The sequence below is a fragment of the Anarhichas minor genome, unplaced genomic scaffold (genome assembly GCF_050575085.1).
Source record: "Anarhichas minor isolate MPS153535 unplaced genomic scaffold, ASM5057508v1 ptg000023l, whole genome shotgun sequence".
Classification (NCBI taxonomy): Eukaryota; Metazoa; Chordata; class Actinopteri; order Perciformes; family Anarhichadidae; genus Anarhichas; species Anarhichas minor.
Genome location: NW_027466469.1, coordinates 342201 through 414289, shown reverse-complemented (window position 1 = coordinate 414289; position 72089 = coordinate 342201). Strand labels below are relative to the sequence as shown.

Sequence of the window (72089 nt, the reverse complement as noted above, 5' to 3'; positions counted from 1 at the left end):
ATACCTATTTTTGTTCACTTATATTCATCACTGCTGCATATGAAGCAGTCTTTAAAAGACATATGACTTACCTGATTGGGTCGTATAGTACCAACAGTACCAACAGAAAACATCTTCAACTACAAATGGGAACTTAGTGCAGATCTCCGCCAGGTGTGTCTGCAACGCTCATTGCTGTAATGTTGATTGAACAAATACAAGACACACAATCTAGACTAGGAACATAATTCCGGAAAGGGAATCTAACATCAGCCCAGGCCAAAACAAACCACGTATACAGCGCCGGTATTTTTGTCTGTTCACTGTTAAGTTTCAACTACACACAAAAACCGCTTCTCCTCCTGCTTTTGTATATGCATGTGCAACCAATCACTGATCACAGGCAGAAATTATACCGTCTGGTTAAAGCAAGCGGGGTGGTGATGCTGACAGTTCTAGGTGACCGTAGTTCCTCGTGTCGTATTCACTTTGATTTATCCATTACATTTTGCATTTTTTACACTGGCCTGGCACTCCGGGCCAATCAGCTGGCCCACCGGGAATTTTCCAGGTGCTCCCGATGGCCAGTTTGGACCTATCCAGAATTGGCTAACACCCTGTCTAGTCTGCGAGTGTATCAGACGTGTTTTTCACTTGCACATCTAGCACAACAGATACGCTGTCATTGTAATCTATGTGTCTGTACTGGCTTTGTGCAGGCGCACCTCTCAGCTCCAACTTAAGGGCGTAACCGCGACTTGAGGCTTTCATTCAGGCTTCAGGTCTGTTATTTCAACAACACGCGCGTAAACATGAGGTTGATGCCCAATAAAAAAAGGCATGATATAACTTGTGTCTCTGGCTGCAGAGGCAGCATTTAAGCAGTCAGTTTGACCACTTGCGGCCTCTACCGGCTGTGGGCCAGTTACGAGTAGTGAGTCAGGAGTCAGCAGTCAATCAATGGTATCAAGAATGTGTGAGTCACTGCAACCATTAGAGGTCCTTGAGCATGCAGCAATAAATGAGCGCTCAAAATATTATGTAGTCTGGTGCAGCAGTAGGCCTATGCAAGATTAGCCGTGGACAGACACAGAAATGCACACACTCAAACACACACACACGACCAATCTAACTATCTCCTAGTGGAGGTAATAATAGATATCACACAAAAGTGCCTCATAGTATCTTTCTAGTAACCATTAACCTAGTCAAATATTACTGCACTTGTTGCACCCCGTCTTTAAATTCTACAGACGATTGAACCTGTTAACTTATTGGCTCCATGTAATCAAAAAGTAGGGTAGCACATACTGTACAGCTACCGTTGGTCAGATATTCTTTCACCTCTCAAGGTCTCAGAGTGTGAATGACCCACTTACTCTCTGCAAATATAATACATATACTCTACCTACATCAAACTTTGACATTAAAACCATACAACAAACATTTCAACACAAGCATATCAATGGGGATGCTCCTTTATGTCTGGATCCATTTAATGATTTTTGGAGTACAAAATTCAGGATACAACTGGCCAAATACTTTCTAGTGCAGCTATAGTGATAATTGAAAAGCACAACATCAGCTATCTTCAAACAAGACTAAACGTCATCAGCTATGTAGGAACAGTGGCGCTTGAGCTAAATGCTAACGTCAGCGTGCTAACATGCTCACAGTGACAATGCTAACATGCAGATGTTTAGCAGGTATAATAATCTCAATTCAACACATTGACATGCAAACATGTGTTATAATTAGCCTTAAACACAGCTGAAGCTGAATGTAATATCATGAGTTTTGCAGGTATTTGGTCATAAATATTTAAATTTTTTATTTTGATCTGATGTGAAGAGCCAGCTAGGTGAAAAGCTAACAGTTTATCAAAGATGTTACAGCTAAGGGGAACGTACATTTTTGAGCCAAATTTTTTGGCAATCCATCCAACAGTTGTTGTGATATTTCACTCAAAGCAGTAAATGTCAACCTCAGTGTAGGCAAATGTAGAGGATCACCAAAGTCATTAGCATACATCATCTTGGGCACCACAAATGTCTGTCTTGTAAATATCTATCTTGTAAATATTGAGATATTTCACTGGATAAATTAAAACTTTCACTTAGTGGTGGTGTTGGAGGAAAAGTCAGGCGATCATGAAACCCAGTAGGACTCGTCCTCTGACTGGCTGTAAATTACTGTCCAAAATTGAATGGCCAATCCATCTAATAGGTGATATTTCAGTCTGGTCAGTGGGCCAGTCCGAATTACAGTGAAGTCTTTATTATATTTCTTAACCCATAAGAACCCATGGTGACACAGATGTCACAGGCACTTTAAATATCCTGGAAAGTTCCTTATACAGTTTTATCTTTGATTTTAACTCTTGAGTTAAACACATACTGAACATCCTGGTGACAGTGAGTTAATTTGTGTACCCATGACATCACTTCCAAAATGGCTGCCTGACTGGTCAGCACATTTCACAGAACTTTTTAATTTCAAAAAGCTTGTTTTTGTTGCTAAAGGTAAGTTTCAACACATTTAACAATTGTAATGTGTTGATAACATGTCCTACTTTAGATCTAAACTGTTTTAACCACGTTTATCAAACTAATTTATGCATAAAAAGTTATGAAAATATTGTTGTGACAGATATGTCACATCGGTCTTTTAAACCTATAAATAGTCTCAGAAAAACCAATGTGACATATTTGTCACAATAACAAAAATAGTAATGAGCTGCTCAATTGACTTAGCTGATTCAATTATGTTTAATTAAATATGTTCTGTTGTTGAATAAAATTTTAGTAACATGTATGATGAAAGAATTGTTGCATATCAGTAAATAAAACACTAACAAGATTTAACTTTAGTAATTGCATTATTTATTTTTTTGCAGTACGGATTATAATGAACGATACAGTGTTCAGGATGCACTGAATATCATCCAAGGAGAAGACATTTTTGTCTTGTAAAACAAATCTGAAAAAAAATTGCGGTTGCAAATAAAAAGGCATAACTTTGTTACTACGCCAAAAAAAAGATTGATTTTCAAATGAGTAATACATTTATACGTAAATGCCCATTGTGACATATATGTAACATTTCAGATATTTTCAGAAATGTGTTCCATGTGGTCCATTTAGTCTGTTTTATACGCCTTATAATTTTCCTTGAAGGAAAAATTGGTTTGGGGTCAATGGGAGGTTTGACTGTATTTAAAACACAAGAAGAAGGTCAGTCAAACGGACCAGAGGACAGACAAAGGCTTCTCAATGATGTAATTTCATAGATATTATCCTAATTGATAGTCGTTGGTAACATTCGTCAAGATATCCCAACATTCATTCTGTTAATTATTAGAGTCAGAGAAGCTGTCCTAATTTTCTACGGAGTGCTACCATGAGTTTTCCAGGACACGTAGTTCACTTAGTTCACAGACCTTTGTTAACTGTACTCAGTCACCTCTGCCTCAATTGACTGATCTCTTCAAAAGGAACAATACAGTGCTAACATTGGGCATTTTGGGGGAGCAACAATGATGGTTGTTGTGAAGAACCTTGTTACAATGGCATATTTTTGACCCTTACATTTATGTCTTTCCCCTTTCCAAGGAAAGGCCTCACTTCTACAAAAACACGTTCCATTCCTTCAGCTTGTTGTTGTCAGAGAGGAGGGAGGGAGGCCCTTCTCCAGCCAGGGAATCCCGCCCCAAATACTGAGGCAACAGCAGCCACAGTGTGCATAGGAGGAGGTCAGCAAGTTCATGGAGATCTCCCTCCTTACCAGCTCCAGCCCTTCCCCAGCATCTCTATCAATCTGAACGACCTACTTTCTGACTGGAGTTGACAATCTATAGGCTTTTGTGAGACCCATCAAATAAATAAAACCGTTGCTTATCAGCGTGACACATCTTTATGTTTCATGGCATTTACATTGGCTCGATGTCAAGAATTGCAATGCTCAATCAAGGCCACACAGAATGTGCAACCAATCGGGACGCATTGAAAAACTGTGAATGTTAAACAGCAGGATTGGAAGTCTTTTGCCTGCACTGTCGACGCTGTTTGCCGCGGCTGCACGTGCTGCTGGGAGTGATGTGGGGCAAAACACACGGCTCGAGGACATGGTGGTGGGGTGCCTCTTGCATAACTCCACTTATGCTCTGTTGTAAATATTTTCAGTCTTAGTGTAAGGGTGGGCTTTGGGAAGGGGGGCACCTCACATTCTAGGTCAGGCGGTCTGTGAGGCCAATGTGACTGTACGGAGCAATTCCATCTCTATTGTGGATCCCAACTAATCTCCCATGTGGCCTCCGCATCAATTTTTTTCTCAGCAGCACGGTGGTCTGTACATGTGGAATGTGCATGTTTGTGTGCACGTGTGCCTGTGTTTCTCCTTTGCATGCATATACGGAGCAGCCTCCACTTCAAACCCAATCAGCGAACTCACTGACCTGTCAGTCAATTTGGACAGTTTGAGTCATCAGGTTTGCCTGCTCTGTGTGCTGATGACGCGACTTCTGCCTGAGAAGGTCAGCTGTCCCATATCTCAGTTCATGACTTATCTCTTTGCCTGCTGATATCCCAATAACAAAGTCCCCATGGGTTAAGGAAGAAAATTAAGACGCAACAGTGATCAAGGCGATATCTGAAAGACGAGGTGATGAAAGGGTTTCAGTGGATCAACAATGAGGGTTTCAGTCATTCAGTCCATTCAGGAGGGTTTATATTTTTACGTTTACTTATTTTAATTTCTTTTGTGACGCCAACAGGTCATTTTAGTTGTCGATACATCCTTTCCTTAAAGAGGACAATCAGTCTCTTTTGGGTGTTTTGTTCCTCTACCCTCACCAAATCAGATGGAAGAGTCTGCTAATATAATTGTTTGCCGCGCAATATATTTATTTATTTTTTGCAAAATGTATTTATTTTTCTATAAATTCCCTTAAAAAACGTATTTGCATACACACTGAAAACAACAGAGCTTTTTCAGCTATTTAGCTAGAGACATTTAACATGAAATTACAAAAAAGGTATTGTCTAGTCTAGTGTGACAGATAATATTTGATGAACAAATAGAATCCTCCATTTACACATTTATTACGGTAAGAACCTCCTCAGTCAACGTTTCTACACGAGGTCAGAGAGGAGGGTATTGCGTAGGACTATTTGCCCACGAGAGAACATCACGAGAAAACATGTTTTCTCTGTGACTTGCACCCTGCGCAGTGCCAGCTGTCAGTGACACTGCCAGTGTTACCTTGTGTTAAAGATAAAGCCTTTCTCAACAACATGCTGCTGTTTAAGTAACAAAACCGAGAAAACTGACATTGTCTCTCTATATTATGCCCAAAACCTGATAGTCACTAATTAAAATGTTAATATTCTGCAGTTGGCTCAAACTAAATTTGATTTTAGTATAATATCAAATATTTCCATTGATATTTGAGCTTTGTGGGTAATGTAGTTTTGTGCCATACATTACTATATAACTAATATTTTCATTATCTGCAAAATATTTTCTTAATTAATTGATAATCGATCAATCTATAAAACAGTAAAAATGTACAAATTGTCTTATGGCCCATGCTGTCCCGTATCCAAACATGCACAATTTACTAAACAGAGAACATTTGGTCATATAGAATAGAATGAAAGATCACTTTTGGGCTGAGACAAAATGTGTCATTCCTCCGTGAGCTCTAGAGTGACACATAGACATGATTCCTGATCTGACGTCACTATCGATGGGACCACATCACTTGTTGGCTCCTTCAAAAACTGTTACAAATCACCACTTTGGTTAAGGTTTGGTCAGGTTTAGAGAAAGATCTTGGTTTGGGTTGAAAAAAAAACTAGGGTTGTTAAGTTTAGGGGACCTTCATCATTCTGGTTACAATATTAAACGATGCTGACTGTCAGTTGGAAACAACAAACAAACAGCAGTCTCCTGTGTAAAAGCCTGAATTTCCCTTTTTGAATTTCCCTGCCTCTTGTGTCCCGTGTTCACTTCATTTCCTGCCTTTGCATGTTTTCCCGCCTGTGTGTTGTCTGCCCCGCCCCTGATTGAATCCACCTGTCTAATCACCTGTTTAAACCATGTGTCTGTCCCCCTGTCTCTCTGTTGGTCCATCTGCTCTGTTGTTCCTGGCGCTGTGGCCTGCTCTCGTGTATGTATCCCTCGGGGTTTTATTCTTCTAAATTACCTTGTCCTGTTTTTGTGTTTTTCACTTTCTGGTTTTTTTTGGTTACACATTTTTGAACTCCTGAGCAAGTTTTGTTTTTGGACATTTTTTAATAAAAAATGACTGAATCATTCCCTCTCTGCGTTTGGGTCCTTCTCCTGTTGCCCTTTTTGCCCCCCCCCCCCCCATCAGTTTGACTTGTATATGAACTAATCGTCTGGATATTTCAACCTCTGCCTCGTAGATTTTGGTCAAACTTATATTAAGTCTCCTAACTTTATGGAGGTGCAACACTAAAATAATTTGTCATTTTAGGAAGATGAGAAAATCAACACCATTCTCATGTATGTACGGTATATGAAGCAACTGCCAGCGGCCAGTTAGCTTAGCTTAGCATAAACACTGGAAATGGAGGGGAAATGGCTAACCTCACTCTGTCTAAAAGTAGCAATATGTTTATCAGCAGCTCTAAAGCTCATTAATCAATCATTTATATATTTATTTTATTTATCCAACAAAAGCCAAAGGAAGTCATTAAAGAAACAAAATGGGCATGATTGATGTGTGTGTTACACCTGGAGATGCTCTCGTTCAGTCAAGGTTGTTCAGCACCCAAGAGTCTGTGAATGAGAACTTTTACAACAAGGGGCCCCTGCACATGTTGTTTAAGTCATGCCATGTATGTGTGTGAGTGTATGGGGGTGAGAGGGTTAGATCTCAAGGAGGTGTTTTCTCTGCAAATAATCAACTCATACCGAGCTGATATCAAAAAGCTGATCAACAAAATGCATCTAATGAGGATTTTTGTATTATTTTCCTGCTTGCCTTATGTGCACTTATGTATAAGATAGTTTTGCAATTAGATTTTATTCTAAGAGGCCACATGAAAAACCTTAATTACTGAATGACATGATTCTGAGGATGTTTGAGACTGTTCATAAGATGAGGCAGTAACCCATGTGAATGAACTCTATAAGGGTTTTAATATAAATAGTAATAAAATGTGTAATTATAATAAAGACACAAATGGACAAAATCCCTGAATATGCCCAGTTGCCCACTTTACCTCTCTACAAAGAACACACACTCAAAAAAACAAATACGCACACACAGAGGCTGCAATCTGTCAAATATTTGTCCACGGAGCAGAAGTGTGGCAGTAGTATTTGCTCTGCCAAAGTTTCGATTCTTTAAATCGCGGGTCGCTCTGAAACACGGTTCAAGCGAACCGCGTCACCTCCGATGTGGCGCGTGTGTTTATTTATTAAGAGAGAGGGGGGGGGCACTTCCTCTGTCTATCTGGGGTCATACGACCCTTCCAACGTGGATAAATGAATGGTCGGCTCGACAGCCACACCACGCAAGTCCGGTCGCTGATTGGCTCAGTGCACGGCAGGAATAAACACTCTCAGGGTATAAATATATGGCCGTAAGGTGTGACAGTTCCAAGAAACGAGAAACTCCCCAAGATTTAAAAAAAAAAAAAAAAAAAGAGCTGCTATTGAACATTGAATTATTCCGCTTTTTTTCTCCCCTCAAACAAATCTACAAGTATGAGGATGAGGGCGCAGATCCAAAAAGTTCCTCAGTTTGTCGAGTTTCTGAAGAAAAAGTCCGTCGGGCTGCAGCACTTCAAACCGACATCCTCTGTGTGCGTCCTGGAGGAGAAGGATGCTGTGGAGGCTGCGCAGTGCCCGCACGCTGCCTCCAGAGCGCGCAGCCTGGACGCGATACCCGGACCCACCAACTGGCCGCTCGTTGGCAGTCTGGTACAACTCCTCCGGAAAGGAGGTCTGGCAAGACAGCACGAGGCGCTGGTACAGTAACATTAATAACGTTGTCTACTTTTACGAAGGAAATGCAGCTTATTTGTGTTAAACTGTCGCAACTAAATGTGTTTTTAACGAGCATAAACGACGTTGCATGTATTTTAATTCAATGACTTTGATTAATGACACTTACAATGTTTGTCTTAGGTTGATTATCATAAGAAATTCGGCAAGATTTTCCGGATGAAGCTGGGCTCCTTTGAGTCGGTGCACATCGGCGCACCTTGCTTGCTGGAGGCGCTCTACAGGAAGGAGGGGAATTACCCTCAGAGACTGGAGATCAAACCCTGGACAGCGTACAGAGACCTGAGAGGCGAGGCGTACGGACTCCTCATTCTGTAAGTACACTTGTTTATTCGTATAGAAGGTGACGCAGCTTAACTTAATGGGGTCACAATTGTTTTAAAGCCGGTTGTATTTGCAGGGAGGGGAAAGACTGGCAGAGAGTGAGGCGCGCTTTTCAGCAGAAACTCATGAAACCGTCAGAGGTGGTGAAGCTCGATCGCAAAATAAACGAGGTAAGACACTTCAAATATCGGACGTATAGTGTTTATAATCGTATGATCGATGCCTGACCGCTTTTGTCCGTAAATGCAGGTGTTGATGGACTTCGTTGCCAGAATTGGGGAAAAAAACGTCAGTGGGAAGATCAAGGACTTGTACTTCGAGCTGAATAAATGGTCTTTTGAGAGTAAGTTCAACTATTTTATGCATAAATTAATAATTTGGGCTGCAAGTGGATTATTTTAATTATCAACGAAACTGCTGATTATTGTCTCGATATTGTTTAATCCATAAAATGTCTAAAAAAAGGGACAAAACTTCATCAAATGTTCAAAAATACAGTTTGCTTTCACATAAGTCATTATGGCTGTAACCATGATAACAGTTCTATACACATGTCATGTTATTTAACCTCTATCTTTATACAATAAAATGGACCAGTAGATCATTTGTGATATCTAAAAGTAGACAGAAATATCAAAACATTTTCAAGTCTTACTGAATCTCTATATACATTCATCTCAGGCTCTGAGTCTCAATCTTTGCTTTTCTTTGTCATTCAGCCATCTGCCTCGTCCTCTACGACAAGAGATTTGGTCTTCTGCAGGATGAAGTCAACGAGGAAGCCATGAACTTCATCACTGCCGTGAAAACAGTAAGTGCGTTGCTCCACTCGTAGTGTGAACAGTGGGAGAGGGCAGCCTGGACGATCTGTGACACGATGAGCCGTTAGAAACACCGTAGTTCGTCAGGTTCCTCTCAAGCATGAGGTCAGCTGGTCACTGCTGGGATTACTGGGTCAAACCAGTATCATCCACAGTCAGGAGGCGATAACTCTCAAAGGTCTCACAGGCCAGAGGGTGCAAGAAACGGAAGATCTTGATAACTTAATTGCATCAAAGAATTCCAGGGTGAGATCATTAGATATGAACACTCTGCCCTCTTTGTCTTGTCTGTGCAGATGATGAGCACGTTTGGCAAGATGATGGTCACACCGGTGGCGCTCCACAAGACCCTCAACACCAAAACGTGGCAGGACCACACGGCAGCGTGGGACCGCATCTTCAGCACAGGTACAAACACACACAAATGAATATTACACTGCAAAACAGATCACTCTCATTTCACAAAGTTGCATCACAGTTTGAGCTCACATTCCAGCCAGAGGATAGATAGGGAGGACAGAGGCAGGGGGGGGGGGGGGGGTTGAACCGAGTGCCTCAGGGTGTTTTGTGTACTTGGCACTCTGTGTAAACGGCAGCCAGAGTCATAGTAAACCGTGTGACCTAAGAGGGAGAAATCTGCTGATGCTGATTGTGCTGTAACTCGTTGTTCAGATAAAAAAAAAAAGTGCCCTCTTAATAGATAAGACATCATGCCCAAACTCACATACAATCTGATGTATGAATCATACAGAGGAAGGAAAACTCAAAGAAAATGACTTTAATGCTGACGTAACTTGATCCGGATGACAAACACTGAAACATTGGACACATAATATTATTATTCGATCTATAAAATGTCAGAAAATTTTACAAAAATGTCCTACGACCAAGACGAAGGGTTGAAATGTCTTGTTTTGTCCGACCTACTGTCGAAAGTACAAATATTTTTTTACAACGATATAAAGCAGAGAAAAGAGAAATCTTCATGTCGGAGAAGCTGGACTCTGCACATACTGTATTTCACTCAATTAATTTATCAACTTATTGTTTCAGCACAAGGTCTGATTCAACTCCAAACAAACCAAATGATCAGGTTCCTCCGTGTAGGTGCATCAGTTAAAAATGTAATATTAGTTATTCTCTGTATCCCAAAAAACTATGCATTTTGCATATATATTGTCATGGATTTCCAAACTAACTGTACTGAAAAAGAGGAGCCCTGATCACATGTAGACATTAGCAAGGAACATGACGCCAAATCACTGAGACATCTTTACATCTTTACTATGTTCGTGTTTCCTCAGCCAAAGTCTATATAGACAAGAAGCTGGTGAAGAACGCAGTCAGAGATCCGGATGACTTAATCGGGGACATCTTACACCAGAGCAGTCTCTCGAAGGAGGAGCTGTACGCAACCATCACAGAGCTACAGATCGGAGGAGTTGAGACGGTGAGCAACTTTTTGTACTTCAAAGACACATTTAATTTTGAGGAATAGTTTGATATTTGCGAAATACGCGTAAATCGCTGAATTAGATGAGAAGATTGATACCACTCTCCTGTTGCCACTGAGCAAGATGCAGTCTCAAAACTTTACAGATAGTTGACGAGTTTAAATGGCGCCAGCAGAAGGGGGCTGGGAAATGGCGAAGGGGCCATTAGGCGCCCCCCAGTAGGGTCCCATCACAAGATGGACGCCAGCGTTTATTTACAATTAATGCTCTTAAAGAAAAATTGATCACATGGCTGCGGAACAGCGCCATATAGTTATGAATGCGGATTAACCTTTTAAATGTTTTACCTTTCGCCTGTTTTCCTTTGAGTAAGGAAAGAAAAAAATAAACTGTTCAGCCTCTAAAACAAACGGGTGCTCCATTTACAGTGTTTCTAAAGTGGAAAATGAATGTGATGTGGAGGTAACTGAGGGGCCCTTTAGGGACCCCAAACATTCCTCAGCTCCCTTCAGGACCCCACTGAGGAATGCACTTGGAGTAGCTGCCTCAATAAGTGACATCTCCTTTCTCTCTCTCCCTCTTTCTCTCTCTCCCTCCCACTCTCCCTCTTTCTCTCTCTCCCTGTGTTTACATTTCTCAGACCGCCAACAGTATGCTGTGGGCTATTTTCAACCTGTCGCGTAACCCTGTTGCCCAGAGCAAGTTGCTGGAGGAGATTAGAGAGGTGGTTGCTCCCGGCCAGGACCCATGTGGAGAGCACATCAAGAGCATGCCCTACCTCAAGGCCTGCCTCAAGGAGTCAATGAGGTACATTACGACAGGGTCATGGTGTAGAGAATAGAACCAAAAAGCTCCTGGCTGCTACTGCAATCACATTATGAGAAATGATAAACAGGCACATATGTCCAACTATTTTCATTTATCTATTTACAAGGACATGGCACATTATGCGTTAGCCAGCTGGCTCATTTTCCACCGATATGTTAAATATAAATTATACAGACAGAAGACGCCATCAAAACCGCAAAGTTAATATGTAAACAATGTCCACTGTTGAGTACATTTACTTGTGCAAGGAAGCAACAAAACACAGCCAAGCAACACTGATTATAGTCATTTTATGACACATGCAATTAGTAACAGGACATAAATTAAATGAAGGTCTTGATTTAAAAAACAATCTGATATGACACACAAGCCATGCAGCACAGTCAAAAGACACGCCTATGTGAATATTCCATACATACATAGCTGTACAGCTCATGGTAGGCTAATAAAAAGGTTGTAGCATCCACCCATTCATTTCCTGTCGGACTCACTGGATCAATCACGATTTCACTCCGTTGGTTACCACGGAGATTAAGGGGCAGCAATCGCACACATGACTGCCTCAATAGCGTGGAACACGCGGGCATGACCACTTTCTACCCTTCTTCTCGTGCAGTCCCAAGTTGCTTAACATAATATTTAAGGCTAATGCCATGACCACATCACACGGGGAATGTACAGTATATGACCACTGATTGGAGATTATGTCTCACCTCATTTTACACTGTGAAAAACATCAAGAGTACATTTAACTCTTACTTAACGGCTTAGATGTGCGTGTCGTGCTTTACCATAGCTTCACTGAGGCCGTATTCCCATGTGCTTACAGGTTATCGCCATCAGTCCCTTTCACCAGCAGGACTCTGGACAAAGACACTGTGTTGGGAGATTATGCGATTCCCAAAGGGGTAAGTGGCTTAGTTCTTAGCATACACCTGACATGAGCAGATTACATTCTTGTATTAATTTACATTTGACTGATGTCTGAATGAAGCGTGCGACAAAAGACACTCACATACTGTACAAAGTCCAAATGCAGCAAATGTTTAGGTTTGTGCAACTCGGCGAATTGCATAGCAGGATCAGATTTACAATAGCGTTGTCTTTACTCTTGTTATCTACTGTACTACTAATGTAATAATGCTTCAATTGTGATTTTCCTTAATTTACAGACGGTTTTAATGATAAACAGCCATGCACTGGGCTCCAACGAGGAGTACTTTGATGATGGGAAGCAGTTCAAACCCGAGCGCTGGCTGCGGGAGAACAACACCATCAACCCCTTCGCCCACGTTCCCTTCGGCATCGGAAAGAGGATGTGCATCGGCCGCCGGCTGGCAGAGCTGCAGCTACAGCTGGCCATGTGCTGGGTAAGATCAGACAAAGTTTAGCTTATAGACAATCGGAGCGATTGTTCTTGAAGCTTTAATCGACTTATCAAATCTGACTCTTGTGTTTCTTACAGTTCGTGAGAGACTATGAGATCGTGGCTACAGATAATGAGCCGGTCGATGTGATCCATTCAGGACTTTTGGTCCCCAAAAGAGATCTTCCTGTTGCCTTCATTAAGAGATGAGGTAATGAGATCTCTCTATTAGATCTCCATTTTTTCTTTTTTCTATAAACAAAAACATTTGACTCGTATAAATATGCTTATTCTCTTTCTGGCCAAGAGTTGGACGAGAAGATTGATACAACTCTCATCCGTCCATTAACTATGAAGCTAAAGCCTGTTAGCTTAGCTTAGCACTGACACTGGAAACATGGTTCCCAGTCTCTATGCTAAGCTAACTGGCTGCTTGCAGTATTTACTGTACAGATAGGAGTGGTATACATGTTATCTCACTCTCTACCAGAAAGTGAATACATGTATCATCCAAAATGTCAAATTCTTTAAGTTTGTTTCTTTAATCTAGATCTAGAATTCATTATTATTTCTTCTTTCCCTCAGCTCTCAGGCTCCATATTCAACTCTTGTGGACGTAGTGACAGAAAGATGATACCTCTGTTGTCGAGGCCCTGATGGTCCAGTGACTCCCTGTATTGCTGCTTTGTAAATAGATAGAAGACACAGACATTATTATACATGTAATCACGCCAGAATTACCTCAAACCTATTTTAAACTATTATGACGAATGACTGACAAATACCAGTTGTCATGTACAAGTTGAAGGTTGTACCAAGGCAGCTGTGTATGTAAATGTCTAATTATTTCTTGTCCTTGTAGTTATATATATATATATATATATATATACTGTCATGCATATGTATATTTTTCATTGTGTATATAAAGTGCTATTATCATACTGTACATTGTTTTATCTAGACATATTTTATTCACTAAAATAAATGAATTCATTAATGTATTAAAGCCACGTCTGCCTTTGTTTTCTGTGTTAAACAATAATTGGTATTAAAGTATTTGGGTGATTTGGAGTCTTTACAGCTTTAGTAACGGAATATATAAATATTTGAAAAGCTTAGCTAAGTATGTATGCATGTTTCTCTTTATTACACGAGCTCTGTTTTCTTCAGATCTTCGTCCAAAATTGGATTCGAATCATTACAGGATAATGCTAACTAATCTGTACATTTTGACATAAAATAAATCTCAATCTTTTCCAGATAAAGAAACATTTGATAAAATACTTGAAAACTAAGTTGAGGGGCCTCGTGCGTTTAGAAAAATGTATTTTCTGTGTAGATCCCAATCCCTGTTGCCTTGTGACTCCTTAGAATGAGTAGATGTCTGCTTGTGACCGCTCGTCATAAGTTCTGGACTCAGTGGGGACATGAACTATGAGATTTTTTTTCCTCCAACTGTTTAATTTGAAGGAGGCATGAATAAAATAAAATAGGGCAGATTTTTGTCTTTTTTATCGACTATTTTTTTTTTCTCGTAATTTACTAAATGCTAAGGGTTTCTTAAAAATCTGAAGGTACATTAAGAATTCAAATCCTTTTTCTATTTGAAATCAAAATATTTGCACCATGTTTGGTGTGAACACAGCATCAGGAAGAGAGTCTTCCATTAATCACTTTATCCTGTCTACATGTCAAAAAAGTGTCCTTGGGCAAAACACAAAACCACAAATACATCCCGCTGATCACGCCAGTAACTTGCACGGTGGCTCGCTACCACAGCTCTGAGTGTATATTACATTTATTCTAGTTTGAGGATCAAGATTTACAACACATTCGCTGAACTACTTTTATTTTGGTTCAACAGTTCTCAGGAGAGAGACAATACACTGGTGCATTCAAACATCAAGTGTCTTATTTTTCTTCAATAACTTTCACACAATACAAAAGTCTTTGACTTTGAAAGCCAGGTCATATTTAGGATTGACTTCATGACCTAAGCAGTGAGCTAAAGAGCTTCATATTTATCATACATTCAATCAGTGTGATAAAGATTGAGTATAAAAACCCAAGAGAAGGTGAGATAGAGCTTTACTTCTTCTCCCGAGGGAAATTGATGCTGTTGAAGATAACTGCTCGATATTTCTTTATATCCACAGTTTGGTAATAACAGCATCAAAGATGACAAATAAGGAGGTACGTATGCCTGTTACATAATAGTGGATCCATGTGAGCTCCTCCCCTCCCTAAAGCCGCTAACCGTGACTTCAGACGGCCCCTCCGTAGGTCTGATAACGCCGCTGGTCACGCCGCTCGCTAATCGCTCCAATAACAGCTGCTTCCTCCGTAATAATGCAGACTTTAACTGAACAGCTGCTAGTAAAGACAACAAGGTCAGCAACACCTGTAATCAGTTGTCCATGTTCAATTAACCTGGTAGTCGATCGGTAATCAATGTTTGTGAGCTTCCGGGTAAGGGTCAGGTGATAGGAGTGTGACGAATCAGGGAAGGACACGTCATGACTGCTAAGAACCAATCAAGTAGTGAACGCGGGTGTGGGCGTCATCGTTTCTCAACTTATCCGTTTTCGACCGTCCACACGAAAACGCAACCCGGAGTTTTCAAACGTATCCGTCCTCTGGAGCATTTTCAAACTCCTCCGTTTTCGGTGCTCGTTTTCGGTACTTATATTTTTTATAATTTGACAGGTGTACTACTTCTCATATTAAGAAAATTGTATTTGGAAATTGATATTGTGGTCCTGGTACTTTTACTTTCAGTAAAGTATCTGAATACTACTCTCACCACCTCTCGGTCTATGACAAGAGATTCTTGTTTGAGAACATCCTGAAGAAATGAGCAACACCACTTATCAGCTTCTCACATTTGTTGTCCTGACATATCGTCCATGTTAGTTTCACAGCACTTCACACCTTGATTCATGTGAATCGCATGACTGCCGTGAGGCCCACAGCCTCACATGTGACCTCAGGTGACATCAACACGTGAAGGAGCCAAAAGAGGTTAACATGCCTCCAAGAGGCTTCACCAGTCAAAAGAGATGTGACTACTGTATTTTGTATGTGTATTTATTGACTGCATCCCTATAGCTGAACTAATTCTATGATTTAATGTTACTATTAAATGTAATGCTACCTAGAGGGGATTAAACTCACAACCCCTGGATTACAAAACCAGTGCTCTAATCACTGAGCTATAGAGCCACAGAAGTTGAGCATGTGGTCTGTGACTCAAGTTGTGACTGTGAAACCACAAGGTTTGCTGCATGTGGTCATTTCTACGGTATTGACTTAAGACAGAGCTGATTTGATGTTTGTGTCCTGACGGCAATCAATGAATCAAATGCTCTGACAAGAAAAAGAAAATAATCTGGTATCTATAGTGCTGCTAGCTACATTCATTGAAAAAGAGCTGGCAACACTGTGCTGGCGTTTTTTGAGTTAAATTTATAGTAAGCATACTCTTGCTTGTTTCTCAAGATTACCAACGCCACATTTAATTGTGAACAAATATATTTTAAGCCCTGCAAATGCTTGCGTGCTAGGTACATTAACAGCGTAAAATAACGTAGTAATTATTTGAAGAGATGTTACATAGTGACCATGTTTAGTTTTGTATTTCAGTCACCTGCACCATGACATTGGTACATTGGAAAGTTTACTGTATAATTAGTCCATAAAAATGTATATTTCACCTTCTTGTCTGTGAAGATTTGATCCTCCTCAAAGTGAGTAACGTTACTGCACAGAGGTGACTCGTTATATGGGGTCCAGTTGTTTCTCCTCATGTTAATCAACCATTTATTCAGCCTGTGAATGTTTGAAAAAACAAGTGTTCAGACCATATATAACAGAATAATGTGTATATTAACATTTTGTACAAACATGGGATCACCTTTACTAACTTAAAGTAGTAGCCAAAGCACATTAATTAGGTTAATTATGTAAATGTGCCAGATATAGCCATGCAAGCTCATTTTCATCTGCAGTCTCTAGCAGGTTGGCTTAGAAAAAACCTGAAAAGAAAACATACAAAAACACAGACAAGTAGCACATTAAAGAAATGAAGACCCTGCACCAAGCAATCCAGCATTGTCAGCAAAGGGCAGATCATGCTGCATAGCAACAGACATCATGCAACATAAACATTAAGCAAACAAAAGCATTAAGATATGCTATATCATACACTCAACATGAAAGCACATCAAATGAACACTTGGAATTACAATGAACTAACTAAAGCTACTGTAGTTTTACTGACTGTAATGCAGCTCATTACACTACCGCAGTACACTTCAACTTGGTCACACAAAAAACAAACGTTGGTTACATATACATCAGGCTTTGAGTCGATAGCTTGCACGCATGCACCCGTAACTAATGTTACCAGGCGGGAACAGGTACCGTTAGCATAGCGCAAGCTATGACATCAGCTAACGCAAGCGAACAGCCGACTCCTTAGAGTGTTTAAAGAAAAAAAAAATGTACAAGCAAACGCTGGACCTCTATCCTGATCTCGATTAACATTTCACTGCGTGGTAAAGAAGCGCAGGAATGACCTCTCAATCACAAGGTAGCCACGCCCTAAAGCACACCCTGCTTTATCGTTTATTTTACTCTAAACGGGACCATAATTTACACAATGGACATCATGCTGTACTGAAGAAGACTTGAGACCATGAACTCATCTTGAAGTAGGGTCATTTTCTTGTAGACTTCCATACAATCTAACTTTTCAACCAGAGGAGTCGCCCCCAACTGGCCAGTAGAGAGAATGCAAGTTTAAGACACTCTAGGTAGAGGTACTCTAATAAAGACGTAGTAATGATATAAGACCGTTTTTAGAAATTGCACATGGAAGGTGATGTAAATATTCTTTGAGCCCATTGAATGACTTTGCTGAAATCATATTTTATAACAATGTGAAAAGTACTGAAAGCGACTGACAGATATCTCATAACCACAACTTTAATTTCTGCACGGTTATACATACCAGAAGAGTAGTTTATATAAATGTGGAGGAACAGAGCTCGTGCTTGGATGGAAATTGTACAATGTTGCCACCTAGTGGCCAAACGCTGCGGTAACTGACTTGTGTATGTTTTGTGTGAATTTGTGGTGAATGTGGCACAGATGTGATTGCCCACTTACTTATACGTGTTATTTTATACTATGCACTTTATATTTTGCATGTTTACAGACGCCCCCATAACCTCACTTTTGAGGTTTTCTTATTTATATGTCCAGGCAGGTAATTGTCATAAGCAATGTACCCTTAATTAGTTTCTAGTGTTTGTATTGTGCTTTCTTACATTGTTTGATCGAATAAACATTATTACGTTAGTGGACACAACCGTTGCCAAGGCTAAGTAGCTCCTTCAGCTGTAAATATTATTATTATTTTAATATAATTTTGACAATCTAGAGTAGACGTTGACAACATATTAGCTCAGCGGTTCGCTGATCAACAGTGATATGTAAAGTTTCAAAAGAGAGAAATATTCAGAAACCAAAATAACACACAATTCCCTGTAATACTCATGTAATTGTTTTTATTTTGGGATAATAGGATAACATTAAATTCTACATGAATATAACGTAGTGTGTTAATGTTTGGAATATTACTAGCTTGACTTCAGTATGAATAGATTCACATGAAGTACACAGCGTTTTTTAAGAGTTAGGGCTAAAATTTCATTCTGCTTTTGACTATTGGCCTAAATCTATTTTTTTAAAGGTTGATTCAAATGGTTACATTCAGCCAGACAGTCCTATTAGGGAGCACCTGCATAATAACGGATCTTCTGTAAACACGATGAGAAAGGCAGTCTGGCCTGGAGCTGAGAACTCTCTGTAATAATACTGCTGACAGTCAAAAAAGACTCAATGTAAATGATCACACTGTATAAACTTAATATTTATGTCGAACACATCACGAAGCACGATCTGTTAACGTTAGATCCGGTGTGTTCGGAGATTTAGATGCTAAATGAACGTACCACTATGTGAGCCGTGTCGTCGCGTGATGTAAATCAAAATAGAGACTGTATGCAACAACGATTCCTGCTGCGGATGGCTGCAGGTATTTATTCACAAATAACTTTACACATTGTGTAAACAGTTGTTATTAACAGCATTGGTAAGAATTTTGGAAAGGTCCTGAATCTGCGCATCAGCCAAAAAAAGTGTCAATAGTGTCAAAGATGAGGCCTACAAATGACTCAAATAACTTGTGACGCTGCTGATTAATGCAGATTTATTCAGACATGAATTAGTCTGCAGGCCAACACTTCAACTGAAGTCTATGAGACACTGACGCTAACAGCAGACCAAGAGAAGGATCCACACAAAAACTTGTCTTTTTATGAACAAACTGTTTAGTTTGTCCTGAGGGTGGCTCCAGAGGAGAGGCTGAGTCATCACTGTCCTCACTAAAAGTTGTTTCAGGAAGAATTTATCAGCTCTACAGCCAGCATGACATTATATTTCCCAGCACCGTATTCTCCAAGGAACAGACAGGTTGTTGTGTTTGGCAGGATTTAATGAAGGAAAATATGTAATTTTTTGTAAAACTGAAAAAGAGCATAAAACATAAAAGGTACGTGCCTTTGTAAGTATACTAGATAATATATTGAGTACATCAGTGGATGAAAGATTACTGGCCTAAACCAAAGTGGACAAGGGCTTAAAAGTATTTCAATGCAAGTAATAAAAGATGAAATAGAGAAGTAAATAACATTTACACAAGCACCAATGCTTTACCCACTAAACACTAATACATCCATATTAGCATCAACAATACTGTACTCAAACCAAATAAATGTTAACGTAAACATGTTAATATAATTGTAAATAGTAGATGATTTACAGATGAAGCCAATTTTGTGGACTGTAAGGCAAAGGCTTAAGAGGATTGTACACCGAGTCTGGCTGCGGTCGAAAAGTCCAAAAATGACCTCCTAACGTCTATTTCTAACCATTTGTCTTGACCACGATAGAAAACGTCATAGGGTCAAGGAGAGATGTGAAGGAGAATTCATGAGGAGTTAGGAAAAGACAACTGTTGTGTTCAGAGAATCCAACTACACTTTCACTAAGTTATTCAATCATGATACTACGACGGATGTCACTGACGTCACTGACGGATGAACCCTTGATATTTTGTCATCTGTTGCATGCAGGCCGTATTAACACCTTCTTTATATAAACACCTTCTTTTGTGACAGGCTGCCTCACTTGTGGTGTAAAGGAGAGAAACCGGAGCTCCTTCCTTCCTGCTGCTGTCACACCTTACAATCGACACTGCTTCAGTAGAAACAATTCACTCGTGCAATATCAATGAAGCTGTTCAATATCAATATTTCCTTTGTGCAATAATGTAGCTTCAACGGTTCGGTTGTATTGTGCTTTTTAAAAGTTGAATAATCTCTCACAGGCCTAGCTTGTTTTGTTTTTTTCCGGATGGTTCCTGTTCTTGAGAACGAGAATTCGTTCAATGACAGTTTGCTATATTTACTGTTCATTTTATTTCATATTCTTTTTTTTTTACTTATTTGGACAAACAAATGGACCATGTATACCCATATTTCTGATCCATGAAACCATAAATGTAACAAAATACTTTCACAAAATAAGTTCACCTGCAGTGGAAATGCTGACTTAAACAAGTCTACTAAGATCAGGTTGTGTTAGTAAATTGTATCCCAATATAAATGAACATGTAAACCCCATAGTCTTGTGTGTGCTGCACATGTTTAGTAAATATTAATAATTAAAATGTAGACTAAAAGTATCCTCAAGTTTAGGTGAAAGTTAAACGCAACACATAACAAAGTGAAGAACTTTGAGTATGATAACGTGACCTGTAAACTTTGATGCTGAGTGAACTTCTTTACTTTGTTTTCTTTCTATTGAGTCCAGTCTGCACAAAGCTAATATTGAGTATAATTAGTTTTGCCACAGTCATAATTATTCAAGTCAGTGTTTCACTTTTGTAACGAAACAAACACGATATCCCTCTGGACTTAAGTCTGATTTGCACACACCGACCAATTACATGCTTTGTAAATATTCTCACATAATGCTACTCAGCCAATCAAATATATGTATTCTGATCAACTTTCCGACTCGAGTGTTTACACACACTCGAGAGAGACGGACCAGAGACCGAGTGGTCAGAGAATTAGAGTTTTGTGAGTCAGAGAAGTTATTCCACATGACATTCTCTAAAAAGAGGAATGTGGACAGAGAGACCAGAGAGACCAGAGTCTTTAACCAAGAATGGTCAGACTCTTATATAATTATTCCCAAGGGCAGTTCAAAACAATTAAGTATGTCACACGTGTTCAGAGATGGACGAGTAATAAAAGTGGTAATGTTGAAACGCCGCTACGTGAACAACTCTTTTGAGCAAACATATATTGTACACTAGTCATGAGAGGTGTAAATAACAATTGCTTAGAGTTTTAATACATTTTGATCCATTAGAATATCATTATTTTTGGGCTACTAATTTTAATGCAATACTGTGATTGTTGCGTACACAGTTGCGTACATTGTTCTTATTCCAGATAACGTGGCCGTATAGCAGTAGCGCCACTGAAGACCAGATCGTTTTTTATTTAATTATTTCAAAATAAACCCGTGTTTTAGTATCTCCACCTTGAATCCGGACCGGTGTGATTCATAGGTGCAACGGGAATTCAGATAGAGTAGAAGAAGTAAAAGCCCCTTTCATCACAAAGCTAAACCACAGTGGAAGGCTGTCGGTTTATAAAACTATAATTGGAAATGATGACAACGTGACCCTTTTGATATTCTAATAATGTACAGACCTGCTGTATATTTAGCCTCCCTTAACATTTCATACTGTGACTCTACTGACTCAAACAGGAGGAAATGAGGCTTGTTTGAAGTGCACACACACACACACACACACACACACACACACACGCAGGTCTGCACCTCCTGCTGCTTGTCATCATCATCAGTGACAGGAAGCGTCTGTCGCCGCTCTTTTTTTTCATGCCGCTTTGTTGTATGTCGTATTTGAGCAGCTGCCACATGTTTTGTATGCGTACAGCTTCTGTTATTTGGCGAGTTTGAAAGTTATTATAAAAGACACGCTTGTCCAAAGAAGATTTAAATATTCAGAGCTGGAGATGAGTTCTGCAGGTTTGGGCTTCACCGAGGACCTGGGTCAAGACATCAGCCAGGAGGAGTTGGACTTCTCTGACCTGTTTCTGTATAATCCACCTGGGGAGGACTTTCCTGTCGGCTGTGATCAAGGTGTGCATGCAGTAGTTATTCTGCTATTAGAGACTTAACATAATATCCGCTTTTCCAATTACATCATTTTCCTAGTAATTGTAAAGATGCTGGCTTTTCTAGAGTTTTTTTATTTAGCAGTGAAGTAAAGTAAAGTGGCTTTGGGATATCCATCAGTGAGTATTTAGCTGTCAGTTCCTGATGTTATACTGTAATCCTCCTCTTTCACTGTCATTAAGAAGGGGGGAAATCCACTAGACTCTTCTTTCTGTTCCAGGAAACTATAGAAACACAGAAACAGAGGCATGAACTGTCTTTATTACAGTTTAATGTGGTTTCAATTCACTCAAAAATGTGTTTCCGTTCTTGTTACTTCGCACGTGGATGTCATTTTAACATTTTCTAATGAGGTAATTGAATGTTTTTGTGCAAAAAACAACAACAAATCAGACAAATTATTATTACTTGTGGGAGTAGTTTTACATGTCTTAAAACATATGTTATCTCAGGGTGGTATAGTAGTAGTCTCTGGACATGTGTGCACAAATTAATTCTGCTTTTGTTTTGGACAGATGACTCAGGTGCTCTCCTTCAAAACGACAACCAGCCTCCTTTGCTGGTGGTCGACCATCACAATGCCTACATCTCCAGCTCCAACCAGCCAGCCTCCAGTCAGGACGCCTCCTCTCATAGCCTTACCACAGCAAACCTGTCCGGGGCTGTGTTTGACTCCCTGAGGCTGGCTTCAAGACCAGGGACCATCCCTGCTCCCAGCCCCAGGATTGAGATCACTCCGTCGGGGGACTCTCTCAGCTCTCAAACCCTGGCGCTGAGCCCTGGCAGCAAAGCTCTAGCGGCCTACAGGGAGTGTGTGAGCCCTGCCAGCAGTAACTCCTCCACGGGCTGGCCTGCAGAGGCATACTCTCCCTTGGCTTCACCGTGCGTCTCCCCATCTAATGGAGGCGGCACTGGCATGGGGTTGTCCAGCTTAGACCTCTGCCCGAGCCTCCAGGGCATCCACACTTCTTCTGCCCACTCCTCCCCAGGAGCCTCACCTGGCAACAGTGTCACAGACGAGATCTTTCTCCTGCCCCAGCACCAACACGCCGCCTCATCACTTCCCCACCAACGCTCCCGCTCTGTCTCGCCGCATGGGAAGCGGTCCTATGACTCGGCCCACTCCTGTCAGGGGGCCACTCCAGTCAAGCAGCGCTCCAGGAGCCCCAGCCCCATCCCCTTACTCCATGAGCAGCAGGGGTCCTACTACCTCCCACAGTACCAGGCCCAAGCGGAGGCCCAAAGTCAGACCTCCTCCCTGGGCCTGGAAGAGATGCTGAGCAGCCTCAGCTCCAGTCTACCCAGAGCTCTGCCTTATGCAGTGGTGCGAGACGCCCATGCCCAGAGACAGGACTGTGTGTATGGAGAGGGCTATGACCGGGCCATTGAGCAGGAGAGGGTGAGCAGGGCAGGAGTCGAGATAAAGTCTGAAACCTTCTATATGCTCCCAGCTGTGTGGCCTCCTCCTCATCCAGTCCACCACGGAGCACTCGGGTGTGTTGTTTGTCCTTTCTTATTCAGAGACTTTTTGTCTGTCTTTCTGCTCAAATGTAAGCATTAAGAAGTACACCATTTATTGACAACTATGAAATTAAATTATGAACTTTGGACATTTTGGGATGTAATGTTTTGTCTTTGGTTTCCCTCTCATTGTCCTTCTCTCTTCGTCTTTTCCCCAGTGGACTCTCTCTGGCTCCACTTCCGTCTTTAGAGTGGCCGTTGCCCAGTCAGTCTGGTCAGTACGAGCTTCTCATCCAGCAAGAGCCCAGATCTCACCACAGAGCTCACTATGAGACTGAGGGCAGCCGCGGAGCTGTGAAGACACCAAACGGAGGGCATCCGGAAGTTCAGGTGCTTTTTTGGGGTGGTGGTGGTGGGTGGGGGGGTGGGGGGGGGTAGGCACAGAAAGAAAAGCAAGCAAAACAGAAAGATCACTCAATTCCCTCCTGTGTCGCTGCCAGTTCTGTGAAAGATTAAGCAGTAGAGATTGTAAATATAGGGTGGTATTTCCTGGGTGATGTGTTTATGTAAAGCCAACAGCCATGATGCAAATGAATGAAAGGGCAAAGTATCAGGACATTCACTGTTTCAAAGTACTAAAAGATACACAAATAGTTACAAATCTTGGTGTTGATATATCATACAAGTATCGGTTTATGGGTCTGTTTTATTTATTGCTCTCATGAGTTAATTGAAAAGGCTGTTACTGTTGGTTTTCCTGGCACTGATGCACAAACAGACTATGCAAATCAGTGTTCTTGCTATGCCAGTTAGGCAGTGACCTGTGAAATCCTCCCCAGAGGGAACGAGATTTATTGTGCAGTGTCAATTTGTTCTCTGCAGACATGGATGTCGATGGTATTATAGTTCATTTAATTCACCGTGAAGCATGCAATTAATCACCTTTGTTGCCCTTAGCTCCGCGGGTACCAAGGCACAGCTCCACTGGGGCTGCAGGTCTTCATAGGGACAGCCGACGAGAGAATCCTGAAACCCCACGCCTTCTACCAGGTCCACCGCATCACTGGGAAGACCGTCACCACACCCAGCATGGAGAGGATGATGAATGGGACCAAAGTGTTGGAGATCCCTCTGGAGCCAAAGAACCACATGAGTGTGATGTGAGTCGCAGAGAGACGCTGTGGGATACATGTTGTTAAGCAATCGGCAGTCACTTCTGTGGTGTTTTTGTATTTCCTCTCCCAGCGTTACAGATGCAGAGATACATTTAACTGAGTCTCAAATACGATGCTATCGGTTTTGTTTCGATTTTATGTTGATAAAGTTCGAGTTTTTTGTGCTCGTTGCTCATGATGGCTATTGCTGCTCATGCATGCTACAAGATCTTTGTCATTTTTTTACTACCAACAAGTGGCGGCAACACAAAATGCATCACTTCCTGTGTGCCAGAGAGTTTTTCCAAGAAAATCAACCATGCACAGCAAAACAAAATCTACTTTGATGAACTTGACTCATGATGAATATTTATTATCGAAATGTCACAGACCACTACTTTGACAGAACAAAACTAGGTTATAACTGACACAGATTAAATCAGTTGGCTATAGTTTGACAATCTTTGTACAGTTACTAGCACTTTGGTCTAATTTCAGCACACCTTTTCAATCTTATCCGTCTTTTCTTACACTTCATAGGATTGACTGTGTAGGAATCCTGAAGTTGAGGAATGCCGACATCGAACTGAGGAACGGTGAGACGGACATTGGACGAAAAAACACGCGCGTGCGTTTGGTGTTTCGTGTCCACATTCCTCAACCTGGAGGCCAACTGTTGTCTCTTCAAGCTGCCTCTCATCCTATCGAATGCTGTAAGGAAGAATCCTGCTTTCTATCACTTTCTATTAAAGGCTAACTTTAATATAAATGTTCGCCAGGCTAGTAGTCAATTTTGCAATTCTGCAATTACATTTTTTTTTTTTTAATTGGAGTAGCCATCTGCCTTGAAAATGTTTCCCCCAGATGTTTTCTGACCTCAGTGTGGTCTTTCATACAGCTGTGTCTCCCTGTTTCCTCAGCCCAGCGCTCAGCTCAGGAGCTCCCTGCAGTCGAGAGGCAGGACCTGGACCGATGCTCAGTGCTCGGTGGTCAACAAATGGTCCTCACAGGACAGAATTTCACATCTGACTCCAAAGTGATATTCTCAGAGAAGACACAAGGTGAGAGGAAATCAGTACTTTAATTGTCAGGTCATGTGAAATTGTGCGTACCTCATTTTTTAAGAGCTACTGAAAATGAGCCGCAACATATAATAAAAATTCACTTTAAAAAATAGTTCCACTTCTTGAGTTAGATGAGAATTTCCTCCAAATGTTGAACTATTCCTTTAAAACGCCCACACACCGATATGTGTGTTATTTTGATCTGATTGTTGTGTGTGTACATTTTGACTCCAACCAGATTTCTATGTATTTCTATGTCCTCCCATTATGCTTCTTGAGCGTATCCACCTACTCATATAGTATTTGTTTTTTCAGATAATTTGCATTTTGCTTTTAGTGACGCACATCTTCCTTCAGCCCACACTTTTGACTCTGACAAAATGAGCCATTACTTCAAACTTTTACTGTTGGTGACACCTTTTATTGATTTCTACATGGAAATGTCTCACCTCATTATTGCTCCTCCTGCCCACACAAGATTTGACATCGCTTTACATGGTTTGAGAGCAGGATGGGTATACAGTTGACTGCATATAAAGCCTCCCTGTTGCTGTGCGTGGGGTTTTATGCAACAGGATGTGGTTCGACAGACTGATAAAGATTCAGACCCGGAGCAGAGACTTTGTGTTTTTTTTTGTTCAAAGCGTGGGTACAAAATAGAAACAGCAGGTTAAAACTGAGGTGGGAATTAAATAATAAACCAGACAGAGAGAAACCTGCTTTCCACTATCTGTCTGTAAATGTGCTGTTGTGATCTGGTTTCTTACAAATTAATTTATTTTTTATATATATATACTATAGTAGTAACACCAATAGTTTCACATAATGGGAAATTTGCTTATTTGCTTTCATCTGGGAGTTAGATGAGAAAATCAGTTCCACTCGTTTATCTTTCAGGCAAATATAAATCTATAGCCAGCAGCCGGTTAGCTTAGCTTAGCACAATGACTGGAAACAGAGGGAAATAGCTACGGTCACAAAATCTGCATACCAGCACCTCTAAAACCCAGAACCAGTTTGTACACTGTTTTCACCTGTTTATGCTAAGCTAAGCTAAGTGGCTGCTATCTGCAGCTATTTCTCGTGGTTTCAACCTTCCCATGTATCGTTCGTCAAGACAGCGTACTGCTCAAAATGTCAAACTACTGACTTGCTTTAATGTGTGTACACACTGTATTCCCTCTGTTTACAGATGGGCAGCAAATCTGGGAGGTGGAGGCCACTGTTGACAGAGACAAATCACAAGCTGTGAGTTAACTTACACTTACCTATAATGATACATGTATTGACGCACTAGCATCATTTTACATAACCAATTATGTGCTTTTTGTAGAAATGTATTTGATCATTACATCAACATTGTCTGTTACAAATTCACATAAACAGAAAGCTAAACACAAAACCTATGACCACACACAACATGCTGCTACGTGTATCATATTGAAAGAGTTTTATTTCTGATGCTGATTTTGATTTGAAACATAAAAGCGTGACATTTGGGGCAGCCTACGCATCTCTGTTTCAACATGACTGTCTGAAGCGTGATCTTTTTTTCTGTTGTGTCGCAATCCCCATCTAGAACATGCTCTTTGTTGAGGTCCCTCCGTATCGAAACCGGACCATTTCCCACCCAGCCAAAGTCAACTTCTACGTCATCAACGGGAAGAAGAAACGCAGTCAGCCTCAGCACTTCATCTACACTCCTATGATAGGTATGTATCTGTCAGCCATGACAGCGCTGGGCTCAGGAGGAAGAGGGGTGCCTTGAATGTTTGAGAATGGGATGATGACTAGAAGGCCATCAGTGTTCCCCATGGGGTCAGCAGGGAAAGTCAGTCGTCCTCACCTCTATCAGCACAAACCTCCCTCTGCAGGACTTGATGCAACACACTTAACATGCATTTGGACCTTTTCTTGTTGGTCGGCTGCTCCACTAGTTTGGTCCAGACGGAAATATTTCAGAAACTATTTGATGGATTGTCATGAAATCGTGTACAGATATTCATGGTCCCCAAAGTATGAATCCTTCCTGTGTTGATGATCCTCTTACTTTTCATCAAGCTCCACCATCAGGTCAAAATTTGAATTGGCCCAGTACTTTGGCCCAGGAAATATGACCCTGACTGCATTCAATTCTGATTCATAATGGCAGCCAGTGATGGGTGAGGGTAACCAGAATATGTTTTGATTTTTTTTACAATAAGAAGTGGGCCTTAAGTTACAAAAGGTTTAGAACCCCTAAGTAAAACTAGGATGGTGAACCTGGTAATTAACAAAAGCTAAAAAACATCAGCATGTTAGCAATGCCATTTTGAGGATGTTTAACATGCTTATGTTAGCATTTAGCTTGAAGTACCACTGTGCTGCCAGTGTGGCTTTTGACTCTTATTCTTGTTTCTGTCCTTGCACTCTTGTCAGTGAGCTAATGACAGACCTACATTGATTTATCTCACCTTTGTGTTCTTTTAATTCTAGCCATTAAAGCAGAACCACTGGATGACTACCAGTTGAATTCATACATCTACTCAGATAATCAGTCCCTGTCTGGCCTGTCAATGAAGTCGCTTTACCATCACATGGAGCAGGAGAGCGACCTTCAATCTTTGAATATTTCTCCAACGAGGTACCATCTAGCCACTGTAGACCCCAGAGCCCACGTATTAATCCCTGACCCACTGGACGACCAGCCAGTTTATTACCAACCCAGAGCCAGCACTCTGATCAACAACCCTGTGCTTTACCACACTGCAAATCAACGTTACAGCAACTGTGGTACTGCCCCCCATGGTTCCCCGATGGCTTCCCACCCTACCTCCACTCCCAGCCTGTGTGTCAGTGTCAGAACCCCTGTGGGCAAACTGGCCGAAGGTCCTCAAGTTGGTGATTCATTCAAGGCCTATGTGGTGTCAAGACATCAGAGTTATATGCAGACAGCGCTGCCACTGGGAAAGTCACCACCTTCAAGATACATCCACGGTCAAGCTCAAGGAAAGGCTGAAAGCCGAGCGGAGCCTCTGACCCAGATCGGCTCTGGTAGAGGAAACCACGAGGAACGAGCTCCAGAGGGGGTCACAGTCAAACAAGAGACTCTCCGCTATGCTTACCTGGAGGATGGTGAGTAATTATTTTACATGCTGTCTTCTTCATCCCCCCATCCTCACATCTTTGCAGGGTTTAAACTCTCTTACATGATTACTTTCGTACGTCTTTGAGGGAAGACTGATCAAAAGTGTATGTTGTTTAAACCATGTGAACGATTATCACATGTCTGTTTTTCATATTGTAATATTTTACATATACAGCTGTCTTAAGAGAGAAATTGGCAAGACATTTGCATTATCTCTCAATCAGTCAGTAACCCGGTTTGAGTCTCGTCAAGATGCCAATAGATCTGTGTCTATCTCTGCTTCAGCTTTTTTTGGGTTCTCCTTGACAAGCCAACAGATCGCTGAAGCGTTAAGCTGAGTTGTAGAAAACACTGCATTAATTGCTACACCCAAAAATGTAAATGTAGGGGGAAATACTATACAAACAAACATGCAAACCTGTCTGAGAGATGGGTAATTGTGGTCCAGTTTGCAAACGCATACAAGCACATTGCAACTGTATGCTTGCAAATCCTGCATTGTGGTTTGTGTTGGGCCTTTCTATCCACTTTCCTGTCTCTTTCAGTCTCACTCTCACTCACACAGCCGAAACACTCACCACACTAACGGCTTCATGCGCATGCGCAGCCTCATTTAAGATAGATCTAATACAATGTATTTATGACACCTGATGTATTTGAGCATGATGGAGGAGAAAGAAGCAACACCATCATGGAGTGAGAAAACAAGTGATGTACCTCGTCCTTGTTTGCTGCGGGGCAAAGTTTCTGTTTACACCTCCGTGATGAAAGACAGAAACAGGAAGTTTACTGTCTACACAAATACATGCAGACCCAGCATTGTCCTTTGTCCTGGTCTCTGATAAAGACTGGGGTAATAGTGAGAGTTTAGATAACTACTACAATCTGTTTTAGTTAGCATCTCTAGAAAATGTAACAAAACACACTATTGTGTTCATGTTTTTATTTGTCTTTGTTTCTTGAGATTATATCTAATATTGTTAATAGTTCAATTCTTTCAGTCAAAGGACTCATATACAACAAGTTTGCTTAGTTTTGTTAGGAAAGACATAATTGATCAGTCCAAAAAAGAGTATCAGAAAAATCTGGGCTCAACAAAATATCAACATAGTGGAAAATACGTTGGAGATGCATGGCATAATTAAACTGAATGTATGAAATCAGACCTTTTCTGGGGACCCCCTGGTGGCTTTAACCACAAACCACAAGTCCAAGTGAGGACCTTTGATGCTCAACTCTCTCGTTTCCTGTCACCTCTTCAAGTCACACTCTAATAAATTCCTAAAAATGCCCCCCAAAAAATGTACTTTAGAGACATCTGCTGGTAGTATTAAAAACAAAACACTGTTGTATTATAATTATTATAATTTAAAGAATCTACACTTCAAATATAAATACAAATTAATATCAGAATCAGAGAAGCTTTAATTTTCAAGTAGGTTTGGACATACAAATCATTTATCTTGGTAATTTGGTGCATAACAATAAGCACAGTGCAATAGTCAAGAGAGATGAAATAAAATAGAAATATTTACAATAGAAAATATGGGAAAATTTAAGAAATGCCTAAAACTATATGTTATTTTTAAGTGGAAGAGCTGTACAGTTTTGTGCAAGAATGTGCAAAAAATTGACCCGAGGGATGCTGTACAGCAATATGAAGAATACCAGATGAACTACTTCAAAATGTTACGTAAAATAAGCATGGTGTCGTTGTTTATTACAGCGTAGTATTGAAAATTAAAGTTGCTTACCATGTTTGTAATGTTTTACAGTGAATGACATCATAAGAAGAGACATGAAAGGCCACAATGGAGAGTGATCCTGGAGGCCTGATGTCCATCACATCAAGCATAATATGTAAAATATAAAATCCTGAATGTCTTGGAGGAAGCTTGTACTTGTAAGAGCTGCAATAAAAAACATAGGCCTATATCTTGACTTTAGACTTTTTAGCCTTAGCAATGATAGTAGACAACATGTGTTATACCTTATATTGTGTATCTATTGTGTCTTTATATTAATCTGTTTGACTAATCTTTGTTCATTTATTTGTACAATTCCTCTTTGTAAGCATGTATAAGATATTTTATATTAAATAGATTATGTTTATTTGAATCAGTGTTTGTATTAATAGCAGGAATAGACCAAAGAGAAAATCAAATATTCTCAATTAACATCTAACATGACTCCCTTTGTCTTTGAAATTACTTTTCCTTCGATGAAGCCCTACTTCAGCCACCATTATCAAGTTGCTATAATATATCCTCTGTACAAGGACTCTTATGATGACTAACTCACCGATACCAGGTCAAAGCAGTAAATCTAAAATATCTAAATACTTAGTGTATCACACAAAGAAAGTACTGACACTGAAGAATCCTCTCCCAGTGTTAATTTGTTGATGCAACACAGTGTTGGCACCGTTTTTATGTCTAAATACTTGTGGTATAAGTAAATACTACATGGTTTTCACTGGACATAGAGGGTATATGAAAAAAACTGTAATCTGAAAAACTAACTAAAGTGTGGCGAATGTGCCGGGGTTAAAAGTACCTCTGAGATTGATCAAGTGGAGTTGGAAATTCTCAAGTAAATCACCTCAAATTTGAAACTGAAGTACAGTACTTGAGTAAATATAGGCCAGCACTGTTAACCAGGTTACATGCTTCAGTTGTTGACATTCATATTAATATTATTGTGTCCTTTTTTATTTTGATGCTTTGGCAACATTGTTCCTTAAACTTTCATGCCAATAAAGCAACATTGAATTGTAAAATAAACACTGTTATATTAATGTATTGAACACTTTCCTCTCAAAGTAGTGATACTGAAAGTTTACAGTTTTCTATGTTTTCAAGTCTAAAATATGATAAAGATATATTACACACTAGAGGTCGACATTTTCAAAACAATCATTCACCGGGTCGGAAGTTGATCGCAGGCTTACACGTCACTTCCGGTTAGCGGTGTTGTTTTCTCCCTTTGTAAGCTTAATTAGCATTTCTGTGTTTCGCAGCTTTGTTCATACTTTTTTAGCCCTGATTTTGATGTAAAAACAAAGAAACTCCTCTAACGACAAGTGAAGCGTGAAGTAACCCCGGCACCGGTGAGCTTCTTCTCCCACATGTTAACGTTAATGAAAGCCATGCATAGCGTTAGCTTCAATCTACCGTTGTAACGTAAATGTGTCCTAGCTGCGTCTGTCCACAATGAAAACGTACGGTATGTTTATTAGTATCAGTCGGTGTAGTTTATGACTATGTGTTTTTATCAGCAGGGCTATGTGAGAGCACACATAGCCCTGCCATTTGATTCACACCTCCACGCTTGTCTTTTGTGATAACTGTTTAAATGCATCTATTTCTAACATGATTCATATTATTCATTACTATGGGTAAATATCATACGCATTGCCGCAAGTGGAAAAGAATAAGCCATCCTTTGTTTGCTTTATAAATTATTTTTAAATACATTTTAATTTATTTATATTGTTTCCTGCTAGACGTAGTGTTTGCACAGATAGGTGCACTGAAGGATAACCAACAAAAAACAGCCAATCAGCAGCATCATGTCTGCAGAAGTGGACCTGTCTCCTCCAGAGGTCCCTGAGTCCACCTTTCTAGAAAGCCTACTGCGCTATGGGCTGTTCCTGGGGGCCATCTTCCAGCTCATCTGTATCCTGGCTGTCATCTTCCCCACATCCAAGTCCCATGAACAGGTGGGTAGACACCCAGGAACTAGGTTGGTGTCGGTCATCGGCTCAAATGAGTGGCTTGGTTCCACTCAAGAAATGTTTCCACACAATGCTCTCTCTGGTGGCTCCATCTTATATCAAAATAATACAATCGGATACATTCGCAGTGTGGCACAGCCTAACTAGGAACATGGTTTGATTAATATCTTTGTTTTTTCCATCTTGCTTGACAGATCTACAGGTTCTGCAATAACACTATTTTCTGAAATACAGAGAAACCAGATATCAGTTAGTTTAGTGCACAATATCTTGTTTTTGAATGTCCATGAAGACCGTACCACGGAGGGCTACTCCCACAATCTCCATGCTAACAACTGTCAGGAGAGATTATTTATAGACGAGAGCAATTAAATCCACTGACTAATTATTCTATTTCCAGACACTGTCATCAGATGCACTGATTACGCTCCAGAGTATGTCGCCATTTCATCCTTTATAGCAGCCTGCTGTAGTTCTGTATCGCCATACAAAGACAGGAACAGTGCTGACAGAGGGAAACTGTTGAAAGACATCTGCATTTCTTTTGTTTGATTTGTGTGTGCATCTGTGCTCCAAAACCTCAGGGAATTTCATTCAACCGTCCATTTGATTGAGATAAGTCCAAGCAGAGTCTGAGCTGTATGGAGAGATGACAAACTGCATAACCAAAATGTATATCGCTTGTTATCACTAATTACTATCCCTGTATGCACAGTATTTTGTATAAAACACAGACTGTGTATTGACAAGATTTACTTGGAAAATAATACCTTGGAAAAAACTTTGTGAGTTTTGAGACCCCAAAAGCATTTTCTAAATGCATCTTCAAATCACGGTTATCTAATCATACTTTTTGTCATTTTACACCATGTTTAAAATGACTCGGATGGTTTCTTTTGAAATTACAGGGTGGTTAATGCTTCCTGTGTTTGCTCTACAGGAGGAGACTGAGTCCACTGATGGAAAGGCCACTGAACAGATGAAGAAACCTAAAGGACTCACCCCGCAGATCCGACAGAAACCAAAGAAAGAGAGCAAAAAGAAGCGATAGTGCTGTGTGTGTGTGTGTGTGTGTGTGCGTGCGTGTGTGAATGCGTGTGTATAGTCAACATTGGCAGTTACTAATACAATTATCACTACAGGTATACAAAGCACTGTCATATTACAATTAAAAATGTGCATTTAATTTGAGACTCGAATGACCTCGAACTATGTGTCCTTCACATTCAATACAATATTAATAAAAGCAAATTGTCATATATATTGTTTGCAGATTTTTTTATGTAGCTACATATTTTACATGATATTTGTTGTGCATTTATTGTCTTTTATAATTGAATATCATTGATTGAATTATGTTTGGATTTCAACTTTCAAATAAACACATGATGAGGTCATTTGTCAGATTGAGATCATGTCCTGTCTGTATATTCACTTCTTTAGTATGACAGAATACATCAGGACTTCCTTGGCACTTGTTTTCTCAGCAGGTAAGGTATATTTAACTTTAAAAAATAAATAAAAAATTCTACATTTACACGATATTCAGACACCATCTAAAATAAAAAGTTCTGTAACAAGGGAGGATCAAGCCAAATAAATAGGGCATGGTTTAATTTAATAATCAGATTTAAGGAATTCTTATTGGAAATGATTGTGTATGTTAAAACGTGTCATAGGCCAATATAAAGGCATACTTATTGGGTATTTTTAAATTCTCAAATAGAGGTATGGGCATCAAAAATAATGATTAACTGTAACCTTAAAAATGTGGAACATCTTTAATTACAGAGCACCTGTTAGGCCGCATAACGGTTAAGTTGTAATATCAATGCGCCGGCCCAAAGTTGTGTCGCTAAGCAACCGGTGCTGCTGGCCAGCAATGAAGCCAGTTTGGTATTGGATGATACGTGAGATTGAAGTATTTATTATATAGTATTTGTGTCATGTTATTGTAACAACTTTTCACACACACAGAAAAAAAAGCTTCTCAATCGTGACATAATATATTTTTTAGAAAAGCTACACGGGGGCTGTTGTCGTGCCTGTCAACGCCTCGGTGAGTTTAACTGTCGGGGCGTCGAGTTACGCAGCACGACGTGAATCTTCCTGACTCCGCCGTTGCTGCGTACAAAGCGTAAAATCCAGACTCATCATATTTGCGCTCTCGTGTTTCGTCGTTGATGCACTATCCCGTGCCTCCCCCCCACCACCACCACCACTCCTCCACCCCCCATACGAGGCATGTCTTCCCCACACCACTCCTGCTTCCTCGCATGAATTGACCGCGCCGTCGACTCTTCCCGGATAAGAAGCAGGCTGCTTCACCGTAGTGAGCCGCGGTGTTTGTCCGGCTCCACCGCAGCGCCGCCCGGGCAGCTGTGCCCTCTGCTCCCGAAGGCAGCCCCCGTCATGACCCCCCCTTTACTGCCGATATTCACTAAATGGGATTCGTGGCCGGCTCGAGGTTTCCACAGCAACTGGCCATCCGCTTCCATTATTCCTCTAATGAGGACAGCCATCGGGATTTAACACAGTGCCTCGCTGCGCGTCTTTGATTTTTTTTATTTTTTGGTGGTGGTGGGGGGGGTCTGAATCTTCAGACGCGTCTAAGGTGAGTTAATTAATTAGAGCTTGTGGTGTTTTAATGCGAGAAAAATGACATTTGTGTCGGAAATACATCCATGGGTTTTTGTTTGTTGCCATGTTCCCATATTGATGTTTTACGCACAGCGTCTGATACCCTCTCTCTCACACTGACTCGTATTTCATTGTTTTACAGGCCATTCAGTCAGTGCTGCTCGCACATTTGGTCAGTGCCACTCAGTGTGTGCCAGGGGCTCCGTTGTTGATGATTACCCCCCCCCCCCCCCCCCTAGACAAAATCCGCACCGTGTGTGTAAATTGATGTCATATGTCTGACTTTCTCATGACCAACACGCGTCCACAGAAGACACAGTACAGTCTGCGTACAGAGAAACAAGAGTCAACAATCCATCGAAATCCAAAATGGAGCTGTAACAGCACCTGTTTTGATTCATCAGGCCGCATATGCGTGAGCTGGAGCCGACCACAGCAGCCAGCGTTGTCGCCTTCTATCCCGGTTCTCATTCACAAATCCCCTGTTTACGCGTCTAATGTGGATCACTTTGGCAAACACGGATTGTTCACGTCGTTTTATTTTTTAAATTATTATTTTTTAATTCCCTCCCATTGCAAAGACGTTATCATTTTGACAGCTGCTACTCCTGTATGCAGCTACTACCCCACCCCTTGTTTATCTGAAAGCAGCTTTGCCGACAACTGGTGTTTGATCCCGTGGAAATATAATTTTAATTACGTGGCTAATTTATTTACAGTCTTTTTGGGGGGGGGGCGAGTTCCAGCTAATTTCCATAAGGTTTGTTAAACAAAAAAAATGAAGCACATGAATCATCAGAAAGCTCAACGTGCGATTTTGACACTGGGTACGTTTAGGAGATGCTATAATGTGCTATCCTCATCTCATAGACACGAGGCTGGCATGGCTTGAGAAATAACACCTGATTGGATTGTTGAATGACTTTCTCTCAAAAATGTTTTCTAAGATAATAGAGCGTGCAATGTGTCAAAATACACAATATTCCCTCTCACAGGGCAGCAATATGTTGACGTTGGTCTTGACTTGTTGAGCTGTGACTGAAGAGTATTTACATTATTTATTAATCAACTAAGTGCTTTAAATTTCCATCTATTGAAAAATGTTCCCAAATCCCGAGGTTTAATCTCCATAATGTCTTGTTTTGTGCGGTCAACAATTGAAAAAAACAAAACAAATTTGATGTCTGTCACAAAAGACAAAGGAAACTATAGAATGTTCTCATGTGAGGAGCTGAATTCTTTGCTGTTTTTGCTTAATGCTGATTATTTGTCTGTCTGTTCAACTAAGACTAATTAATCAACCGCCTAAATGTTGCAGCTTTGACAACACATGAACAGAATATATATACATTTTGTAGTGGGAGAACAAGTATTACCCTGAGTTTATTTTAACATCCTGTAAATCACAAAATAAAGTCTGTCCGTACATTAATTTGAGATAAATGAAAGTTATGTATTTGTAGCGTTAATGACCCGCTAACAGTGTGGCACCTCTGTAATGAAACGGCCTTCGTGTCCTCTTTGCACCCTTTGCCCTCCTCTATATAGCCGGCCATGCTGTAGCTATTCCTCACAGCCTGGATCACTAGCAGCCAGAGTCAGTTGAAGAAGGACAGAAAACGGAAGTGATTGTTGTTGTTTTTTTATCAGCTGAGTGTATTCCCCTCCCCTCTTTTTCCTCTTCTTCTTTTCTCCTCTCCTCTGTGTGTTCGTCACTGAGGAAGAGCGGAGATGGGATGGGACAGCTAGACGCGGGCTCAGGCTTCGCAAAGGGAGTGGGGGTCAGCAAAAGATTTTTGGGAAAAGATAACGGAGAATATCTGATGGAGGCAGCCCCGGTACTGAAATGGGACGAGGCTTGATAGTTATGTGACTTCATTGGCTTTATTTTTTCCGCCCTCTTTAACACAACTGCCCGCTCTCTACCTCAGGCTGTATATAGCTAATCTGTGTATTATGTATGTGGACTGAACTGTGTGTCCAGCATATAGCAGGACAGGATATTAACGCTAATATGCACATTTCCGCTTGTTTTGATCTTGAGGAACCATCATTGCCCCCCCACCTCCTCCTCTTCCCCCTCCCCAGGGCAAACTGTAATTTTCCCATTCGACTGAAACATTGGCTCGAGCTCCTTCACTCTCTGCAGCACAGTGGCAACTGTTAACCGTCTGTTGTGACTCAGTGAGGTTTGTCGTGGCCAAATGTGCTCATGTGCCTGACCAGAAACGTGCAGCTTGTGTGCTCGGCTTCAGATGGAGGATTACGAACGCTGGTTAGACCGAGGAAACGGGAGAAAGAGTTAAACTCTTTGGGCACTTAGAACCTGTGCAAAATCAAATCTAGGTTGTTCTTAAACGCATCACCTTGAAACATTGTCTTCTGGAACAAATTAATTATACGATGACGTTAGAAACTGCAAGTTTTTTCCGCAAGAGTACAATGTGCAAATAATTCAACAGATGATTGGAAGGCCTGAAGTAAAGGCATTGTGTCATGGAGGACGAGGATTGGAGAGGGTTTCATATTTGTTCTGTCTTAATACAACCCTCGCAGGCTAACATTAACCTTTGGTCACTCCTGTCCGGACTGGCTGTGAAGCGAGTCCTTCCTGGCACAAATCCAATGTAAGAGACTAAATCCACAGTCTTTCTTGAATTTATTTCAAGCCAACATGAGGCCTCGGCAGTCTGAGTTAGTCTAATCTAAGTGTGTATCCAAAGTTAGTCATTTTACTACAATATTCCTTCATTGTTCAATGCTTCCTTGTTAAGCTCTGGTGGAGGGACAGTATGGAAGAGAGGGACTCAGTCTCACAGCAGCTGTGCGAGCACGCTGATGTGTTGCAGGTACAATGCTTATCATGCTCACCATCGTAGTTTAGCGCATTAGCCTGCTAATATTTGACAGTTAGCGCAGATGATGGTATCAGTTTTGCAATATTTGGTCATAAACCAAAAGTATCGATGATGTATTGATGATGGCGCTGGATGAAAAGTCAGGGGATCGCCAAAGTTATTACAATTTATCCTGCGGGGAACATGAACGCCTCTACCAAATTTCAAGACAATCCATCCACTAGTTGGTTGTCGAGATGTTTCGGTCACTAGGATTCATTGCCTGTGAGCCATGAATGTCAATGTCAACATTTCATAGCGATTCATCCAATATTTGAGTATTTTTGACCTCCGCCACTAACATAGCGACCAGTAAGGAAAGCAGACTTGTGAACCCATCCTGTTGGATCAAAGAGTCTGATTTGAAATGACAGCGTGGATTTACGGGTGTGTTTTCATAATGGACATGCGGTCTGTGTCAACCCTAATGTGATGCAGTTTCTGTACACTGACTTACTGGACTCGCCTGCTTTATTGACTTGTGTACCTTGTAGGCATCGAAGCTCTCCCCCCTTTCCATACATTATTCAGCCCATGTACAGAGACAGTTTCTTTTATTATTTTTTATGGATTTTGTGGGACTCGGTCAACACTGAGACTGTGAGAGAGACACAGAATGGTGATAAATGTACTGCTGAAATGAAAGTGTGTTTGAACTCCTTGTTCTGAGGTGAATACCCCTCAGAGGGCCGCCTTTGAACCAAGCCTCTATTTACTGCGATTCACATCTAATCCTTCAAATCTCCGTTCCTGCAACACAACCGGGCACAACTTCATTCACACGGTCGGCGTGTCGATGCGTTTATGGTCTCTTGTCTGACATTATTAAACCACGTGTTGGCGTAACTACAGCACATTCATACCAGAAATGCAGCTTGTACTCCTTTTAATTAAAAGAAGAAAAAAACGTTCACTTTTATCGTGCACAGGTTCGCACCAATAGTCAAAAAAGGAGTAACGTTTTTGAAATTAAGAAAAGTGATTCATTATAATTATCGTGATCCGGTAAAGCCAGGTGCCAGGCAACAAGGGTTTCTTTTGGAATAAGATTTCCAATTTGTGTCCTGGAAACATAGCCCCCCCCCCCCCCCCCCACTCTCACTCCTCATCTCCCTCCTCACTTCCTTCCTCCCATCCAGCCCTCCCATTGCTCAGGTGCCTGGTGGTAGCACTGTGGTGCAATGTGGTCCTCCCACATTCCTCCGTGCTCCTGTTGAATGGAAAAGCTCACAACGAACGGAAATCTCTCCTCATTTCCAATTCCTCATAATCTTTTCCGTGTTTTCTTTTATTTCTCCTCTTCATATCATGTTTTCTACCTGGTGGTACTTTTGCAAAATATGTTTATCTCTCATCTTCCCTCCGTTTTAAATCATAATGTTGGAAGTAGTCACATGTTGGCACCTTTTTGATATTTAGGGCACTCTGACTGTTAGGAAAAGGCTCAGCTACAGCGCTGACCTGGGATACGTGTGCAGCGCTGGTGAGGATCATTACCTCACTTCATCGGTGTGTGCTTAATCTCAATGATTAGTCAGTCTTCCTAATCGAATGTCGAATCTTACAGAGTAGGTGTGCCTATGCATACTTTAACTTTGTAGAACTTCCATCCCTTTAGAGACATTTTAGATATTGAATCCCCCGTCGGCTCACTGAGTCATTCTCTTCACTCGCTCTGACCTCCTTGTATCAGATCAACAGTAGCGTCACACTATTTTTACACAACCAGAAAACGTCACATCAACTTGCATAATGACCCATCTGGAAGAAGTTACGAACGAAACTCTCCTGTTAGTTCTGATGTTTTGCTGTATCATCTTTGCCTATTAATCCACTCCTAGAGCATTGTGCTTCTATGTAGTTCAGGTGCTCAAGCTTTGGACCTTTTGATGACGGCAGTCAGTCGCCCAGTGAGAGCTTGAGAAACCTTTTTTGGAAGGCCTCTCTTCTGAGGTCAGTGAGGGACGAACTGAAGTAACTCGACATTGTGAGCGACGTGAGCAGGAGCATGCGACGCTGCTGCCATTTGATGCCAATGACAAAGCAACGGGCTACAAGTCGTTTTTCCATGGAAGCCGGTGACATGAAGCGAAGAACTTGAGCTGGATTCAACTTTTCTCAGCATGCGTCAACCAATCGTTTGTTGTTGTTTAACCATTTCCACTTGCCTTCTCTCTCCCCACTGTTCCTTTTGTCTTGCCAGTTCCGAGTGATACTTGACGACATAATTGACTTCATGGACTGTGAAATCATAAGAGCCTTCATTCTTCTTTAAAATCGAACACTTTGATCAGTCGCGATCCTGTCGACCCGTTCTGCTTTTGTTTTATTCTTTTTAAACTTTTGCTTGTTTCTGATCCTCAGTGAGCCGGTAGATGTTTTAGGCCACAAAGTCCTTAATTGATATCCAGAGCAGTTAGCTAAATCGAGCGGTTTATTGTTCGCAAACATTCACACAGTCTTGTCCTCCTGCAGGCCTCCTATAGGCCCGTCTCTGTGTGTGACTCAGTGTTGCACCGTGGGATACGTTAACCCCCCCGGTGCGCCAGATTACATCCTGGCAGGAGTTGAATCAAAGCTTGCATGACCGTACGTGTGCGCTCTCGAAGTCGCTCCCGCTCGTGCACACACTCGGCTTAAACGCACCCACACATCTCCACAGCGAGGTCCTTCCATATCTTTGAGATTTCCCGTACCTGTGTAATTATGCTCTGCTCACACGTTACACTTAAAACACCCACTAAGCCTCAGCTGTCCATGCAGTATACAACAACCACCTACATGTTCTTTTTACGGCCACTGCCGGTTCCTTCCTCCTTGTCTGTTAATAACCCTCTCTGTCCTGTCTATTCAGACTCTGTGCTGGAGACACATGAGTGTGATGGAAAAAGGATGTGAGACGCAACCGCGGCGATAGAGCCTCTCTTCCCAGAGGAACCAAGGAACAGCTGCTCACGCGCGCACACACACACACACACACACACACACACACACACACACACACACACACACACACACACACACACACACACACACACACACACACACACACACACACACACACACACACACACACACACACACACACACACACACACACACACACACATATAAGGAGCATAGACTCAGTGCGGATCCGAGAGTGCCTCTATTCACAAAGGAATAAGGCTGTTTCATGTGTGTATGACTGTCTCTGTTTCAGCCGGCCTGAAATAGCCGGTCTCACAGTGAATCACTCTGCGATGCCTCGAGGGGCGGACTTGGTGTTTGAACACGGCACTACAACTTTCTGTGGGTGCACTTGACTGTCTGAGCATGTTTGTCTTTGCCAGGGCTCGATGATGAGGATGATGATGATGGCGGCGCGCTCTTGTTGCTTTTATCAGGCCCACAGTAGATGTGTTCTGCATTAGGGTGGAAAGGGAAAGCAGCGTTATAATTACCTGCAGGAGGTGAAACGGTTTCTGTCCTTGTCAACTCACCAGTGTTCTCGCTCCGTTTCATTACAGCCCACTGCTCCTTTGTTTGTTTTCCTTGTAGATGCTTATTGATTCAGAACAGATTGAATCAACAGATAGGGATGACCTTGAATGTATGTGCGTCGGCTTCTTTGAAGGTGTCCTGTTCTCCGAGTATTTGCATGCTAAATGGTTCTAACTGAACCTGGAACAGCTCCAAGGATACTCTGTGGTGAGCAGGGATGACACTCGCAGCACACACACTGCAGCGACGATTTGTTTTGTTTGAGAACGGTTTGAACGGCAGCAGAATGTTTGTTTCTTTTCACTCAACGGCTTGTATCTTATGTCAGGACAGTCTTTAGATGTGTATGTAAACGAACAGCTTATTTTCTCATATATTTCACTGTAATGACATGTTTCCTCATGGAATAGGATGTATGTCTTGATTCAAATATTAACAAAGTTTAAAAGTAAAGTGACATCCATATGCCCTCCTCTGAGTCATGCTACTGCTGCCAGGATGATAGTACACCTGAGTATATGATAGCAGAGAACCACATTTTATGTGAAGAAATATAAAATGCAACGCTATCAAGTTTGACCCTTTTTGAATTGGAGAAATTGTGATAGAAATCTTTACAGAAATACCTTTTGGGACCAGGGCTGCTTTTATGTTTAATCAATGAATTTAGTCTGTAAAATGCCAGAAAATTGCAAAAACTATTGCAGTTTTCCGGAGTTTTGTCCGACCAACAGTCCAAAACCCAAACATATTTTGTTTACAGTGATTGTGAAATCGAGAAAAGCAGCAACTCCTCACAATGGAGAAGCTGAAACAGGAGACTGATGTTGTTCCCTGACGATTGATTCCGTTTTTTTTAATCAATGAAATTATTTTTCTGTGGATCGACTAATTGATTAATCTTGTGTGAGCTGTTTGACATATAACAAGAACATTTTTTTTTAAATTATTCTTAAAGTGCTGCATACTTACTCATCATTGGCTCTCTTCCCAGGTCTGCATATGGGGGCGGGCAAGAGCAAGCCCAAGGAGCCGGGCCAGCGCTCCATGAGCCTGGACGGCACCATCGGCACAGGCTCCGACAGCGGCCACTTCCGCCACCTGGGACCCGCCCAGCAGACTCAAACACCCAACAGGAGCCCTGCCGTCGGGACAGGCAGGCGTGGGCACCAAGGGCAGCACCAGCTCGCCCCGACAAACACTCCTGAGCTGGCGCTGTTTGGAGGGGTGGACCACGCGGGCACCATCACCTCGCCTCATAGAGGTAGGTAACGCTTTGAGACGGGGGGTGAGCTGTGCAAGTGTTGCAAAATATTATAGGACAACGTTTACTTCACCTACAATCGCTACTAAATGAGAGTTACATTTTGAATTCTTGAAACTAATTGTCATTTTGTCAACAGTGGTTGCAAAGCAGTAAAAAAGAAAAAGCTGGTTTGCAGTATACAGTTGTTTCCAGTCTTTTTGCTTTTTCCTGGTTCCAGCTTCATATTGAACAGACAGATATGAGAGTGGTATCGATCTTCTCATCTAACTCCTCGCAAGAAAGCAAATAAATGCATTTCCAAGTAATGGTAAAAGTAATGCTGCATGCACAATGACTAGAGAATGCACAGAAGAGAGATGTTTTTTTTTGTTTTTGTGTGAATGAAGTTGTGAATGGAAGCTGATTGAATACGATGTGATGAGAGCTGATTTATCTATGAGTCAGCCCAGTCAGTCCTGACTTGCTTTCAGTTTGAGATCACAAAAGTCCTGAGAAAAATATCTTTAAAAAATGATTCACAGTGAGTCATATGTCACATGTGAAAAAATGTTCCTATTCCCACCATAAGCTGCCAAACAGAGACTTCACACCTTCTCTTTGACTTTGAAGCCCGTCGCGCCAAACTGTCCAGATTTTACGTGACGTTAAGCTGCAATGTGTCTAGACCGGCCAGATGGTTCGGTTAATGTTGCTCCGTCCAGAGAGAGGAGGGCTGCTGGTGTATCTGCTGGCCGCCGCCTGCTCCTCCTGTGCATCTGATGAGCCAATCAACGATTGGCTGGAGAGTTCTCGGGTTTAGATCACAGGTTTGTCAAAAGGAAGGGGTAGAAAGCTCCACCGAACATAGAGCGCCATCGGTATGATGGCGTCCTTCACGGACGATTGGCCACAAGCAATCTGAATGTCGATATTTCTCATTAAGCCTCGGTAAATTGTTTTGTACAGCTGCAGAGCAGAGGCAACATATACCAGCTTTACAGTGGATAGAGCAAGATCTGTATTATTGAAGGTAGATCATGGAAAGGAATGGGAATAGTTCTTAGCGGGAAGTACCTCTTTGTCTTTAATTACATTCTTCCCTAAATGCGTATTTCTGTGTGTGTACTTTCTTGCAGGAGGTATCACCACGTTTGTGGCGCTGTATGACTATGAGTCACGGACAGCGTCTGATCTGACCTTTAGGAAAGGGGACAGGCTGCAGATTGTCAACAACACGTAAGAATCAACAGCCTCTCTCTCTCTCTCTCTCGTGTAACTGTGTGAATGAATGAACGAAGTCAGAGCTGGTGACTGCGGAGCGATCCAGACAGCCGAGTCTGATCCTCTCCATCTGTTGACTGAAACCGAGCAGAACGGCACTTTACTAACGCATCCTGTTCCCCTTCGACTACTTCTCGTCATCCTCATCTTAAAGACACTCTGTAGAGAGCCTGTCATGGCAAGGTCCCTGCACTCGAGTATCTTTCTTAACACCTAAATAATGCGTTTTCCTGTTGGACATCGGCGCATGTTGAAGTTTGTCTGCGTTGTGGTGTGATTTAGTGTTATTTCAGTCGCAGGAAGTGAGAATTGATGTGTAGGAACTGGAGCAAAACTCCTACACAGGTGTTTAAAATCAGAACAATGTTGTTGTTTTTGTTTTCTCTTCCGCTGAACTCTTTCCATAATTTCCTGTCATAAGTCTGCTCTGCTGTTCTTTAGCTATAGTCTGGCACTACATAGTTGGGCTCAAAAGTAGAATTAATTCATACTTGACATTAATATTACAGTTTGAATATCTAGTTTACAAAAAAAGTATTTGGTGCATGGGAGTTTTTATAAACTGTTTTAATGCAAATACTGAATATGAAGTAGTGAGACTACGAAGTGAATCCCACATGCTATCTGGAGGTGATCATTTATGGATAATAAATGGGGAGATAGTTCTTCATTCCTCTCTTCTAGAACTATTAAAACTGTTACAAATTGGAAAGTGGAACTTTTACACTTTTAGAAACCCTGCAGCTCGTGTGACCCCACTGTGTCGTCCTGCAGCATAGCCGGCTCCTCTGCTATCCGTCTGTGCCGAGCTGCTTGCCTTGCTGGGTTTTTGATGTGTCTGCTGTGTCTGTTATCTCTCCCTCTCTCTTTCTCTCTCATGCTTCATGATTCCTCTTAGGAAAAAGTACAGCTTCAGGTCAGTAATACTTAATGCAATAAAAAAAAAGAAAATCTCACGCAAACCTTTTGTTCACTGTCCCTTCGCTGCTGCGCGGATTTGTCTGATCAAGCTCGTAGCGTATGCAATGAATTAGTAAATATTAGAGATGTGCTGTAGAGGGCTGGTGCTCTAACTTGGTTGGTGGGTAACATATTGTTCGTCTCTCTATATAGAGCAACAGTTAAAGGTTTTAAAATGTAAACCGAGGGACTGCAAGTTGAACAAAAGGTTGCATTTGTCTATTTCCTCTCTTAACAATCTTTTTGCACTTAAGTGTGGGGTGAGATGTGTTATTTTATTTTAAACTCAATCTTTTGAATCAAAGGTTTTTTCTGTGCTTCGTAAATAACATCATGGGTTGTCAGTCAAACAATGTGGAAGTTTCAGAAGTAGACTTCTGAACACATTCTGAAGCATCCTGTGCTTCAAATACTGTAATATTTAATGTTCTGGTGGTGATCCATATTTTTCTAGGTAGCAACACATCCCATGAAACGACCACAACATATAAGTTATCCAACTAAAAAAAGCCTGATTTGTCTTATTATTCTGTGCCATAGACCTCATTGTTCTCCAAAAACTATACACACACATACGTCTGTTGCACTGGTGTGTGTGTATATATATATATATCTATCTATCTATCTATCTCTTCCTTTATTATGACAAACGTGGGCACTGTAACTTATTTTGAGTCAATCCCACATACACCTTCCTTGGGCCATAAATACGTTCTAGCATTCAGAATATATTCATCCATATCTTATAATAGTCCCTAACAACTGTGAAATGTGCTTCTATTTGCTAAAAACAACAGTGTCGAGCTGTTATTGGAGTTCATTTAGTTTAGTTTTTTTAACAAACTATGTACGTATATGACACGTCCTCAGTAGAAACCAATGGGCTGAGAGCCACAGACAGGTTCTCCATCAAATATTGTGTCCCTTGATTGGGAATGAACTAAAAGATCAATAAACCAAGAAGTGTTGTGGTTGTCGGTTTTCTGTATATTGTTGTCTCTCTCTCTCTCTCACTCTCTCTGTCTCTGTCTCTCTCTCTCTCTCTGTGTCACAGAGAAGGGGACTGGTGGCTCGCGCGCTCCCTGACGACAGGAGAGAGTGGTTATATCCCCAGCAACTATGTGGCTCCGTCCGACTCCATCCAAGCAGAAGAGTAAATTATCCTCTCCTTGTTTCACTCTTGCAGTTCAAAGCCTGGATGTGGCTTTATTCTCTGCTATATCTACAAGCTAATACAAAGCGTATTGAGAGAATATTTCCAATATATCATCCACTACGGTCCTCTGTATTTCCAGTCAAAACATATTTCTGCCTGCCTGCTCCAGACGCTCAGTAGTAGCTTCTCTCTGATCTTATTCTCCGTGGCCCACTTTGGCAGGTGGTATTTTGGGAAGATCACTCGGCGCGACTCCGAGAGGCTCCTTTTGAACTTACAGAACCGACGAGGAACCTTCTTGGTGAGGGAGAGCGAGACCACCAAAGGTGAGAGAGCAGACACTCCGGAGGCTACAGTCATTATCAAGATGGTCAAATTAGCGCTTATGATGATGTGTAAAATCTCTAAAGCAACGTAGATCAATTCAACTTCACCATGACGTTGTTATTGTAAAAATGCATGTTCTTAACCATACAGCTGACAGGATTAATCGATGAGTTAATCAAAAATTCTCAAATGAAAACATACATTTTCAGAGATTGTAATCTAACAACAGACAGGAAAGTGCAGAGAAAAATCTGATTATAAAACATGTTTCATAAAACCTGAGCTTTTAATTTCTAAAATGTGTGAAAAAGGGACGTGATGGCACTTTATCTGTCCCTGGAGTCCACTCCACGTAGCAGATGAGATCTCACTTTGAAAAAAGTAGATCTTTAGGGACTCAATTTAAAAGAGACAGAACCTCGTAATGAAGCCATTTGTTACCTGTCACGCGGGCCTATGGCGCTGTATCTTTGTTCTCTGGAGTTTCGCGTCTTTCTCTGAAACTCTGCAGTCGGATGTAGTCCTTGTGATGTCAGTGGGGTCTTCAGGGAGTTGTTTTGGAGGGGGGAAGGGAGGTGGGGAGGAGGAACGGAGCACACTGGAGTGTATTGGAGTGGGCCTTGTGAATGGATAGGGGTGAGTCACTTTGCCAGAATTAGGTCAACCTAAGAGGGTGCTGGAGTTCCTCCTGGCTATGTCTCTGTTCTCCCAACATGCACACACTGAGTGAGGTCAGGAGAGGCATGAAGAGAGGGGAGACTTGAGGGAAAGGGGGAGGATCGGGGAGAGTAGGAGGAGCTCTGGCAGGAGGTGTGTAGGCCTCTGGGTGTGTTCTGTATTAGATGTCACATGTGAGACTCATAGCGCGACACCGATGAGCAGAAGCATAGCGCTCATATGAATAAAACGTAAATCATGTCCGACTGGTCGTGATGCATCTCATCATGCTCAGGCTAGAAAACACGGGAGTTGGAAACCATCATCTCAGCTTTTGTTAGCCATGTTTGTGCCCCGGATATCACCTTTATGAGTGCAGATATTTGTATAAAATGAGCTAGATGTTGTAGTTGTTGTGTGGAGGCCTTATATTCTGCACAAATTTAGATGACCACAGGAAATAATTTAGTTCAGTATCTGTATCTTTAGTACAGCCATTAATGTCTGTCTAGTTTTAGGTCGATAGCGCAGGCGTTAAGATCTGGTTAAACTGCTGGAATAATATTGTGTCGATCAGGCAATTTGGATCAATATACTGCCAGTTCAGTTATTGTGCAAGTGTGTCTTTACTGCACAAGAGTGAACACCGGATCAAAGATAATTGATTTTTCATTTTTAATCTCCCTGTCAAGGAGGTCTGTTCACTTCTTAAAGCATGTTTTTTTACAAGTTTGATTCCTGTCACACTTGTAAGGTCTTGTTTTTTATTTATTCCTATCATTATTTTTGACTCTTAATAAGTCGTTTGCTGAAAAGCCGCTGTTCAAAACAAGTCCATAATTATCACTATTTCACTCTGAAAGATCAAACCTTACTTCCCAGTGGGTCCAGGGCAGGGACAGAAAGGCTGAGTTGGATTTCTGGGGCCCTTGAAGGCGCCATCAGGGACTTGCCCAGCACAGCTGCTAGGAAACTCCACCGAGCAGCTGTCACACAGGGACACACGCGCCTAGTTTTATTGTTCTAACCTGTCTCTGTCTGTCGTTTGGTCTTGTTCACAGGGGCATATTGCCTATCAGTGCTGGATTATGACAACACCAAAGGCCTGAATGTTAAACATTACAAGATCAGGAAGCTGGATAGCGGAGGTTTCTACATCACCTCCCGCACCCAGTTCAGCAGCCTACAGCAGCTAGTCTTCCACTACCGCAGTGAGTCCTCACATCTGCTCTCTGATGGTAAACCTTTTACAACACTGCTTTCCCATGAACTGCCCGCTCACTCTCCCTTCTCGCCCCTCGTCCAGAGCACTCTGATGGGCTGTGCCACGCTCTATCGGACGTGTGTCCTGTGGCCAAACCTCAGACCCAGGGACTGGCCAGGGACGCCTGGGAGATCCCCCGAGAGTCCCTCCGCCTCGACCTTAAACTGGGACAGGGCTGCTTCGGAGAGGTCTGGATGGGTAAGGACGACGCACCACTCCTTTTTAGTGGATATGATTGAATTCCTCTCACACCATGGCATATACACAGGTTATGCATTGGATTTGCAAAATATGAGGATCAATTGCTCATTACGTGCGATGATGACGTGAATCCTGGTAAAAGTTGTCATAGATAATTAATTTCTCATCGAAGGAATGTTTTGACATTTTTGAGAGGCATATTTTTTGCTTTCTGGCAGAGAGCTCGGTGAAAAGATTGCTATGATATCTGTCTGTTAAATTTAAGGCTACATTTAGTCGTTATTTAGCTTAGCATAAATACTGGAAACAGTGGAGAAACAGCTGGCCTGGCTCTGTCCAACAGTAACAAATTTCCCCTTCCAGCACCTCTGAGATCACTGTCGTTTAATGGCAGGTCATGTGCTAGGTTAAGTGTTAGTTTTTGTACAGAGTAAACAAATGAGATTTAACATGTTAATTAGAGAGCACTACAGTATTTGTGCTAAGCTAACAGGCTGCTAATTGTATAACGAGTGGCCCTGATCTTCTCATCTAACCCTCTGCAAGAAAGAGGACAAGTGTATTTCCCAAAATGTCAAACTATTCCTTAAGTCTAGCGCTTTATCAAAGAAGTCATAGAATTATGTTTTTTATATTAACAGGCACATGGAACGGTACAACACGAGTAGCCATTAAGACGCTAAAGCCCGGCACCATGTCTCCAGAGGCCTTTCTTCAGGAAGCTCAGGTCATGAAGAAGCTCAGGCACGAGAAGCTGGTCCAGCTGTACGCTGTTGTGTCTGAGGAACCCATCTACATTGTGACAGAATACATGAGCCAAGGTAATACAGCATACCGACTGTAACAAGTGATGGATCAAACCGTTTCTGGTACTGAAACTGAAATGCTGCTGAAGGCTGGTTTATATTTCTCTAAATTAAATAAAAAAACTGAAATCCAATTCTAACATTACATATATATTACTGCTTACAAACACATCTAGATGATGGCTTGTGTTTTAAGGATTTACACATATAATGAACGACTAGTTGATTATTTGGAGCTTAGCTGTCATTACAAATGTTCATCTTTTTATCTTGCACTCGCAGGCAGCTTATTGGACTTCCTTAAAGGAGAAGCAGGAAAGATGCTTCGTCTTCCTCAGCTAGTAGACATGGCTGCTCAGGTAAAAATAAGTTTTGGTTCAGCCACACAAAAAAACAACAACACGATATTTGTATTTCTAATAAAATCCCTGTCCTCTCTGCGTCACTTCCTCCAGATTGCAGCAGGCATGGCCTACGTGGAGAGGATGAACTACGTCCACAGAGACCTGCGCGCTGCCAACATCCTGGTGGGAGACAACCTGGTGTGCAAAGTTGCTGACTTTGGTCTGGCAAGACTCATTGAAGACAACGAGTACACTGCGAGACAGGGTGAGTCCACTCTTTCCACAACATATTATTATTCTTTCATTTCTATCAAGCTACAGAGAGAAGTACAGATTTGTCTAAAGAATTGGGAATAACTGTTCTAAAATCTAATGTATTTTATTCTACAACATGGTACTTTTAAATTTCACCCTTACGAAACTGTTCTTTTATTCCCCATGGTTGCTCAGGAGCTAAGTTCCCAATCAAATGGACGGCCCCGGAGGCAGCTCTGTACGGCCGTTTCACCATCAAGTCAGACGTCTGGTCCTTCGGTGTGCTGCTCACAGAGCTGGCAACTAAAGGCAGAGTCCCCTATCCAGGTAACGACTCGTAACGAATAAGCACCTAAACAATTCTCCGTCCAAACAAGTGCTTCTTTAACAAGATGAGCTGAAACAATTAGTCAATTCATTGGTTTATCAATCAACCGAAATATAATCAGCAACTGTTTTTGATAGTTGAACAATTGTTTGTCATTTTTTAAGCAAAAATGGCAAAACTAGCTATGTGAGGATGTCATCTTTTCCTCTGCGATATTGTGATGGACATTTTTTACAGAAACATTTTAAAGAAGAAACAAGAATATTCATCAGATTAATTTATTCTGATGATAATCATTAGTTGTAGCCCTAAAAACGGTAAAACTACAAAATGATTTAATGTTTTCGTAATTTCATGGATAAATATAGGATTTTCGATGTTAGTGTTTTCCAAATTTTTATAATGTCATTCGTCAAATTTACTTTTTTGGAAGAATTTTTTTTTGAGCAAGAAAGTCTGTCTGTTCCCTTCCTTCCTTCTAACTTCCTGTTTCTCTCAACAGGTATGGTGAACCGCGAGGTGCTGGACCAGGTGGAGCGCGGCTACAGGATGCCCTGCCCAGCAGAGTGCCCCGGCTCTTTGCACGAGCTCATGCTCTCCTGCTGGAGGAAGGACCCAGAAGAGAGGCCTACGTTTGAGTACCTGCAGGGCTTCCTAGAGGACTACTTCACCTCCACAGAACCCCAGTATCAGCCTGGGGAGAACCTATAGAACCACATGCTGAACCGAACCCGGGGCGAGAACATCAACACGGAACGACCTGCACTAACCGACCTCAGAGGAGCGCCTGTGAAACTCAACTGGGAGAAACTTGAGATTCTTCTGCGGAAGCAAAAAAACGAGATAGAAACCTGCAGAAGTCCCTTCATGTGCCATAAAGAACCTGTTACAGAAGAACCCGAAGAACCTCCTTTCTGCAAGCACTCACTGTTTACTGAAGGTTTTCCTGCTGAAGTGAGGTTCAAAGGCTCTGAAGGAGAACTCCTAGTGGATGGACTCTGGCTCTGATTTTATGTGTTTGAGATGTGGGAGGAGCCACATCAGGATCTACAGACGGAGCGAGGGGGGAAAAGAATAAACCTTTTGCCGAAGAGAGAAGGTCAAGGGAGGATATTTCGAGCATCAGCTGTTTAGCAAAACCTCCCTCTTTCCCTCTTCTGTTGTGTGTCTTTACCCTCGCCTGGTACATTTTTCCGCCCACAGAAGAGCACTGCCATTGTGGCTCAGGTGCCAAAGGAAAGTCTGTCTCTCTTAACGTCCTTTTATCTCCCCTCAGCCTCCCTCCTCTCTTTCTCTATTTCTGACTTTCAGTATCTCCCTCCAGTTCTCTCAAGTGCTGATTCTTCAAAGTGTCTCCAAATAACTCCGCTCTGGAACTCTACGTTGCATCTTTATTTATGTTTACTTGGGCAATATGCGTCCTGTGGTTTAAGGTTTTGTTCAGTGGCGGACAAAAAACAGTTTTTCTCTGATTTCTCTTCATTTTTTTCTGGTAGTGCAAAAAGTGTTCCTGGTAGTGCCAGGGTAAATGTACTCAACAGGCAGGTTCTGTAACACTGGAAGTTAGGTCAATTGAGTTGAAATGTCTCTTTTCTAGCTGTATATCCTGACACACGCTGAGCGGCCATAGCGGCCAGCGGGATCCACTCTTGACAATTAAAAATGATTTTGATGCAGGTAGTGTTTGAATGTTTGTTGTTTTTTTTTACCTTGATTTAACTGAAAAGTTGCATTGACAATACTCATCACTGTTACGTTGGCACGAAAGAGTAGTTTTGATAGTCTAAAGCTCATTTCCTCTGAGGCATAAATGGGGTAACTTTCATCAAACATTTATGTGACCTACTAAGAAGCTGATATGGCAACCAATCATATTACTGTTTAATATTCAACTCAGCCCAAGATGGGAAGACCCAGAGTGTAAAAGTGTGCCAAACAAATCACATTTCTTAACTGCGATCCATGTATATAATGTTTTATCATCAAGGGGCTTACTTGGGGGGGGTTAGTCTAGTTCTGTTGACTTAAATTTAACAATGAAACTCTGCATCATTTCCCCAGTAAATGTCATGCTAGTGAGTAAACCTGTCAAGGATTCAAACGGTTTTCACTCACTTCGCAGCTCTTGTGTCCTTAACGATATGCAACCAGGCGGCCCTAATGAAACTAACACTTAGAGCAGGTAACTCTAATACAACTGTGTTGATGACTTCACTATAAGAGTTGATTTTAAAACCAGTTCGCATGCTTTTGTGCCGTTCTTCTCTTGACCATTGGCTGGTTTGTATTTATGCTGTGCTGTACATCATGTGTATGTTTACTTTACTCCAGGTCTATGAGGTGACGGGATCATAAACGGACTTCTGAACATTTGTGCCATCAACCTATAATTCAAGTTTTTTTCTTTATATCTATACATCTTACCCACTGCTGCCACTTCTCACTCATTCTGTACATACTGTAGCTCTCATACTGTAGGGTTGGTTTTGTATCATGTAAGCCACTTTCAGATGGCAGGTATTTATGTTGGGTGTCACACATTTCACAGTGGTTTAGTTTATGACTTAGTAGATATAAAGTTATAGCTTGTTGCCAACAAACATGATGAAACCAGTTATCAAAATATGAGCCATGCAGCAATAAGAGATGGTCCGTGCCCTCTGAAACCATTAAATTGTTATGCGCTGATTATGAATCTTGACGGCTAATTTAATCAATGATGTGGACGATTCCGATGTTAAAAAGGAGTTTGGGGTTGTGATATGACATGAACAATGAGGTCAAAGATGTAAATAGTATCTGACGATCATGTAATTTGTTTTTGTATAGTTTTTCTTTAACTGCGCCTCCACGTTGAGGTTTTTACAGTGACGCACGCCTGCTCCCGAAATGTTTTAAAAATAACATGCTACTGTAAATGGGGCTTAAGGAATGTTTTCTTTTTTAATATTGGACTTATTTATGCAAAAGACAACTTAAAATTGGGCATGACAAATGTATATTTCTGAGAACATCTTATCAGTGCTTTCCTCTTTAAGAATTGGTAATCCCCTGTTTTGTTCTGACGCACTGAACCGCCTGAGAGTCACAGACAATGTGGAAGTGGATGGGCTCATGAGTAACACCAATGTCTGATTGGCTTTTCTGTGCCACATTAAAGAAGTGTCTGTCTTTTTTTTTTTTTTTTACATGTTTTTATGAATCTATGCAGTTTCGGTCTGGCATTCCTGCAACTTCATGGTTATTTTGTTCTAAAGTCAAAAACAAGGATCGTAAATAAGGTGTGAGCATTTTGTAAGGACTTCTTTTTGCCTTTTGTTTCTGATGTAACAGGATTGAAATGGGTATCGTGCCACTTTATGTTGATCTTTAAATGTGCAATAAATTATATTTCAAATGTGTTTTGATAAGAGTGTGTGTGTGTGTGCTGTCCTTTGACCTATTTATAAATATTGTTTTGTTTGGACATGACTCAGAGATTCCTCAATAAAGTGATGAGCATGCTGCTCCAGCCGAACGTTTAGAGAAGTGAGCATGTGACAGGAGCGTCAGGTCATCGTTGCCAGAGTTTCGAGCACATTTAGGAACGAATGAAATGAAGCGTAATTGGAAAAAGGCAACATTTTTCTGGAGAGAATGTATTTGCTTGCTGCTGAAAATTTGCATTTTAATAAAAGTTTCAGTTGCGGCAGTTAAAATACAAAACTGAAATAAACTGCATTTTATCTTGCTGTTGAAATTGAAGTGCGGAAAGAAGTTAAGGTTAAGTGTAAGAACTGAATGAGTTAAATTAGGTGTAAATGTTGAGTGAAGTTCTGAAAGGAGATGAAACGTCAATCCAAGGGGTGGGCGATGAATTGACCTGGAAGTGGAAGTTAGTGCCAGATCAGATGCAAAAACGTCAGGACAATATCAATTGAAGTGTAAGCGCTGAAAGCAGTTGGAGCTTATCATTTTTGAGCAGTAAGTACTACTTTTACGCAAGCAAAAGATCCGAGTACTTCATCCTCCACTGCATGTAGGTTGAAGGTCTGGTTCAGGTTCCTTCTGTGTGCGACAGTCGACCCCTGCTTCCTTCAGAGCGGCTCAAGTGTTTTTGTCCACACGGGGGCAGTATTTGTCAGGAGTATCAAGGACACTCAGTGGACGAGGAGCTGGAGGACACGTTGAACTGCAGATCAGCAGCAGCAGATTGTAACACACCTGCTGCGGTGGCCTCCACTAACCAACATTAACCTTTAGTGGTCATTTATAGACGGCGCGATGGATGACACATTTTTCACAAAATCTCTCTGATGGCACCATACTGTAGTTTATGTGGGGACCTCATTGGCTCACCTTTTTCTCTCCCTAGTTTGCTTTAAATCGCCTGAAACCAAATGCAGCTGTTAATTGATTTCATATGAGCTCTCCTTATACTGGCTTGAATTAGAGGCCACACTGAGCCAATCAGCAGCTGACGTTTCCCCATTAATGAGCAGCTACTCTTTCCTTCCCTGCTGTGAATAGAAGCTTGAAAACATCAGTTGATGAAGTGCTTCATTTCTAACGTACAGTACGTCTGTGTGTGTGTGTGTGTGTGTGTGTGTGTGTGTGTGTGTGTGTGTGTGTGTGTGTGTGTGTGTGTGTAACTGGCTGTTATTTTTCCCATCTACTGAGCCAGAGTGCGAGTCATTTATCTCAGTTATCCAGACAGTGTCAGAGCTCCATCTGTGAAAACAGTAAACACACTGACTCACACTCTCTAAGTGACTGCCATTGATACCAGACAACACAGCACTGCGCATACACACAAGGATATAGTATGTCTGCTCTCTCTCTCGCTCTCTCACACACACACACACACACATACTGGGCTACAGTTACTGTTTGTTTTCATCTCATTACAGTGACAGGAGCATGGTAACCCCGGAGAGAAGCTGGATAATAGTGGTGGTTTCGTTTTTTCTGTTTTTTTTCCTCCACTAATGGTCCAGGTAGTCTCTTCTTTTCTCTTTTGATCCCTGGTTTGTCTGCATACACGTGAAGATATCAGAGCCCTTTGTTGCAAGATGATACACTACGGTGATAACGCATTCGTCATCTGACACTCTGTTACGTCTACGGATTTTTCCTCTGGCCTCATATTGTGAGAGAGCTGTCTCTCTCTCTCGTGGATGTGTTCAAAATCGCATTCTATTGTTTGCAGTGTGAAGTAAACTGGAGTATGTTGTGTGGTCACACTTCATATGATGTTAATTTTGTGTACTCGAGAAACGCCCAGATGTATACTACATCAGCAAGAATAACGGAGTGTGAGATGTGAGCTTACTGCACATACTCAGCTGCCCCACAATGCATTGCATCTGGGTGCCCCGAAGACCAGGCAGCAACCTCTGGGTCTGAAAAGTGAAGCCAATGCAGAAGTGCTTTAATCTTGCATTCTCTCTACTGACCATCAGACTCATCTGGTTGCAAAGAGAAGTCAGATTGTATCGAAGACTATGAGAAAATGACTCTACTTGTCACTTGATTTATTACCTCAGTAAAGATTGCTCATTCACATGAGTTTATGATCTCAAACGTTCATTTAAATTCCTTCTTCACAAGTCCTTGTGATTGACAGGTCGCTACCACAGCGTTGTCCGGTCTGGGAGTTATTTTGTTAGCTAGTTGTTTTTCGTCTCAGAACTGCTTTCGCAGCGTGGTTTCAGCCACGAGTCTGATCACTCACACCTGAATCTCATTCAACAATCAGTGGAGCTGTGCTTCTTCTAAAACACCAGTGTTCCTCCTCTCTGATCTGTCTCACTCAACTGTTACATTGAACAGGTGAAACTTTGTTTTCTTGGATAGCACCTTGACACAAGTCTTTATTTGTCTATTCTATTTATTTAGCTTCACTTTTTCTTCTGATTTGTGGCTCGTTAGGGAGATTACTTTGAGTTATTGTGGCTTCTTTTGTTTGTTATTTTTCCCTTGGAGACACCGTTGCCTTATTTGATTCTATTTCTGTAATACTGGATGTTTTGTTTGATAATCATCTTCAAATAAATGATAAATAAATGTCACTCGTTACACCTTAAGTGCTTCAGCAGCCTTTTTTTTTGCTTTTGGCCCCATTTTCTGTGCATAGGTTGGGTAAACTTTATTCATGTTCATCCTTGTGTTCCCCTGACATAAAGTTTTGATCATAACACACTTGCAGGTAAAAAATGCTGTACTCTGTATAATCACGATGTTAATGCAACAGTACTTTATATTAACACCATGACATGTTATGTGTAAATGCAATATACATAATGTATAAGAAGATTTTAAAATTAGAAGATATAATTTAATGCAAATTAACTCGGTACTCAGATCAGTATCACAGCTATAAACAGTGCTGATTAAATGTACCTTCATCTGGTGAAAGATGCTACACCGTCTGGGCTGGGCGAACAGATATGAACAAGATCGCTACCATTACCATCTTTTTTTCATACATTTTTAATTGTAACATGTCATCTGTTTTGATTTTTCACTCCTTTTTTTTACATCCCAATCATCACTCTATCTTCTCATCTATGCCTCCTAATTGCCCTTCCTCTTCCTTCTTCTCTGTCTGTCTTTGCACACTTAGATATTCCGTTTGAAGGTAGGACTTATACTCCAGGAGCTGGAAACTGACCCGCATGTTCTCCATCATCAACTGACTTCAATCACCGGGAAGATCACTCGGCTATGTGTACGAACAATCCCTCCGGTTCGCTCTGCGCACGGCTGCTCCCACTGCCTGTCACAGACTGTGAAGGATGTTAACAGCGTGCGGCCTGTGAATAGAAACAAGAGATCCTTTTTGATATCAGAGGATGAACAGGTGTGCAGACGACGCCCCCCTCAACTTTAATCAGCCTTCCTTTGTTGTGAGGTGCTGTGCTGTGTTGACAGAGCTGTTTGGAGACCGACCCGCATGACGGCTTTACAAGCTACCTGCCAAGTTGCCACGGGAGCTCAAAGTTGCACCCTGCAGCTTGTTCTGATATCGGTCGCTTTGCCGAGAGAAATCACGCCTGCGGCTCAGTTCTGACTTGCCGGCGAGAACCGCGTTGGGATAGTTGTGATACGCATGAAAACCTGGGCACACGTCTCCAAGAGACCTGAAAATATCTCCCCAATGGAAAATATTCCACTGTTTTGATGTCGTAGCCAGCGGAGGATTTGATCTTTCATCAGTGTGAGATTTATTATGGGCTTATCTCACACCTTTTCATTGCCTTTCATTGGATTGTTGTTAGAGGTTTATAGTCCTCTTGTTTGTAATAATCTGTTTGCAGGGTTGCCAAGCAAATGTGTCTGCTTTTATTTCAAGCAATTCTTTGCAGCACGTTTGTGGTATCAGACAGTAGATGGATTCATAGCCGCAGACACTTCAGTGAATAACACAAGCAATGTGCTCAATGCATCATGTTGTCATCACTCCCTCCTCTCTGCTTTCTTTCTTCCTTTTTTTTTTGATCGATGCAACAAATCCTCATACAAAGATTCGGATATCTAATCAAACAAGTTACAAACAAGTTACTCCTCATTTTTGTGCGTTTGCACATGTCTTGCATCATGTGTCAGTTTCCACTCGTTACATGCGTACCTTCTGTTCAAAGGAAACATTTCAGTTAGGTTAAGGAAAAGATCTTGGTTTGGTTTAAAATAACTACAGAAGTTAAGTGTTTTTGTTTTTGTACCCATCAACCTTCCCTGTGTGAGTGTTTGTGGTCTGTATACTTCCTCGCATTCATTTTTGTAGCTTTAGCTACGAACGCTGTATGAGAACAGCCTGATCTATTGATGGTAATGTTGGTCAGTCAGTCCACCACTTGAAATATCTCAACAACGATTTCAACAACTATTGGATGTCTTGCCATGAAATGTTCAGACAGTCTGCACCCAGAGGAGGAATTTTTTTCCGATGACTTTTCATCTTGCTCCACCATGATGTTGACATTTGATGTTTTCAGTGAAATGCCTCAACAACTACTTTGATGGATTGCAGTAAAAAGTACACATCCTTGACTTCATCGGGAGGGATTCTCTTGTAAACCCCTAACTTTTCATCTATCACCACCATCCACTCAAAACTTCTTCTTTTTTTTAATATGTTGCTTTATAATTACTGTATCACAACAGTGACATTCCCATCAGCCTCAGCTGTGCTAATTAGCAGTTGTTAGCATGCGAACACACTATGTTAAACATCAGCGTGGTAGTGTCGTCATTCTGTGCATGACGTTAGCATTTAGCTTAAAGTAGCTGTGTATAAGTCTATGCTCATCTTGTTTTTTTATTTCCGTCGGTTTCTTTCTCCTTTCTCTGTCCACTCATAAATCTCCCCTCCCTCTGTCAGCTCTCCTCCCCTTGGTAACACTTTGTCACATTGCTCATCCCCTCTCTCACTCCTTCTCCCATTACTTATCATTGCGCACACTCTCTCCCTGTACCTGTCTCCTTTATCTTTCTTTCGTTTTTCTCCCTCACCTTGCCTCAATTTTAACATCATGCTGCTACATTCATGTTAAGGGCCTCAACGGCCTCTTCGCTGTTATTCATCATCCTCTATTGGTCCATTCATCACGTAGCCAGGACGCTATTGGTTCATTCGTCAACCAGCAGGCAGTCCCGCAGCTGCAGACAGCATACAGCAACCAGCACACAGGCCCAGGAATGCATAGGCTCAGAGTTTGGTCCCTAATGTTGCACGGCACTTGAGACTGTACAGTACCTGTCCTGGGAAATTTTCCTAAAAGGCATAACTCCTTTGATGGAGTCTATTATAAAATACTCAATAGTTGTGAAATAATACTCTGATAAAGAAAACAACAACTGTGAAACACAAGAAGTTCACACTTTCATGTGTGATACGTGGCTGATGAGTTTGTCAGATAGAAACAACCTTCCATGTATTTCCCTGAAGTCAACATGCATGTGAGTGTAACACTGGGTGGTGTGAGTATATCTGTATTTATAGCATGGCTGCCAAAAATACTGGTGGTTGGCTGCCAGGCATCTGTTAAAATCATATCACAGAACACCTCAAACATACGCAGCCTTCAAATCCAACTAGTGAGGTCAAATGTTTTACATGCAGTATTGAATAGGCCCCCTTCAAGTGGTTTAATGCACTGGTGATAGGCATCACACAAAAACGGTTTTACCTCAAATGTTACGATACGGTAATGCAGGAGAGACCTGAATAATAATAACAATGATAATAGTTTATTTAGTAAAGCACATTTTATAGAACACAATTGACAAAGTGCTTTACAAGAATATATTACTTATAAAAGAAAAGTAAGAATAAAAGTGAACTAGTTAGCTAGGAACAAGAAAAGGAAAGACAAGTCTTGTAATAGCTGTGCATGAGTGTGCAGTCTAAGTATCCGTCTAAATCCGTCACAAGGAGTATTGAATGGCAGGTAACGGTAAGTGAGCATGGTATAAGAACAATAAGACATTCTTTAGTGTTCTGATATAGAAAATAATGAACTCAGCGCTCGGCCTAGTCCATTATTTTATATTCATCAGAGGACCTAATCGTATATCGTCGCTTAGATACATTCATAATGCCTGTAGGGAAGTTGAAGTATGGAAGCTACTGGTTCAGTACCATCCTCACTGAAAACCATCAAAACACACACACACACACACACACACACACACACACACACGCACACACACACACACACACACACACACACATTATTGTGACATGGACGTGAAGGCAGACCTCTGAATGAGGCACAGCTGCATTCCTCTGGTTGCACATAAATGTTTTCACATGCTGAGACCAAACACAAAAACACATGCATACTGGCACAGATACAGAGGTTCAGGGTCTTTTTGAGGATGCACACACACACACACACACACACACGCGCACCTACACGCACACACACGGTTGTGTTTTCATGACTTTTGGGGACATTACATTGACTTATCCTAACCATAACTGCTACTAACCCTTACCCTAGCCTTAAACATAATCCTCGCCTTAAAATGTAATTGTTTACGTGTGCAGTTTATCCACATTTTGTCCCCCAAAAAGACGAGATCCCAAAATGTGACTGTGTTCAGATTTATGTCCCCACAAGATGAATAAAACACGCGTACACACACACACACACACACACACACATGACAACTGAAACTATTAGGAGGTGGACAGGACTCCCAACAATCACCAACCCGACCCAGTTTCACATGCTACAAACACGTAGACATGAATGTAAACTACCCTCGTATCTCCAGGTGATATTAATTAAAGTGTGAACATTTTTTTGCATCTATTAACACCGCCGCTCTCGGAGGATGCAGCTGTCTCGAGTCTCTGACAAACTGGCTCATTAGCCAGTCGCTGTCCTCTCCTCGTTCTCACCAGCTAAGACTTCTGGCCCCCCAGAGAGCACGAACGAAGGACGGACAGAGAAATATGAACACGTATACATCATTCTGGAAATTGGGCTTCACATCATCGCCACTTAAACGTTCCTAACCTCCACATGACCTCATTTTGAAGATTTGTACTACGTACCTTCAGTGAAAGCTGGTCGTCCCTGAAGGTTGCCTAAATGCTTTAACTCCCGGGTTTATTAAACCTTTTCATAACCAATTACATTCTTTTTAAATGCGTGTATGTGAAGCTAAAACATTTTTCTTGTCACACAACCTTTTTTCCACCCCAACGACAACTGATATGTTTCTGTGATTACCATATGGGGCCACATCTGCCAACTCCATGACTGAAATATTAATATTTATACAGTTTCAACTCTTGGTGATGTTTTTGAGCTTAAAGGGTTGATTCACCCAAATTACAAGAAAGCATATTGTCATTTGTGTCTAGTGGTGTGTGGGGACGTAGAACCAAACATTCTGATGCTTTTGATTGTATAACACGATCTTCCTCAGCAGATTAAGTCATTCGAATTATAGAAATCCAGATTTCCTTATTGTTTTCTCAACACTTTAAGGACTTTTTGTCCAAGTTAGCTTCAACCTGTTGGCTCATTCTGTTGAGGAAGATTGTCATATGATTGGCAACTGCTGTTTCTAAGGTCACAAATTAACTTTCAGTCTTTTCCCTTGGGGATTTCTGTCGTCGCTCCGTTCGAAAAAATAGGAAATGGATGATTTATTCAGTTGATAATCAAATTTTAAAATTCAACATCTCTCTCTAAATAATGACCCCCTTATTTTGGAGAATCCCCCAGGCGTCGCTGTGAACAGTTTTTGTACTGAAATAAATAGTCCCTATGAAAATATTTGAAAATTGTGTTGCTCGCAGCAATAGAAACTGTAATGATCTCTTTCCAGAAACAGTGTCCCTTGTTGCTTGAGATAATCCACTTCATGGGAAGAGGCAGAAAGCTCAAACATTAATCCTGGAGAACCCCCCCCCCCCCCCCCCCAAAAAAAAAAAACTCTTTGGATAATTATTAGATTGAATATTGTGAACACGGTGACATATCGGCGTCAGCGCTTTCTTTTAACACAATTGAACAGAGAGCAGAGTTTGCCTGTGCTCGCTCCTGCACCGTTACTCTATAATGACTGAATGTGATGGCACGTCTGCTCCTATACAGCAGCCCATATATCAGCCTGTGACCGACCACACAGCCTCCGGTGGTGCGACAGGGCACAGCTGAGAGTCCGGTGCCAACGATAACAAGGGCCTCCTTCAGTGCCACGTACTCTCCTGCAACGCCGCACCTGTCGCCGTGCGTGTGCGTGTGTGTGAAGCATGTAACAGAAAAGACATGTGGTGCTCATACACATTCCTTCCGCCCCGCTCATGAATCACTCTGGCCCCCCCCACCTCTGCAGCCACCGGCCCGGGCTCCTTGGAGAGAGATGAGGAGAGATGGGAGGGCGAATGAGGAGACGTGTAGGAGGCTGAAGTATGTTGAGTGTCACTGCTTTATGTATGTACACTATGTGTGCTATCTGCTTAGGGTCACTGCTTAACGTTTACATGCCATTGGACTGTATTGGAGGAATGGTTTGTGTGTGAGAGATAAAGAAAGAACAATCTGATTACAAGCATACAGTATGTTTTTGGGCTTCAGATTCTTACTGTAAGTAAAAGTAAAAGTACCCCAATGTCAAAATACTCTGTTGCAAGTAAAAGTCCTGCAAATATATAATTGTGTAAGTATACTCAGGAAAATGTACTTAAAGTACAAGTCAAAAAATGCAGAAATAGGCCCCTAATATCAATCGATTACAACTACTCATGTATTAATGTGAAAGCAGGATTTTACTGCTGTAGTTGTTTTTAACTATTTTGTATAAATAGTGAAGTAAAAAGTACAATAATTCCCTCTGAAATGTAGTGGAGTTGAATGAAGTACTATGCTTGAGTAAATACTCAGTTGTGGACAACAGATAAACTTAAGCTTGCTGTGACGGATTAAGAAAGCAAATAGTTATATTCCTTAAATTTCCCATTTTAAGTAACTTAAACGTTTTTAAAAACATCTTATTCCATTCTCTCTGATTCTGCTTCAGATTTAGATTGTTCATATTTTGTGTTTTGTTTCTTTTTCTGATTTACTGCTTCATGACTGGCTGGTTAGGGATAACTTCATTGATGCTTCGGTCTTTTCATGAGATTCGTTGATAATGATTTATATATCTAACAATGCCAGCCCTATCCTTTAAACTATCTGCAGATAAAATGCACCAAAGACTGTGTAACTCACTCTGGAAAACCCTGACACTGGCTGTCTACCGTCCACTCACACTCTCCCATCGGGGGCCTGACATGCCCCGGGACATAATGTCAAATTCCACATGGCTGAGCTACCTGGCCGGGTTATTATTGGACCACATGCCTGACAGGACTGCAGCAGCAGCAAAGGGGGCTGGGAGGAAACAAACAGAGTCTGTGAGGCCGATATGCAAGGTGCTGGAGACAGGAATACGGGAAGCTCCTTTCACAATATGGTCAATATCACACAGAGAAAAGAAGAAAAAGTCAATTTCATTTATTCAATATAGTTAGTTTTACTTGAGTAAAGTAGGCCATAAAAGGCCGAATGTTATTATTGACGCAAAGCATTGCTGATGTGGTAGCTGGTAAAGATTCATTTTGAAAAGGCTACTTTAGCCTACTGCAGATTAGCTTTATCTAGGCTTTGATAATACAGCATAATTTATTAGTTGGTTGTTACTGTTACAAGACAGTGATGCTACAGCAGTGTTCAGTGCAGTATGGATGATTTAAGTCACGTGGCTGGTTCAGTTTTATGAGAATATATATATATATATATATAATATATAAAATATAAAATGAGTGGCAAGAACATACAAAAACTGAAGTTGACTTATAAAATGAGCAAGTGAACGTTAAATGATAGAGTAAATCCAGTTATAATTCATTTGATGAATTTATTTGTGGTAAAGGAGATGATAAAGCTTTATAATTAATTTTTCCACTTAAAATATTTAACTAATAATCCTCATTATTTATTGATGTTTTCAGTTATATTCCTGACAACACAGGATCCTTCAGAAAATAGATAGGCTACTATTAACTTCATTTTCTCTATGTTGTTGTCGGTGCTTAGCTGATTTTTGGTTTTACCATTTCTTCACCAAAGTTATCAAAAACTTGAACAAGAATCCAATAGGGACCTTTAAAATGAGTAGAAATGTTTGAATTCTTGGGGCAGATCAGACACGTCTACACAGGAAAGTATTTTCATAGAAGCCCTATTGAAATTGTTTTCTCTGGACATAAAGTTCGTTTTTTCTGCTCTTCACGTGTCCAGAAAAACAAGAATTTGAGATGTTGTTCAGGACAACTGTAAGATAATCTACTGGAGAGCATGAGCTCATCACTGAATCAGCAAAGCTATGATCCATAATAACCGCATATTACAGCCAGACGCTGTTGTGTTTGGAGCACTTTCTGTCGAGCCAATGCTCTCGTTTCCGAAGGGCAGCCTCTTCTCACAGAGAAGCTTGTATATTTCTAACCTCCTCTTCGTGTTCATGGCCCCCCAGGCCTCCTCTTCCTCCTCCACCCAGGTCAAGGATCTACTAGCAAGAGATGGATAAAACTTTTTCGTGGGTGCGAGAGCCAAGTGGTTTGTCAGAGAGGTCGGCAGTGGAGGAGAGGAGAGGAGAGGAGAGGAGAGGAGAGGAGGGACGGCTGCCACGGCCAAACACAACAGATGTTCGGCTGTGGACGTTTGGTTTCAGCTGCAGTGGGGTGTGAAACAGAAAGGACTCAATGGGATCTACATCCAGCACTCCTCTCCTCCTCCTCTTCCTCCTCTTTCACTCTCCTCTTCCTCTCCACTTCATTTGATTTCCTTTTCTTTGTCCCTCTTCTCACCCCCTCACCTCCTCCTCTCTCCTTGCTTTATCCGTTTTCCTCTCCTCTTCCTCTTCATCCTCCTCTCCTCCCCTTATCCTCCACTTCTAATCTCATCTTCCTCATCCCCTCCTCTCCTTTTCTTTCTTCCTCTTACTGTTCCTCCTCCCATCATCTCTCCTCTTTCTCCTCCTCTCCCCATCCTGTTCTCTCCTCTCCTTGCCTTTTCTTTCTTCCTCTTCCGCTTCCTTCTGCCATCATCTCTCCTCTTCCTCCTTCTCTCCCTTTCCTGTTGCCTCCTCTCCTCTCCTTCCTTTTCTTTCTTCCTCTTCCTCCTCCTCTCCTCTCTGATCCTCCATTTGTGGTTGCATAAATTAGAAGTCTCATGTATTTCCGATAATCTTATTTGTGGTAAAGAATCTTCTATCGTTGCTAAAACGACTTCATACTATCACATTTCTGGATTGCATCTCGACTACAAACATCTCATTAATTGTTTAGAGCAACAAAAAAAAGAAAGAAAGTTTGAGACCAGTTATCATTGAATTGAGGGTTATTTGGTAGTTATTTGGGGTTTCGTCTGGGGAAATGATTTGTGTTGAGATAGACAGAAATGCTCCATCTGCCTGCAGCTAGCAAATGGAAATCATTATGTGTGATTGGAGGGTTTGGCTGCAGCAGAAATAGCCCGAGTGTCTCTGTGACTGACACTCTGGAGTACCACCGGCTCTCAGATGGAATTTGTGATAAAGCCATCGGCCCTGGGGATTAAAAAAGGGCCTCTCTTTATCAACCTGGATCACTGTTAAGTTTCAATATTGTGTTTGGCTGATATTTATCTGTATATATCCCAAACACAGTGATGCCTTGCGTTTACGCTGACAATTCCCATCATGCAGACAGTAACGTCTGCATGCCAGAGGTCTGATAAGGTCTGAAAACGAGATCATTATCTCAGACTTGTTGTTTTCTTGTCAAGCTTTCCATGCAGCCCAACTCCTGACCTATACTTTCTCTCAATCTCCTCCCTCAACCTAATCTCTGTCTCCCCTCGCTCCTCATCTCCTCCCCCCTTTATGCTTTGATGTTCCTTGTCAGCATCACTCCCCCCCCCAACTCCCCAACTCCCCAACACCAGACACTCCAGTTAGTCCAGATTACAGGGCGGTGGAGGGAAGCAGCCACACAAAACAATCATTTTTCTATTGTTGCCAATACATGAAAATAGCGTTTTATCTGTTTAAAGGGTTGGTTCACCCAAATAAAAATAAAAAGATTTTGAGAAATCTCTGAGATTTCTGTCGCCATTGACATCTCTTTACAAGAACAATGTCCTGTTTACTCTCTGGATGACCCGACGAACACTCTGAGAACATTCTTCTCGTTCTACTGAAGAAATAGTTCCTTCGAACACTTTGACTTTGAGCAGGTGGTGTGCACAGCTGTGAAGAGAGAGAGTCACTAGTTGAGTGGGAAAAGGTCACACAGGGTCAGATTCGGTAGCAAGTGGGACAGGAAATTATATGAAAATGACAAGTTTACTTGTGCTGTCTTGCTGTGGAAAATATTCACAAGAGCACCAAATCCACGACTGATAATAGTTCCCAACAAATTCACTATATTCACTCCTGTTTGAACAACAGAACTGCTGAATCAAAAAATAAACAAACAGTGGTCTACAACGCAGACGACCTTCTGGAAAAGACAAAGAGAAACAGTAGTCCCAATTTAACACCAACCTAAAGGGATACAACCCAAATCGTATGATATATACATGGTGAACGGCATTCACCTTAATTGGAGCAATGTTTGCAGTCATGTTCTTGTTACTTAAAAGTCTTATTCCTCATTTAGTCTCCCCTTGAAAGCTGTTTTGTTAATGAAATTCCACAGATACCCTTTATTCCCCAAATCCCCTTGTAATAATGCAAAGACTTGTAAAAGAACAAGTGAGATTTTCTTCAGCGGCCAGACTGCTGCCATGGAGCTTTATCCCCCTAAAACCCTGCACAAATCTCCTTATCTTCAACCAGCCCCCACCCCACCACGTCTACACTGTCCACTCTGCCCCAACACCCTAATCTTGACCCCCAGCCCGCCCCCTCCTTCTCCTGGCCGTGTCAGTATAACGAATGCACCCCCATCCTGAAACCCAGCATGCCGCCGGGCCGTGATGGATGTGCACATCACGGCCGCAGTTTGCAAAGCCTCCGTGAATACAGTGCAGCCACCCCAGATCCTGTCAGCTGAGTCCCTGACGCTGCACGCAGAGGGGCTCCATGCAAGCAACAACTCTTAAAACCCGATAGTAGAGATGGTGGAAAACCTCATCCATAAATGTCAACCCCCTACTCTCTCTAGCCCCCGCTGCTAACACCAACAGCAACCATGGAGAGTTTCAGTCCGCTGCAGCACTTTATGGGGGTCTAACACAGGAAAACTCTAGTGTGAAATTGAAGATGAATTGTCGTCACTTAAGAATGCGCAGCGGAGAGGTGGAGAGAGTGATTGCTTATTTTGTTTGTGCAATAAAATTCTTCTTTTTCTCCACTTTTCTTCTCCTGTAATGGCTTTGTTCATTCCTCCAGCAACAGGCCGTTAAACTCTAAATCAAACGGGGATCCCGAGGCAGTCAGACATATCACTCAAACAACAAAGCCTCCATCAATAACCACTCACCTCTGCACGAACTGGCAGAATATTACATTGACTATCTATTTCATCCCATTCCTAACTCTCTAAAACCCAGAGCGGTGCACCCCGACAGTAACCTGAGCTCTGCCATGATATTGCAACTCCGCCGGACAGGAGTGTGTGTGTGTGTGTGTGTGTGTGTGTGTGTGTGTGTGTGAGAGTACAGAGTAGGAAGTGGTGGATTGAGGAACAGCGTCAGACCCTAAACCCCAAGATCAGCCACCTGTGTGTTATCAAGGGCAGCCTGATAATCCCTGCTGCCCTGTATCTGCCCCTTTGCCTCCACACACACACACACACACACACTCATGCTGTTTGATCTCACGTCACTGGTTGACTCCTCAACACCGCCCTGCACAAAATATCATGAAAACTCAGCCGTGCAAACACACAGCAGATGATAAAACATGATTATCTTTGCAGTAAGCCTGCCTTTGTGATCCATTTCTATTGCAGGGTGTTATTATCAAACGCAAATCAAAATATTTCTCATGTGCGAATTTAAGGTTCAGAAACCTCCACCTCCCCCAGGCAGCAGATAAAATAAACCCACATCACTTCTGATGCGGGGGAATTTCTTCCACCGCATAATTCTAATTTACAGAAAAAGCACGGGAGCAGGTGAAGACCTCAAGATGCAAACCAAGAGAATGTGAGCTCCAGCTGTAGTCTATAATTTCCTCATCAAGAAGAAAGACATTCTGTCACAAGAGCTGCTTCAATCCAAACCACATCTCAACAGCTAATTAGACATCAGCGTTCCCTCTTTAACTGAACCTACAGCAGGGTGTTTTTGGAGCCCGAAACGCAGGAGCCAACATGTCAACCGCACGCTGCCCACACAAACCAACTCGACACTTAATTTGGAATTTTTCACTTGCTCCCTCCGACCTGTTTTTGTCATTTACTTCTGCAGCCATTTCTAAAGGGGGAACTCCATTTGCCGAAACATAGGTAAACCTATCCAACAAGGGAGCCCATTCTTTTGAAGGATCACTAAATTTCTGGTGTAATTTAATTCTGCATGCTTCCTGCCCCGTATCACGGCTGCGTGTCTCCGAGGTACAACACTACAGTAAATAATGGCCTGGGGCTGCACCTCTACTAGCCAGGCTGTTATTCCTTTACAGTAGAGAAATCCTAAAGGGGCTGCAGTCATAAATACACGTCGTCCAACAGCTCTATAAAGACTCCACAGATGGGAATTATGGCCGTGCATGGATTGAATACGGTAAAGGCGCCTTGAAATAGGGTGCTTATTGTTGTAGTGAAGTAACATTGAGCAATAGGAAAGTAGGACAGCAGAAGACACACTTGTTTAAAGTACTCGCAGGTAATCCTAAAAAGAGGTAAAGTGGAAACTGTGGGAGATAATTGATAGTGCAACCCTAACCCTTGACACTAAGGATGAATGCTAATCAATAAGTTATGAATGTTAAATAAACATAAACGCTTGTCAGTTTTGTTTTATAGCCCCAAATCACAAATTTGTGTTATAAGGTTTTACAATCGGATCACTGTCTGACACCCGGTATGCTAATCTAGATTGGACAAACTCAACGAAAACCCTTTAAATGAGCAAATACAGACGGCTTTTGAAGACACAAGTTTAATAAAGAAATCAGGCAGTGAATGGACATAGTGAGGCTGTACTTATGCACAGAGCTGAATGCTATCATCATGCTTACAATGACAATGCTAACATGCTAATGTTTAACATGTAATGTTTACCATGTAAGCCATCTTAGTTTTGGTTGTTTGCACGCTAACATTTGCTACTTAGCGCTAAACACAAAGCACAGCTGAGGTTGATGAGAATGCCATTCGTTTTTGCAAGAATTTGGTCATAAACCAAAGTTTTTTTAACCAAATTTTGACACAAAATGAAAAGTCGAGGGATCACCAAAGTTATTATCCTGAGGGGAACATTAACGCCATTCATTGCAATCCATCAAATAGTTGTTGAGATATTTTAGTTTGGACCAAAGCGGACCGACCGATTGACTGACATTGCCTTCAATGGAGCAATGTTTTTCCTTTCACATCTTTTAATAAATAGACACAATCAAAGATAACAAAAGCATGTCCCTGATATCCTTCTATATTCTATATATCCTGCATTTTGGTCTTAGTTCCACATCACATCCTCAGACCCCACCCTGGTAATCCGACACCACTTCCCCTCTTCAGGAGTGAAAGCAGGAATGAAATCTATCGTTTCCAGATCAGTGGAGGAGGGAGAGTGCGAGGAGGGGGGGGGGGTTTAGCGAGAGGAATAGCATGACCTTCTTTGAGCCCCTCTGAAGGTCTTCCTCATTCCCACCCTCCCTCTGCCCACCTCCTCCACCTCTCAAATGCATGTTGTGCCCTGCCAAGCACCTGTCTGCAGGTATGAAATTAGAGAGAAAGACATGCAGGGCATTTGCCTGCACACAGTGTCTCCTCTGGTCTCACCTGCCTGTCCTCATCCTTGCCTCCCCTTATCTCTCCGTCCTTATCTGCTCTCACCACATCTGTCAGCATTCATATCTCAAACTAAATTACAGACTTGGAGTGGCGCAAAATGGAGGCAATTATGATTACAATCAGACAAGAGGATCTACAATTCAGAGGTGCTTAAAACCAAACACTCTCCCTCTTTTCCTTAAAAATAAATAATGGCCATCTCTACTGAAAACCGGTCAGTTGTTCACACTCAATAAAACGTTTTCTTCAGCTCCTTATCACCAGCTGAGTACAAAGAAAATCCAGAGGATGGAGAGGCTTTGTTTTGCAGACTCGCTCAAACAGTCAACGGAAGAATTACTGCTGGTTGCAGCTGAAGGAGAGAAGAAGCTGCAGACAAAATTTGAAAATAAATTGTATCAGTGGGATCCGGACTGAAGCTCCTAGAGCAAAAAATGCCTATGTTAGTATCAAGATAAAGCCCTGCCAGTGTTTAGACAAATCTAAACATATCAAGGTTTATTTACCACGTTTGACAGTTGCTGATGTTTACGATAACTAAAGCCACATTTTGACTCCACCGCTGAATTTCAAGATCAGGGGAAATCCATGCTTCACTGGAAATTTTGGTAGATAACTTTTTTTTGGAATTGATGTGTATTTTAGATTGTGCTTGTTCACTCCTAGAAGAATTTAACCCTGATCTGGATTCTACCTCACTTCCCAGGACTGTCTTTTAGCATATTGCAAGGTGACATTGCAACATCATAACCTCTCTGCAGAGAAACAAAGCATTCATAGGGTCTCTCTCGCCTAAATGCACTGCATGCTTGTGTAATACCATGAACAGTGTCAAAATGCTCCTCGTGAGCCAACGTGGACAACAGTTCACGCTTACGTCCCAAGCTACACAGCAGCCCTGCCACACATTGGGCTCGACAAACTCTCATTAACAGATTTATGCATGCAAATAGATAAAACTACAAAGTTAAAGTCACATAAACCTTGCATGCATAGAAAACACTGCAAAGACATTGTGTACCTTCCCGGGGAAAACGTCAAAAAGGAAGAGAGTGAGCTCACCGAACTTGAGCTTCCTGTTAAAACAAAGAACATTCCCTCTTGTAGTAAAGTGTATGAATTATAAATTACAACACATTTACTCTCATGAAAAAATGTTAACAACACTTTTGGAAATAGTATGCAAATCATGTATTCATGGGTTTCAATTTTAGGTTTCAGACATACTAAAGAAATCTCACATCCTGTTTTAGCTTACTAATCAACATGTTCTGTAATTTCGGACGCAGCCGCTCTCTCTTTCTCTCCTCTCAAAGTCGTCCATGGATCAGATGATGGAAACTGGATGCCTGATCTTAACATGGAAGAAGCTCAACTCTATACGAATAAAATGCTATATTTCAGCTTTATGGGTTCATCGGTATGTTGCTGTTTTTGTTTGTATGTTGTTTTTAAGACCCACAACGAGAAAAGAGACCCGCCCAAAAGCCGCAGTGTAATTCAAATGCTGGGTGAGAGTGACACAAAACAGCAAAGTAGCAGCGATATAACCCTCAAAAAATGGGTGATCATTTTCTGTGGGTTCTTCTTTACGAGTGACTTCTTTCACAAAAACACGCAGTCATTTGAATCATCGTCCACATAAAAATATTCATTAGCGCTGCTTTAATGAAAGACTCACAATGCTGATTTATTTCTTCAATTCCTCACCCTTTTTTTTTTTTGTTTTTTTGATGACGACTAGCTCAACGAACCTTGATAATTCAGGGACAGAAAACATTGAGTGAAGCTTCCCATCAGACCACCATCGTAGGTAAACTGCCCCCGGAGGTGCTATCTGTGGTCGGGATCAGCTCTCACCTCAGCCGGCCCTCCTCATCTCTAATCTCCCATACTGGGACCAGCAGAGACCTCCACTGGAATGTGACAAGTCATGAGTCCGCCACTGCTGCATCCCTCCCTCCTGCTCTGTTTCTCTCCCTCCTTCATGCACTGACTGTGGAGCCATAAACCAGAGGATATGAGAAACAATAGTAGCTGACCTGGGTCGCTTAAA

General features: G+C 41.6%; 4 protein-coding genes across 4 annotated transcripts; all 4 read left to right on the top strand.

Annotated features, from left to right (window-relative positions):
• Window positions 1-7675: 7675 nt before the first annotated feature.
• cyp24a1 (cytochrome P450, family 24, subfamily A, polypeptide 1) lies at window positions 7676-13019 on the top strand. Its single transcript, XM_076096990.1, has 11 exons — window positions 7676-7980; window positions 8140-8330; window positions 8417-8510; window positions 8590-8683; window positions 9060-9151; window positions 9458-9569; window positions 10466-10611; window positions 11256-11422; window positions 12273-12351; window positions 12616-12813; window positions 12909-13019. The coding sequence occupies exons 1-11, from the start codon at window positions 7717-7719 to the stop codon at window positions 13017-13019; spliced, it is 1548 nt and encodes a 515-aa protein (XP_075953105.1). The 5' UTR covers window positions 7676-7716.
• An 8969-nt stretch (window positions 13020-21988) lies between these two features.
• nfatc2b (nuclear factor of activated T cells 2b) lies at window positions 21989-31740 on the top strand. Its single transcript, XM_076096911.1, has 10 exons — window positions 21989-22115; window positions 22667-23645; window positions 23831-24002; window positions 24570-24772; window positions 25307-25479; window positions 25687-25827; window positions 27023-27078; window positions 27410-27542; window positions 28306-28944; window positions 30733-31740. Exons 1-10 carry the CDS (start codon window positions 21989-21991, stop codon window positions 30777-30779), a joined length of 2670 nt encoding a protein of 889 aa, XP_075953026.1. The 3' UTR covers window positions 30780-31740.
• Window positions 31741-31902: 162 nt separating this feature from the next.
• manbal (mannosidase beta like) lies at window positions 31903-34103 on the top strand. The gene is made up of 3 exons (XM_076096995.1): window positions 31903-32066; window positions 32463-32678; window positions 33634-34103. Exons 2-3 carry the CDS (start codon window positions 32529-32531, stop codon window positions 33742-33744), a joined length of 261 nt encoding a protein of 86 aa, XP_075953110.1. The 5' UTR covers window positions 31903-32066; window positions 32463-32528; the 3' UTR covers window positions 33745-34103.
• Window positions 34104-42715: 8612 nt separating this feature from the next.
• On the top strand, window positions 42716-51249 carry LOC142955330 (proto-oncogene tyrosine-protein kinase Src-like). Its single transcript, XM_076096819.1, has 11 exons — window positions 42716-42981; window positions 44088-44195; window positions 46255-46353; window positions 46579-46682; window positions 48402-48551; window positions 48647-48802; window positions 49447-49626; window positions 49894-49970; window positions 50067-50220; window positions 50406-50537; window positions 51041-51249. The coding sequence occupies exons 1-11, from the start codon at window positions 42716-42718 to the stop codon at window positions 51247-51249; spliced, it is 1635 nt and encodes a 544-aa protein (XP_075952934.1).
• Window positions 51250-72089: the final 20840 nt, after the last annotated feature.

Excerpts from the sequence above, each read along its gene's own strand:
- cyp24a1 (XM_076096990.1), top strand. The coding sequence starts at position 7,717 with ATGAGGATGAGGGCGCAGATCCAAAAAGTTCCTCAGTTTGTCGAGTTT. Across the intron at positions 8,684-9,059 it reads GAATAAATGGTCTTTTGAGA|CCATCTGCCTCGTCCTCTAC; the intron begins GTAAGTTCAACT and ends TTTGTCATTCAG. Across the intron at positions 9,152-9,457 it reads TCATCACTGCCGTGAAAACA|ATGATGAGCACGTTTGGCAA; the intron begins GTAAGTGCGTTG and ends TTGTCTGTGCAG.
- manbal (XM_076096995.1), top strand. The coding sequence starts at position 32,529 with ATGTCTGCAGAAGTGGACCTGTCTCCTCCAGAGGTCCCTGAGTCCACC. Across the intron at positions 32,679-33,633 it reads CATCCAAGTCCCATGAACAG|GAGGAGACTGAGTCCACTGA; the intron begins GTGGGTAGACAC and ends TTTGCTCTACAG.
- LOC142955330 (XM_076096819.1), top strand. The coding sequence starts at position 42,716 with ATGGGGGCGGGCAAGAGCAAGCCCAAGGAGCCGGGCCAGCGCTCCATG. Across the intron at positions 49,971-50,066 it reads TAGTAGACATGGCTGCTCAG|ATTGCAGCAGGCATGGCCTA; the intron begins GTAAAAATAAGT and ends CACTTCCTCCAG. Across the intron at positions 50,538-51,040 it reads AGGCAGAGTCCCCTATCCAG|GTATGGTGAACCGCGAGGTG; the intron begins GTAACGACTCGT and ends TTCTCTCAACAG.
- nfatc2b (XM_076096911.1), top strand. The coding sequence starts at position 21,989 with ATGAGTTCTGCAGGTTTGGGCTTCACCGAGGACCTGGGTCAAGACATC. Across the intron at positions 22,116-22,666 it reads TCCTGTCGGCTGTGATCAAG|ATGACTCAGGTGCTCTCCTT; the intron begins GTGTGCATGCAG and ends TGTTTTGGACAG. Across the intron at positions 24,773-25,306 it reads AAGAACCACATGAGTGTGAT|GATTGACTGTGTAGGAATCC; the intron begins GTGAGTCGCAGA and ends TACACTTCATAG.